The sequence below is a fragment of the Chionomys nivalis genome, chromosome 12 (assembly GCF_950005125.1).
Source record: "Chionomys nivalis chromosome 12, mChiNiv1.1, whole genome shotgun sequence".
Lineage (NCBI taxonomy): Eukaryota > Metazoa > Chordata > Mammalia > Rodentia > Cricetidae > Chionomys > Chionomys nivalis.
Genome location: NC_080097.1, coordinates 73286191 through 73358279, shown reverse-complemented (window position 1 = coordinate 73358279; position 72089 = coordinate 73286191). Strand labels below are relative to the sequence as shown.

Below are 72089 nucleotides of genomic sequence, written 5' to 3'. Positions count from 1 at the left end.
TTTTGATTTTAGCCATTTTGACAGGTGTAAGATGATATCTCAAAGTTGTTTTGATTTGCATTTCCCTGATCACTAAGGAGGGTGAGCATGACCTTAAGTGTCTTTTGGCCATTTGAACTTCTTCTATTGAGAATTCTCTGTTCAGCTCAGTGCCCCATTTTTTAATTGGGTTAATTTAGAGTTTTAATGTCTAGTTTCTTGAGTAGTTTATATATTTTGGAGGTCAGACCTTTGTCTGTTTTGGGGTTGGTGAAGATCTTCTCCCAGTCAATAGGGTGCCTTTTTGTCTTAGTGACAGTGTCCTTTGCTTTACAGAAGCTTCTCAGTTTCACGAGGTCCCATTTATTCAGTGTTGCCCTTATTTTCTGTGCTGCTGGGGTTATATGTAGGAAGTGGTCTCCTGTGCCCATATGTTGTAGAGTACTTGCTACTTTCTCTTCTATCAGGTTCAATGTGTTCAGGCTGATGTTGAGGTCTTTAATCCATTTGGACTTGAGTTTTGTGCATGGTGAGAGATATGGATCTATTTTCATTCTTCTATAGGTTGACAACCAGTTCTGCCAGCACCATTTGTTGAAGATGCTCTCTTTCTCCATTGTATACTTTTAGCTCCTTTATCGAAAATCAGTTGTTCATAGGTTTGTGGGTTAATGTCCGGGTCTTCTATTCGATTCCATTGGTCGACTTCTCTGTTATTATGCCAATACCAAGCTATTTTCAATACTGTAGCTCTGTAATAGAGTTTGAAGTCAGGGATGGTAATGCCTCCAGAAGTTCCTTTATTGTATAAGATTGTTTTGACTATCCTGAATTTTTTGTTTTTCCATATAAAGTTGATTATTGTTCTCTCAAGGTCTGTGAAGAATTTTGATGGGATTTTGATGGGGATTGCATTGAATCTATAGATTGCTTTGGTAGAATTGCCATTTTGATTATGTTGATCCTCCCAATCCAAGAGCAAGGGAGATCCTCCCATTTTCTGGTATCCTCTTCAATTTCTTTCTTCAAAAACTTAAAGTTCTTGTCAAATAGATCTTTCACTTCCTTGGTTAGAGTTACCCCAAGATATTTTATGCTATTTGTGGCTATCATGAAAGGTGATGCTTCTCTGATTTCCCTCTCTGCTTCCTTATCCTTAGTGAATAGGAAGGCAACTGATTTTTTGGAGTTGATCTTGTATCCTGCCCCATTACTAAAGGTGTTTATCAACTGTAGGAGTTCTTTGGTAGAGATTTTGGGGTCGCTTAAGTACACTATCATATCATCTGCAAATAACGAAAGTTTAACTTCTGCCTTTCCAATACGAATCCCCTTGATCCCCTTATGTTGTCTTATTGCTATTGCTAGAACTTCAAGCACTATATTGAAGAGGTTTGGAGAGAGTGGACAGTCTTGTCGTGTTCCTGATTTTAGTGGGATGGCTTTGAGTTTTTCTCCATTTAATTTGATGTTAGCTGTCAGCTTGATGAAAATAGCTTTTATTATATTTAGGTATGACCCTTGTATCCCTAATCTCTCTAAGACCTTTATTATAAAGGGGTGTTGAATTTTGTTGAATGCTTTTTCAGCATCTAATGAAATGATCATGTGGTTTTTTTTCTTTCAGTTTATTTATATGGTGGATTAATTGATAGATTTGTGTATGTTGAACCAGCCCTACATCTCTGGGATGAAGCCTACTTGATCATAATGGATAATTTTTCTAATGTGTTCTTGGATTCTGTTTGCCAGTATTTTATTGAGAATTTTTGCATAGATGTTCATGAGTGAGATTGGTCTGTAATTCTCTTGCTTGGTTAAGTCTTTGTGAGGCTTTGGTATTAGGGTCACTGTAGCTTCATAAAAGGAATTTGGCAATGACTCTTCTATTTCTATATTGTGAAATACATTAAAAAGTATAGGTATTAGCTCTTCTTGGATGTTCTGGTAGAATTCTCCATTGAAACCATCTGGACCTGTGCTTTTTTTTGGAATGGAGGTTTCTGATAACAGCTTCTAATTCTTCGCGACTAACTGGTCTATTTAGATTGTTCACCTTTTCATGATTTAATTTTGGTATATGTATTTCTTTTTTAAAGTGTATATTTCTTGCATTTTCCAATTTTGTGGCATACAGGCTCTTATAGTTAGGCCTAATGATTCTCTGAATTTTCTCAGTGTCTGTTGTTATCCCTCTTTTCATTTCTGATCTTGTTAATTTGTGTGTTCTCTCTCTGCCTTTTGATTTGTCTGGATAAAGGTTTTTCAATCTTGTTGATTTTTCGCAAAGAACTGGCTCTTTGTTTCATTGATTTTTTTGGATTGTTTTCTGTGTTTCTATTTTGTTGATTTCAGCCCTCAGTTTGATTATTTCCAGTCTTCCTCTCCTCCTGAGTGAGTCTACTTCTTTTTTTTTCTAGAACTTTCAAGTGTGCTGTTAAGTTGCCAATGTGAGCTTTTCTGTTTTCTTTATGTGGTCACTTAGTGCTATGAACTTTCCTATTAGCACTGCTTTCATAGTGTCCCATAGGTTTGGATATGTTGTGCCTTTATTTTAATTGATTTCAAGGAAGACTTTAATTTCTTTATTTTTTTACTTGACCCAGGGATGGTTCAGCAGTTGACTGTTCAGTTTCCATGAGTTTGTAGGTTTTCTGGGAGTAGTATTGTTGAATTCTAACTTTATTCCATGGTGATCTGATAAAACACAGGGGGTTACTCCAATTTTTTTTTATCTATGGAGGTTTGCTTTGTTATCAAGTATGTGATCAATTTTAGAGAAGGTTTCATGATGCTGAGAAGAAGGTATATTCTTTTTTGTTTGGGTGGAATGTTCTATAGATGTCTGTTAAGTCCATTTGATTCATTACATCTGTTAGTTCTCTTATTTCTCTGTTAAGTTTATGTCTGGTTAACCTGTCTATTGGCAAGAGAGGAGTGTTGAAATCTCCTACTATTAGTGTGTGGGGTTTGATGCGCAATTTAAGTTTTAGTAATGTTTCTTTTACATATGTGGGTGCTCTTGTATTAGGAGCATAGATATTCAGGATTGAGACTTTATCTTGATGAATTTTTCCTGTCATAATTATAAAGTGTCCTACTCTACCTCTTCTATAATTTTGTTGAATATATTTTCTGGGCCTTTGAGCTGTAATTCTCCTTCTTCTACCCCTATTATTCTTAGGTTTGGTCTTTTCATGGTGCCCTAGAGTTTCTGGATGTTTTATATTAAGAATTTGTTGGATTTGCTGTTTTCTTTGATCAATGCTTCTATTTCCTTTATAGTATCTTCAGCACCTGAGATTTTCTTTCTTCTATCTCTTGTATTCTGTTGGTTATACAGGTAGTTCCTGTTCATTTACCCAAATTTTCCATATCCAGCCATCCCTCGGTTTTTATGTGTGTGTGTGTTTTTTTATTACCTCCATTTCAGTCTTCAAGTCTTGAACTTTCTTTACCTGTTTGATTGCTTTTTCTTGGGTATCTTTGAGGAATTTTTTAATTTCTTCTAACTTTTTGTTTGTCTTCTCTTCTATTTCTTTAAGGGAGCTTTTCACTTCTTGTTTAAGAGTCTCCATCATTTTCATAACGTTACATTTAAACTCGAATTCTTATACTTCTTCTGGATTAAGATGTCAAGTCTTCCTGTTGTATGTTCACTGGATTCTGGTGTTATCATGTTGCTTTTCAGGATGTTGGAAGAATTCTTGCATTGTCACCTGCCCTTCTCTTCCTTCAGCTGTGGCCAGGAGAGTCTTGGCATCTTGGTCCAAACTTTGCTGTGGCTGGCTGTGTACTTGAAAAATTTTCTTAGGTCCTCTCAGCACTGGTGCAGGCTCTCAGATCCCTTCCTCCCTGAAGCAGGCTGTACTGGGGTATCCAAGACCCCGCAGATGAAAAGGTGGACTTGGGGGCAGGGTGGAATAGGGTAAAGAAAGCCAGTAGCCAGGAACATACTCTTCTGGATGGCTAGAAAAGGTTAGCGAATTGGAGGGGGCCTGGATTCAGTTCACGGCCACTCATTCACCTCTCTGGGTCTGCTCAGCAAGGGAGCATGGCCTCTTGCAGGGCTCCAAGGACCTTTCAGACAAAAAGGCGAGCTTGGGAGGCAGGATGGGAGAGTACAAAGAAGCCCCAGTTGCAGGAACACTCCCTGCTGGCTCTCTGTACCACTCAGCCCAGAAGCAGGCTGAGTTGGGGGATTCAAGGTCCTTGCAGATGAACAGGAGTGCTTGGAGGCAGGGTGAAATGTGGTAAAGAAAGCTAGCAGATGGGAACACATCCTGCTGGATGGTCAGAAAAAAGTGTCAATCTCATTGTGATTGCCTTCATATAGTTTAGGGAGTTTCCACTGCACTAGGTTTCTATACCATCCTTCAAATGCTCTTCAACTCCATCTGTCTCTACCTGCATTCTCTTCCTCAACCATATCTCTAAGGCCCCTCCCCACCTGATTTTCCATTCAGGTGCCTCTTTGGAACCAGTTCACCCATAAAATCTATTCTATTTTCCTCTCTCTTAAAGATCCATGTGCCCCTCACACTCCTTTGCTCTGTATCTAACCTCTCTGGGTCTATGGACTGTAGGTTGATTATTTTTGCTTAATGCTAGTATTGACATATACGTGAATTCATAGCATATTTATCTTTCTGGGTCTGGCTTACCTCACTCAGGATGATTTTTCTAGCTCCATCCATTTGTCTGTAAATTTCATGATGTCATTTTTTTTTATGGTGGAATAATACTACACTGTGTAAATGTAACATTTTTTTTATTCTCTTGTTGAGGAACATGTAGGTTGTTTCCAGTTCTGGCTATTATGAATAGAGCAGCAATAACTGTGGTTGAACAAGTGTCCTTATGGTAGGATAAAACATACTTTGTGTGTATACTCTAGAGTTGTATGACTAGATCTTGAGGTAGATTGATTTCCATCTTTTTGAGGAATTGTCACAATTATTTCTGTGGTGACTGAACAAGTTTGCACTCCCAACAGTAATGAACAATTGTTCCTATGAGCTACCTCTTGTGCTATTATTGATCTTAGCTATTTTGACAGATGTAAGATGGGATCTCAGAGCAGCTTTATTCCAGAGTGATCTCATAAAATGTAGGGTGTTATTTCAATTTTATTTTATCTGTTGAGCCTTTCTTTTTGTCCAAGTGTGTGGTCAGTTTTGGAGAAAGTCTCATGAGGTGCAGAGAAGGTCATTATTTTGTGTTTGGGTGAAATGTTCTATAAATACCCGTGAGGTCATTTGGTTTACTATTTCTGCTGCCATTAGCATTTCTCTGTTCATCTTCAGTTTGTCTGACCTATATATTATAGGTCAGAAGTGGGTATTAAAGTCTCCCACTACCTTTGTGAGTGTCAATATGTGATTTTAGCTGTAGTTGTCTTTCTTTTACAATTGCCTGTATTTGGGGAGCACAGATTTGAATTGAAATGTAATCATGTTGGATTACATGTTTCCTTTGATGTGTATATAGTGTCCTTGCCTATCTCCTCTAATCAGTTTTGGTTTGAAGGTTAGTTTGTTAGTTAATAAAATGGATTAATTTTCTTGGAATAGCTTTTTCCAGCCCTTTATTCTGAGGTAATGTTTAACCCTGATGTTGAGATGCATTTCTGATATAGCAGAAGGATGGACCCTGTTTTTAACATCCATTCTGTTAGTCTGTGTCTTTTTATTGGACTATTAAGGGCATTGTTGTTTAGAGATATCAATGACCAATGATTGTGGATTCTTATCATTTTGTTGTTATTATTGTTCTTGATAATGGGAGAGTGTGTTTCTTTCTCTCTTGGTGTGTGTGTTTCTTCCTTTTGATTTTTCTATCTGCTATTATTTAATCCTTATATTTTTATAGTTGTAATTATCCCCTTTTTATTAGTGTTTTCCTTCTAACATGTTCTAAAAGGCTGTATTTGTAGAAACATATAGCTTATAATTGATTTTTAATGCAATTTCTTATTTTCTCTATGTATGGTGATTTAAGAGCCTGCAGCACATCTGTCCAGGCCCTTCTGGCTTTTGGAGAGTCTACTGAGAAATAAGGTATAATTCTGACAGATCTGCCTTTATATATTACTTGATCTTTTTATTGCAACTTTTAATATTCTTTGTTTGTTTAGTGTTTTTATTACCATGTGGCAACAGGACTTTTTTGTGGATCTATCTGTATAGTGTCATGTATGAATCTTTTTTCTTTATAAGCACGACTTTCTTTAGGTTAGGAAATTTTTCTTCTATAATGTTGTTGAAATATTTTATGGGCCTTTGAATAAGGTTTTTTCTCCTTCCTTTATTCCTATTATTCTTATATACAGTCTTTTCATATTGTTATATTAGGTTTCCTAATATTTATTTGTTTTGTAAGGACACAGTTTCTCTGTGTAGTATTGCCTTTCCTCAAACTGACTCTGTAGACCAGGCTGTACTCTAACTCACAGAGGTCCAGCTGTGTCTGCCTCTCTAGTGATGGGATTAAATGCATGCACCTCCACTATCCAGAAGATTTTCTGGATTTATTTGGTCAGGTGTTTTTTAGATTTAGCATTTCTTTGACTGAAATGTTATAGGTTATAATAAAATAATCCCACACTATCTCAGAATGGAGTATAATAAAGGTTTCTTTATTTAGGGTAGACTTACAGATGAGCAGTCCTCTGCATGAACAGGGAACAGGAACTGAATCCAGCAGCCAAAGAGTCACACATGTTTTTACATCTGTATATATAGTATATTTGATCATGCCCAAAGTGAACCAGTATCTTAAACACTATTGGCTGAATGAGTTCTCACAGCCGATATATCTATGTCTTATTTCTTGTCTTTAAGGCTCAAGGTCTCTCTTCCAGTTCCTGTATTCTCTTGGTGAAGCTTGCTTCTGTTGTTCTCATTTGAATTCCTAAATTTTCCATTCCCAGAATTCCCTTAATTTAGATTTTCTTTTTTGATTCTATTCCCAGTATTGGGTCTTGAACAATTTTATTTATTTCCTTTCACCATTTATTTGTGTTTTCCAGGACTTTTAAAAGAGGGATTTATTAATTTCTTCTATAAGAACAATGATCACATTCACACAGGCTGTCTTAAGGGATTTTTCTTGTGCTTTAGTTATTTTGGATATTCTGTGCCTACTCTGGTAGTGTTGCTGTGGTCCAGTGAAGACATCTTCTGAATGTTACTGTGTTTTATGTTCACCCCTAGGAGTCTGCTTCCCGACTTGCTCAGCTGGTGTATTTCCAGGGAAAGCCTGCTGTTGTTGGAAGATGGAATAGTGGAGTGTGTTGAGAGAGGAGAAGATCCATGTGATCCACTGATTATAGAGTTAGAGAGGAAGGGGAGACTTAAGCAGCTGTTCTGGTATCAAGTTGGGATGAGAATGAGCAATTGAATTTGGAGGGGCAGAAGGAAATTTGAAGATCTGTGCTTAGCCTATATATTTCCTTTGCAGGATTACCTGTGGGTTTGCATGAGATTTTAATTTTTTAATTGTAAAAAATTGTACTTTGTATTTTGTACTTCTTTGTACTCCTGAACTCCTCCCAGATCCCCCTCACTGCCCAACCACCCACTTTTATGTTTTCTGTCTCTCTCTCTCAATATATATTTATATTATATTTATATATTATATATATTTTATATATATTTATATTATATTATATATATTTATAATATATATATTATATATGAGAAAGTCCCAAAAAACCAAAGTTACAATTATAACAAAAGACTAAAAATAAGAAAAGAAAAACAAAAAAAAAACAAATATTAAAACGAAAAAAATTTCAAACAAAACATTGAGAAAGGAAAGATCAGTTTTCTCCAATAGTGTTGTTACTGATATATTAATCACACTTTGGGCAGGTTCCGTGCTGAGAAGCAATTCACCAGTACAACATTAATATCACATTAATTATGACATTATTTTTGTAATATTTGTAACAAAAACTTGCCTAGAATAACCTCCTTTTATTTTTACAAAGGGAGGCATTCAAAACCTAGGGTTAGACTTTTCTTTTGTTTCATGTGTTCCCCATGACATAGACTTTGATTTTAGACTCCCAGTCTTACCAGTAGATGAGGCATTTCTAGTATATGGCATAATGAGATTGGAATTAATTTTAATGGAAAAATAACTGAATATGTTTATAAAATTTGGTCTACTAAATAAACAAAGAACACTACATAATTGTGATAATTATGTAAATCTGCCTGTCTTCCAAAATTTCACCTTTTAGAGAACATTCATTATCTTCTTACAGCAATTTGGCTTCTTATAAAAATATTTTAAATTTATATGCCATCTCTATTTAGCAAAGCACACAGTGTTGTAAAGAACTTTTCAATATGATAACCAAAAATTTAAAAATAATTACAAGTTCTTCCTGGAAGGATGAAGAGAACTGGACAATTCCACCATCTCAAAGAATAGAAAGGTCACCACACTAGAACGCATTCTGACGAGAGTGCAAAGACTGCCCGGTGCTTCTCCCCTTCTGCTGTCCCACAGACCTGGTCTCAGAACCTCAATTCTCACACCAGTCTATGCCAGCTTCCCATGAAAATACATATATGTGCGCTAAAATGCCAGAAACGCTTAGTTTAACTACATTCACATCGACTGCCCCACATAACTGGAGGTTTATTTCATTTTTCTTTTATTTCCCCAGTGCTTTTATAATTATTTGAAAAATGTGTTCATGATATTAGACATTCCATTTAGTATGTTTCAAAGTGGTAACGTAAAGCTAATTATTGCTTAATAAATTACTAATGAGTTTATTATTTTCTCATTTATCTTGATTTTATGCATCCTGCCTCTCTTGAAAATTATTTGCATGTTTAAAAGATTTAAATGTTTTCAATATCTTTGTAATTCTTAGTACAGTTCAGACAAAATTAATCTAGATTTTAAATTGATAAAATGATTTTTCAATATTCCAAAAATCTTTTTTGAACACATCTATATTTTAAAATACACATTTTCAAAGATGAATTGATATTAAAAATATTAAAATATAATAAATTAGATGTTCTACAAAGTTATATAACAGGTTCACATGTTTGATAAACTTAGTGACTCTAATTCCATTTACTCTATTAATAGATACCGAGCTATTTAGTTTAATACTTTTTATTCAAACTGTACAAAAGTTAAATTCACTTAAAACAAATACAGGACAGTGGCACTATTTAATCATCTCAAATTTGTCAGTTTTACTATGCCTCTTATGATATTGAGATATTCTTGTTTGGTATATAAATATTTTTCTCATAGATTATATGTAGAACAATGACTTTACGTTGGACACAGTGTAAACTAATCTTAGGCTATTTCTTTTTTTACTTTTGATTCTTTGATTTTTTTCATTCTTTTTAAAATTGATTTTTATTGAGCTATACATTTTTCTCTGCTCCCTTCCCTTCCTCATGCCTCCCCTTCAACCGTCTTCCAGGAGTTATCGTCGCTTTCTATTTCCCATGTAGATTAGATCTATGGAAGTCTCTCTTAGGGTCCTCATTGTTGTCTAGGTTCTCTGGGACTGTGATTTGTAGGCTGTTTTTTTTGTTGTTGTTGTTGTTTTTGCTTTATGTTTAAAAACTACTTACAAGTTAGTGCATATGATAATTGTCTTTCTGGGTCTAAGTTACCTCATTCAAAATGTTGTTTATTTTCCTGCAAATTTCAAGATGTCTTTAATTTTTTTTTCTGCTGTGTAGTACCCCTTGTGTAAATGTACCACATTTTCCTTATCCATTCTTTGGTCAAGGGGCATTTAGGTTGTTTCCAAGTTTTGGCTGTGACAAACAATACTGCTATAAACACAGTTGAGCTCATGTCCTTGTGGTACAATTGAGCATCCTTTGGGTATATAACCAAAAGTGGTATTGCTGGACTATTTCTAATTAATTAGAATAAACCTTTGTAAGCACCATGTTTTCCCATATGCAATAAATTTTAGGGTAGAAAACTAGTTAAGATTTAATAAAAATTTGAGAGAGGGAGAAATACATATTCTAACACAGGATAATTTTCTAAATACAAAAACGACATAAACTTCTATTATATCAACATTCATCATGTTTTCTACCTCAGTTTTCTTTACACCTAGTTTAATTCTTTGTCCATATCCTGTTGGCATTTTGACAGTTCCCACTGAAACTCCCTGCAGCTTTGTTAGCCTTCAAATCCCCAAGGCTCACTCTCCATTGCTTCACAAATTAGCAATGTATTCTCAAACCTTAAAAGGGCCTTTTGTAAGGAAAGAAATTTAAGAATAAGTTTGGAACAGTCAGGTATTGTCTATTTTATCTGGAGAGGTGAATGTTTGGCATGTGAGAGTATTGGGGGACTTCTAGGTAAATATTTCTATTCTTCAAATTCAGAAAAAATAAAAAAATGAATGCAAACAGATATAATGATATAAATCTTCAGTTAATACCTCCATATCAAAGATATATAGCACAAATAAAGCAGTATGTGAATCCTGAATTAAAGTGCATTCTCAATAATAGAGTTCTTTCTCATTCTGATATTTATAATTGCCATATGTGGAATGAACAGTGGACAAAATAGAAATCATTTGGTATTAATTTTTAGTCATAAATTTATATATAGCAACTGAAACATGTTAGAGTACAGAACCAATAACCAATACAGAAAAGATATGGTGAAAATTAGAATAAAATATTGCCTAGGATTCTGGTTTCACAATAGTCTAGTTCTCCTTTTACCCATAATGCTGATGACACTGATCTTGGACTTTGAGATCAAGCTGAAGAGAAACCTATATAACCTTTTATTCTGTAACCTTAAATTTATATAGTTATCAAACTCAAGAATTTCACTCTGAAAGGAGTAACAGTCTTTACCACACATTACTTCTCAGAACTTAGAATACATTGTACATTTTTACGAAGTTTATTGATGATATCCATCTACCATTATGTCTCCCTGGGCCCCTTCAGTGCTCCCTTCTTCTCGGTTTCCCTCTGAAGTGTGTGCTGCCAATGTGCACATCTGTGTAAGCTCATCAAATGCACACATCTGATCTTTGACTTTGTTTAGGATATAATGTGTATGCATCTCTATATGTATTTTTTGAGTGAACATATGCAGGCACAAATTTAAGTATCTGCTTGTGTGTGATGTAATGTACTTCTTCTATTGCCAGTTTAACAATGTGTGGAAATCTCTGTCATTATTAAATATATTAAGGTAAGGTGAAAAGAGAGATGATGATTGATAGAGATAAAGAAAATGTCTTGGTATTTGAAAATATTTAAACCGACTTCTTAATTAGAGAGATTTGTTCTTTTATTTCTTTTTTCTTTCAGTCTCTCTTGTCAACTGTAGACAAGGAAGCCTTCTTTCCTCCAACTCCATATTTCATTATTAATGAAAGTATTTAAATGCATTTTAATAGTATTGTGTAACTAAACTTTTGTAAAATATTTTTTTTTAGACTGGAGTATTCTTATGGAATTTATGGGCCTTTGGGTATTTGCTATTCAGTTTATCTCTCTTACATCTATTTGTGTCACACCCCAGTGACATAATGCTTTCCTCATATATAAAAGCCACCATGACGCTGTATAAACTACACAACTAAAAGACAAGACTTTAAAAAATCAGATAAAAATGTGCATGCCATGAATTTGCTCAAGTTTTAATCACAGTAATTTATCATGTTCATTCTGATTCCAATCACAGGCCTTATAGCAAGTTATTTAATTACAGAAGACAGTATCAGTTTGTCATCCTTCAACTGACCAAAGATCTGAATTATTCCTGGTTAATGATTACACCTTCTGTAAAGAAAAATAAAATGTTCTTAGGAAATGAGAGGTTTCTAGCCTTCTAACGGCATCGTAAGAAACAAATATCAAGTGGTATACAGTTCAATAGTTTTGATGAATACCTACGTGTGAAACAATTATAGCTTATAGATTCACTACTCCTTTCACTATCAATATTTATTCAGTCCCTTGTAAAATATGTTTATAAAGACTTCAATACCTTTAGCAAATTCATTTTTGTTCCCTCAGGGAAACAAAAAAATCTCTTTCATGAAAATGAGAGATAAACCCAGAGCAATGACATTTTTATTTTACAGGTGAGTTAAACTGAGGCTCTGTACTAACACTGGCAGGGATGTAGCTCCACAAGAGAGATGTTGACCATTAAGTGATATAAAAATGAATGGACAGAGGGGATGGTTTAGGTGTAGAGTGAGATGAGATAATACACTTGGTTCTAACCATGCTTCTAAGAGGAGAATAACTATGACCTAGTGTCAGATGAGAGAAAATTGCTGTATTTGTTATGCTCTGTAGGGACTGGTGATGGAGACAGAAAACAGGACAGTTGTCACAGAATTCATCCTCATAGGACTAACACAGTCACATGAAATTCAGCTCTTGGTCTTTGTTCTGAGCTTAATTTTCTACACCATCATCTTGCCTGGAAATGTCTTCATCATCCTCACCATCTTATCAGATCCTGGGCTCGGTGCCCCACTTTATTTCCTTCTGGGAAATTTGGCTTTCCTGGATGCCTCCTATTCCTTCATCGTGACTCCCAGGATGTTGGTGGACATCTTCTCTGAGAAGAAGGTAATCTCCTATAAAGACTGCATCACTCAGCTATTTTTCTTGCACTTTCTTGGTGGAGGTGAAGGGTTACTTCTGGTTGTGATGGCCTTCGACCGCTACATTGCCATCTGCAGGCCTTTACACTATTCCACTGTCATGAGCCCTAGAGCCTGCTATGTGATGCTGTTGGCTCCATGGCTTGGAGGTTTTGTTCATTCCATAATTCAGGTTGTCTTTATCCTCCGTTTGCCCTTCTGTGGTCCAAATCATCTGGACAACTTCTTCTGTGATGTTCCTCAGGTCATCAAGCTAGCCTGCACAGACACCTTTGTTGTTGAGCTCCTAATGGTCTTTAATAGTGGCTTGCTTACTCTTCTGTGTTTTGTGGGGCTGCTGACTTCCTATGCAGTTATTTTATGCCATGTTCATAGGTCAGCTTCTGAAGGAAAGAACAAAGCTATATCCACGTGTACCACTCATGTCATAATCATATTTCTTATGTTTGGACCTGCAATCTTCATCTATACACGCCCGTTCACAGCTTTAGCAGCTGACAAGGTGGTTTCTTTCTTCCACACTGTAATATTTCCCTTGATGAATCCTGTGATTTATACCCTTCGAAACCAGGAAGTAAAAACTTCCATGAAAAAGTTAATCATTCGCCATATAATTTGTTAGCTATTTTTTTAAATAAATGATCAAGGTGAAAAATTTTGCATGGCATTTATTGTTATAAAACAAATGCTGTTATTCTGAGTAAGTATATCTCTTTTTCAGGTATTGTATAGTTGATTTGGTAGAGTTATACATAGTGAAAGATTAAACTTTGTATGCTTTAAAGATTGCAAAAAGGAATAACAGAGCTATTGAAGTATATTGGATGAGTGTGGTAAATGCAGAGACCAAAATTAATAAGATGCATGAGTAAAGAACACTAAAGCATCTTGTGTTGGCTTGTTTTAAGTCAACTCAACACAAGCTAGAAAGGAGGGAACTTCATTTGAGAAATGTTCCATAAAGTCTAGCTTAGGACATTTTCTTAATTGGCAGTTGATAGAGGAGGGGCCAGAGCACTGTGGGTGGTGACACGATTGGGCTTGTGTTCCTGGATTCCGTAAGAAGTCAAACCAAAGAAGCCAATAACCAACACTTTTCTTTGGGTTCTGCATCAGCTCTTGTTTCAGGTTCCTGCCCTGTTGAGTTCCTATCCTGACTAAACTGATTGATGGATTAAGTTGTAGAACTGTAAGAAAAATAAACCCTTTCCTCCTCAATTTGCTTTCAGACATGGGTTTTATTATCTTATTAGTAACTCTAATTAGGATAGGCTTTAGACGGAAACAGAGTTTCACTGTCCATCTTCTAAATCTAATAACAATATTTTAGTATTTTAAGCAAAAGAACAACAAACCCACATCCTGTCTGGATCATCACCATAATATTCTATGACTAGAGTAACTCATTTTGATTTATGGGCTAATATGTTATAAAACATCAAGGGTCAAATGGAGGAGGGCTCTCTGCTACATTGCTGAGATCCTCACCTGTTGGTATTCTCAACATCATCTGGTACAAAACACAAGAAAGTTTTGTGACATTTTCTATTGGTTCTGTCTTTTCTCAGAGTTGAGACACGACTTCTTTTGGTCTCCTTCGAGGTTTCATTGTCTATTTCACTGTTCACAATATAGTCTAAAGCCTTTCTCCTCATCCAGACCATGGCAAAAGCATCTTATTTTCTGTGCATTATTGTATTGCATGGTAAATCTCATGGGGATCGTTTAAAAAACATTTAATCTCCTCACAGCCAAATGTGTCTCTTCTTGTTTCTCTATACAATTGAGACTTACTAGTGTAGTACATAAGTGACCTCCTTCACATTGCCTACTTTTCATTTTTATCATCACCTGTGCTTTCTACGCAAGGGTAGCGTTTCTAGTTAACAGACTACCATGGCTCTCCAGAGAAGGAATGCACTTGCTTCCTGGCTTCTTTGCTCCTGCTCCTTAAACTTTGTCTGCACTATCATCGGAGCTTCTCTTTCTCATCTTCTTTTACTTTTCCTAACCAAAGTATAATGACAGTTGTAACAGACTTCCGTTGCTCTTACTTTTTTTAAGTACTTGCAAAATGAGATATTGCCATTTCAAACACCCATTTTTCACACTTTCGTGAAATATAGGGAAGTAAAGGAAATTCTCATAATGGGATAGTTAACAATTAGTAACCAGTATACCGATGCATGATGACCATACTGAGAACCAACAGAAAGTTTGTAGAGTTTATTTTTCTTTGACTTATAAGCCAAAATTGAACCACTTCTCCACATAACCTGTTCTCCATGGTATATCTAATAACCATTGAGTAATTGTTTCTTGTAGCCAGCACTATTTATTTCAGCACTATTTATTTAGGCAATTTAAAATATTTATTTCATATAGAAGAATGTTTTGCTTTCATGTATATCTGTGCACTAAACCTGTTCATGTTGCCCACAGAATTCAGAAGAGGGTGCTGGATTGCAGGGAACTGCAGTTATAAGTTTTCATCCAACAAGTGGGTTCTTGGAGTTAAAGGAAAAGTAAATTCTCTTCACCTCTGAGACATCACTGTGACTCCTAGTCTGTCCACATCAGTACCTGCCCTGCTTACTTAGACACAGACTAAGTGCTTACAGGACAAAGGAGGACAACTCTTATTTCACTTTTCATGTGTTGTAGTCTCTGGTCAGCTTCCTTGTAAAAATATTCATCCATAAGGAAACTCAAGAAAGACACTGCCTGTTCATACCCTCCTTCTGTGTGTCCTATACAGGAAGCATTTATCATTGTCAGTTTTCTTTCATACAACTTTCTCACAAGTTAATAAATATCTCTCACTACTTTGATTAATCAAGACACAAACAATCGAGGTGTTTGTAATATTATTTATATTTTATCACTTTAAATGTTTATTTTTGCAAAAAATGGAAAAAAATAAGAATGTGTACACTAGCTAATTTTTTTAGATTATATTTAAGTTATAATTCTCCCTTGCCCTTCTTTCCTACAAACCCTTGTATAGTCTCCTCCCCACTCTCTTTCAAATTCCTATCTTTCTTTTTCATTAATTATTATTACATGCATATATGTATATGTATATACATGTTCCTACATATAACCCATTGAGTTCATATAATGTTCCTTGTATGTTATGCTTTCAGGGCTGACCACTTGGCACTGGATAATCAGTCAGTGCACTCATTCCTGGGAAGGGCCATCTCTCCTGCTCACAGTGGCCTGTTGTTCTTATTGAAGGGCTGAGATATCATGCAATTTCTTCCTTCCACTTTTTATGTTTTTTGGTGTCATCCTTGTTCAGTTTATATCAGCCATCCAGTTGGTGAGATTTTACCTGTATAGTTTCTGATGTTAAGGAGAGAATCTCACAGCAATCTCCCTGATACTATGGCTTTTAAAAATCTTTTTGCCTCCTCTTTCTCAATGTTCAGTTCATCCTATCAAGTGGAACAGCATCCTCCCTAACTATACTGTAAAGCATTTGTCCTTATAATAGGACATATACCCACAGATAAGTCTAGTCTTCATCCATTATCAAGAAAACAATTGTCCAGCTAGGCATTCTTTTTAGTTTACTGTTTATTTATTTATTTATTTTTGTTGTTGTTGTTTTTTGTTTTTCGAGACAGGGTTTCTCTGTGGTTTTGGAGCCTGTCCTGGAACTAGCTCTTGTAGACCAGGCTGGTCTCGAACTCACAGAGATCCGCCTACCTTTGCCTCCCAAGTGCTGGGATTAAAGGCGTGCGCCACCACCGCCCAGCCTACTGTTTACTTTATTACTGTTGACTGCCTCTGGATAAATTTTCTTGATACACTTTGTTCTGATAGATGGCTTTAACATCCCTGTCTCCCATATTGCTCCAGTCTTGAAAAATCACTTTCTTGTTTCCTGGAGATTAATTATCATTTTTTTCTATAGAAGAGTAGAGCAAGTTCTTTGACCATGGTTAAAAATATTTATGAGAAGCAACACAAACTCTTTCGAGATATATATATATATATATATATATATATATATATATATATATATATGGGGAGATATATATGACAAATGTAAGAATAGAACTCTGAAAGATAATTGATATAATGATCTTGTAGAAACATATTTCAACCAATGCATGCTCGTTCTTGAATCATCTCTGTTTTTGTTCGGGACATTGATTTTTGGTAATAAATATGAATTTTGGTAATAAAGTTAAGGTACATGGGTATTTTTATTAAATTGTGAACAAATGGGGGTTTCTCCAAGGTAGTTAATAGTAAGAGTAATATTAATGGTGACAAGAAATTAGAAAAACTGTTTGATGCACTATATTGAAGAATATAGTTAAACAGTATCTCTAAAAATAAATAACTTGCCAACATTGTGTTAATAGAGGAAATCAGAAGCAAAATGTTGCCTTCATTATTATGCTTATATGAAACAAAGATTGTATAGTACAAATATGTGGTGACAGAATATTAGCTATTTCTTGGATTAAATTCAACCAAAAAGGCCACGAGAAACATGAGCGGCAATGTAAATATTTTGTGCAGTGAGTGATATATGACTTAGTGACACATATTAATTAATGACCTATTATATATTGACAACTATGTATAAAAAAGAAGACAACTGTATACTTCCATAGGTCTGTGAAGTACAGGCATTACAGGAAATGGTACATAAGTTTCTCTAATATTAAAAAGTTAGATTATTCACAGGACTCAGCAACTCCATTCCTGGGCATCAATCTGAAGATCCAGAAATTAGCACCTTAACAAATATCAAATCTGCCACGTTTACTATAGTGCTATTCACAGTGACTATTGTATGAAAACAATGTAAATATCAACTGATAGCTACATGGCTGAAATGTGATATATGGGCACACATCTAAGAATATTATTTAGCAAAATAGGATGAGATATTGTTTTGTGACAATAACTGAGAAGAGATCTTATTAAGCAAATCAAAAACACAGAAAGAACCATGTTCTGTACAAGTTAATTGTAGCTATAATTTAAAAAATAGAAATCGTAAAACCAGATAATATAATAGGACTCACAAGGCTCTGAAATTGAGAAAACAGGAAGCTGTTTGTTAGAGTCAATGGTTATTGTGTAAAATAAAAATTTTCTGAATAATTTCTGAAGTTCTAATTTAAAACCATGACTACAATAATACTCTACTGTTGACATAATGATAGAGTTAATTTTTAGTGTCCTCATTAACTATTCCCCTCCTCATAACATATATATTACATGTGTGTGTGTATGTGTGTGTGTGTGAGGTGATGAATGTGTAGTGTGTCTGTATGTATAAAGAATGATTGATTTCTATACCTTGAATATATTCACCTTTAATTTTACGAGTAAATATTTAAGAATTAAATGTCTATGAACTTGGTGGCCTACAATGACTACAGGCCTGGCAAGACACACCCACTGATGTAATAGTAGTATGAATATCATGAGATTAACCAAACACTCTCTGAGTGGATTTAACTCCCTTTATACAAGATGATACCCAATTACTGACACCATTACTGGGGCTAAGAGCCTGTTTCTATTCAGTTAATAGACAAGTGGGAAAACACATTAATATTATTCTGCTAAGTGAACATACTGTTAAATGACTTCCTAATGACTCACATATCAATGCATCTTTCAGCTCTCAGGATAGAAGCTTCTGTTTGCAGAACATGATGTTTATCCCTATAAGTCAGAATGAGGCAAGGTACAGGGAATAATCAACACTGAATGTCCATCCATCAAATCAACATCTGTATGCTCCTTCCAAGTCTCAGGGATCATTGTGGAATGAGTGACAAAAGGGGGCATAAAAGGCAAAAGATTTGATGGAATACAAGGAAGCTGTGTCCTTCAGATGTATCAGGGTAGGTATACACATGAAATCCCAATGATGTGACAGCAAGCTCATACCTAGTGAAAATTCAAGCCAAACCAAATCCCACCATGGGGAAGGGATGAAATTCCACCCATAGCAGAGGACATAATAACACTGAATACCTTCTAGGTGAACTATTCAACTTCTTTTAGAGTATTGCCAAATTCCATTTGAAAGCCATATATCCATGGGAAGACAAATTATAATTGATACATGAAAACAGAAAAGGGGGCACAGGGGTGTATTTGGGACAAGTGAATACGGGGTGATTATGGTCAAAATGCATTGTAAGCATTCATGAGTACTTAGTAATGAAAAATAATTAAAATCTATAAAATTGCTCTTAAGTATGCATTTAATGCATATTAATTATACCTCAGACATGCTTAAGGAGATGTTGTTGTGTACTAATTATACAAAATGATGGATTCATTTTGCCACTTTCATAATTTACATACAGCATGCTAACTGCATTTGCCCCATGTCTTCTCCCCACCCGTTTGCGTCTCTGAAACAGTCCAGTTTACATGCTCATTACTGTTTCCCATTTGTGCTCTACACGGGAGAAAAACATGCAATGCTTGCCTTTTGGAATCTGGTTTATGTCATTATGGAAAGTGAAATAAACATATATTGCTTTTCATGTAATTGTCAATATTACTTTTACACATTTTAATTCTTACTTTATTTCAATAAGTATATTATAAATTTTATATTGGCCTTTTAAATCTTACTTTAATAAGCCTGGCTGATATTTTTCTCATTTTATTAAAAACTAACATTTATACATGTTAAGAGTTATAGTATGATAATTCAGTATATACATACATTGTTTAATGATCCAAGTAAAATAATTAGTATCTTAGATTTTGTATTGGGAAACATTTCTCTTTTTTATTTCACTTAAATCACTTTTCCCCCATTTAAGTACAAAATTAATGTTCTTCCTTCATTCCTTCCTTTTTTCCTTCCTTCATTATTTCTTCTGAATTATCACCAAATGAAAATATTGGGAACAGTCAGAGATTGCTTTTTGTTTGCAATTTTTGGGAGAACTCAAACTATTCAATTATATTAGTATATTTGTATATATTTTTTATATGAAATTTATAAGATTGGTTAAATTGCCTGCTGCTTTTCATTTTCTCCAAGATTCATCTGTTTGCTTCTTGGTATATTGTTGGTATATTGATTACCTATCTGTTTTTTCTTAGGTTGTAAAAATATCCTATTGTATATCTTGATATAATACTTATATATTGGGTTACAAATCTCCATTCTGAGAACAAAATCTAGAATTTAAAATTAACTTTATATTATATTTTGGGTAAACATTTAAGATGAAGGAGTTCCTGGATTATTTATAAAATTATGAAGAATATACCCCGTTTCTTCTTGAGTCTTGCCTCTGTAAGACTCTAGCTACTTCCAGATGAGTCTAGTCAGTTTCCAAGGCTGACTAGGCTATAGGGTTTTTTTCTTACTTTTCTTTAGCTTTCTTTGTCATTTGCTTTCTTTTCTGGTGATATGACTGCATGGCCAGAGAATTCCTGCGGACTACTGTCTGTCTTTCAGTTTTCATCCCCATGGAATCAGTCACCTTTCTGTCCACTATTCTGCTTTTCTACTGTTCATGATTTGACCTGGTTTGCATCTGCGCTTTGCTCCTCCCTCCTCGTTTTCTTTATGTCTTTTCTTTCAGTTTTGTTTCTTTTTATGTTCTTATCTAATGCAATACATCCTGACCACAGCCACCCCTCCCTCCACTCCTCTCAGTTCTTCCTTCCCCTTCCCTCTCCCCCAGATCCATAGCTCCACTTTTCTATTTACCTTAAGAAAAGATCAGGCTTTCCAGTGATATCAACCTACCATGGCGTAACAAGATGCAGTAAGACTAGGCACAAAACCCTCATATCAAGGCTAGATGAGGCAACCCAGTAGGAGTAAAAGGGTCCCAAAAGAAGACCAAAGAGCCAGAGGCACCCATTGTCACGGTTAGGAGTCACACAAACAGCCCAAGCTAAACAACCACAGCATGGATGCTGAGAGAGAGGACCTAATGCAGGCTCCATGATTGCTGCTTCACTCTGTGAGCCCCTATAAGCTTTGCTTAATTGATTCTGCAAGTCATGTTCTCCTAGTGCCCTCGACCTCTCTGACTCCCATAATCCTTCCTCCAACTCTTGTTCAGGGTTCCCTGAGCTCTGCCTAAAGTTTGGGTGTGAGTCTCTGCATCTGCTTCCATCAGCGCAAAGGAAGCCTCTTTGAAGGCCATTTAAGCAGTATTGGGGTATGAGCGCCCTCTTGTGGTTTGGACTTCAAGTTAGCCCTGTCTTTGGTTGGCCTCTTCCACAAACCCTAAGTCACTATTGCCCCAGGGCAACTTGTAGACAGGACTGATGTGGGTATAACGTTTTGTGCCTGGATTAGTGTTCCCTGTCCCACCACTGGGGGAGCCTTTCCTGGTTACAAAGATGGCCAATTCAGGCTCTCTGTTCAGGACTTCTGCATTACTGGGAGTCCTCACAAGGTTAAACCTATTATATTCCAGGAAGTTTCCACTGCACTAGGTTTCCACATAGAACCCAAGTATCCCAATTCCAGTTGTCTTTTCTTATACTCTCTCCCATAAACTTAAATATTCAATATCCTTATCCATTAGGAAAAAAAAAAATCAAAACAACGTTGAGATTCCATCTTATACTGTTGGAATGGCAAAGATTAAAAACACAAACAGCAGCTCATGCTGGAGAAGCTGTGGAGCCAGTGCAAACATTCCTCTATTGCTAGTGGGAGTGCAAATTTGTGTTGCCTCTGTGGAAATCAGCGTGGTTACTCAGAAAATGTTCCTCAGAAAATTTGGGAATTGATGTAACTCAAGACCCAGCTATACCACACTTGGGCATATACCTAACAGTTGCTTCATCCAACTACAAGGACACTTGCTCTACTATGTTCATAGTGGTTTTATTCATAATAGCCAGGAATTGGAAACAAAGTGAGTGTTAGAAGTCCAGAAATGTGATCCCATTTCCACACCAAAAGTCAGAGTTCTGCTCTTTCAAGGTTATTGTCAGCAGGTGTGACTAATAGCCAGATCTTGTACTCAAGGAATAGAGAAGTAGATTGTTTCTACCTTAAACAAGAGTCCTAAGTTCCTGGTGTAGGAGGTTCTTCTGTTTCTGTGTTGCTTTCATTGGTTGAATAAAGAGACAGCCTTGGCCTTTTGATAAGGCAGCCCTTAGGTGGGTGGAGTAGACAGAACAGAATGCTGGGAAGAAGGGAAGTGTGGCAGACACAATGCTTCTCCTGCCCAAGATGAACACTGGTTAGACTCATGATGATAAGCCACAGTCAAGTGGCGATACACATTAACAGAGATGGGTTAAAAATATGTAAGAGTTAGCTAATAAGAGGTTAGAACTTTATAAAGGGCCAGGCAGTGTTTAAATGAATACAATTCATGTGTTGTTATTTCAGTGTGTAAGCTAGCCAGGCGACGGGATACAGCTCACTGCTCCTCTTACTCTAAGTTCCAGTTCCCTTTACGGAGATAACTTTGGTTTCCACCAGGGAGTAGTTTGCTGAAAGAATGCTTTGGTGTAGTGTGTGAGCGTAGACTTGTTTTGTTCTAGCAACAGAATGTTTAACTGTAGATGTAGCCCATGACCTTCAATTGGTATGTTCATTTCCTTGTATCATGTCAATGCAGTCTTTTGTCTTACTCCTACCTTTTGGGGTCAGGGGTATTTTAAGCAGTTAGAAATTAAATGCCAGCGAATTTCAGTATTCACGGGAATTTCCTCTCAATACTATTCTATGTTTCTCCGTTTTATTATTTTCATTCATATTCTTTACTGTATTTCTAAATCCCCATGCTTCTAACCTAGTAAGAGGTATTTTTGTTAAGGCTGGTCCCCGACAGTGGGTGTCCCTCAACAGAAGAATGGATAAAGAAAATTGGACATATTCATACAATGGAGTATTACTTAGGTGGTAGGGAAAAATGACATCATGAAATTTGCATGTAAATTGATGGTGCTAGGAAAAAAATCATCCTGGGTGAGGCAATCCAGACTCAGAAAGACAAGCATTATATGTACTCACTTAAAAGAGGATATTAACTGTTAGCTGTTAAGTAAAGGATAATCACACTACAAGCAACAGACCCAAAAAGGCTAAGTAACAAAGAGAGTTCTGGGTGACTTATAGATCTTCTTAGGAAGGGGAAATAGAATAGATTTTTTTCAAGTGGACTGGGGTGAGTGGGGATGGAAACATATTTCTTTGGAGTGAAAATAATTGAGAACAATTACACATGTAATTATGATATATGATTATTTCACAAAATGTGTTTATTGTCTTATGCTGAACTGATTTATCAACTCTATTTTGTCTTCCAAAATAGAAAAATACAAGATGGACACACTTCTTTCAAGTTCAGTTAATTTTTTATTGAAAATCTTTGTAGAAACATGAAAAATTTTAAAAATTAAAAAAGTGTTAAAAATTAAGCAAAATAAAATAGATGAACAACAAATACTGATCAGGATTTTTTTACATACCTATTTAAGTATCTACTGTTTTTTAGGCAATGTTTTATCCCATATTAGCAGACAATTTTCTTTAGGAAGAATTATGACTTCAATGCCATTTTGAGGTCTTAAACCATCTTTAACCAGCCTTTGTGCCTATTTCATTATTATTAGCAACATCATGCAATGAAAAGGCAATTACGTTATACAAAAAGTTACAAAAGCAAACAAACAAACCAAGAACACATGAAAATTCAGTCAATGCAAGAAATATTAAAAAGATACCCAACAAATTTAGAATATGAAAAGGGGACACTTTAAAATCCTGGACACCATTTTCTTAGAAAGCATTTTTTTTTAAAAAAAGATGAATTTAGTGTTTTCAGACAAAGCACAAAAATTAAACCAAGAATAACTCATGACCACAAATAGACCTTTAACAAATATGGATCTTGAAATGGTAATAAAAACTCCATGAATCATATTTAATTTTAAACAATGGCAGGAACTGAAAGGGGAAACTATAATTAGAATATATTATGTGAAAAATCTCTTTTCAATAAAAAGAGAAAAATAGTTTAAAAGTCTTCAAGAAAAACATAAATAAATTAATAAGCAAATAAATAAATATAGAACAGTCCAGAAATAGATGGATTCATGGCAGAATTTATCAGACTTCCATGAAGACCTACCCCCAGTTATTAATCTTAAAAAAATGAAAAAGACACCAAAGAAGCACTGCCATAGTCCTTCTGTGAGCCGGGCGATGGTGGCGCACGCCTTTAATCCCAGCACTCGGGAGGCAGAGGCAGGCGGATCTCTGTGAGTTCGAGACCAGCCTGGCCTACAAGAGCTAGTTCCAGGACAGGCTCCAAAGCCACAGAGAAACCCTGTCTCAAAAAACCAAAAAAAAAAAAAAAAAAGTCCTTCTGTGATGCTAATATCACTGTGAAGCTCAACCAAATAAAGACAACAACAACAAAACTAAAGTCCCAAATTACTGATGAACAGAGACTCAAAAATGCTCCATAAAATATTAGGAAGCAGAATACAGAATACATCAAAAAGATTATTTGTTATTTATTATCTCAGAAATGCAGCATTTGTTCAACATCTGCAAGTTAATAAACATAAACCGTATAAACAGATTTAAACATAAAAATCACAATATCATCTCAATAAATACAGAGAAGGCCTTTGACAAAATGCATCATGCCTTCACAATGAAATTTCTAAGGAATGTAGGCTTACAGAGAACATACATCAACAGAATAAAGGCTGCATGCAGAGACCCCAAACCAGTATCACTCTCAAAGTGGAAGACTGAAGCAGTCACATTAACATCAGCAACAAGACAGAGTTGTCCACTGTCCACACTACCTTTCAATATTGTGCTGGAGTGCCACCTAAAACAGTAAAGTAAGAGAAGGGAATTAGAAGAATATACATAAGGAATGAAGAAGTCAAAGTATATGTATGTACAGGTGACGTGATACAAAACTTCTAACATAAAACTTCTAGAAACAATGAACAAATTTAGCAACTGGCAGAATATAGTATCAACTTACACAAATAAATAGCTTTCTGATACAACAACAACAAATATACTGACAAGGAGGTCACTGACATACTCTTTTTCATAGTAGACTGAAAGAAAAAAATATTAAGGAATAAACACAACTAGATAAGTAAAAAGAGCTCTATAATATAAAATTTAAACTTCTAAAGAAAGAGATAAAAATAGTAGCAACATTCCATGTATATGGGTTACTTGAATTAATATTTTGAAAACACCATGTTGCCAAAATCTATTTACATAATCAATGCAATCTCAATTTTTCTTCATGGAAATAAAAAAATGTTATGTTAACATTCATATGAAACATGCAATACCATAGAGAGCCAAAACAATCCTGCGTACAGTGAACAATGCTGAAGTGATTGCAGCTCCAAATATTAAGACATATTACTGAGACATATTAATAAAACCTTTTGATACTGGCACAAAAACAGACCTGTGGATCAACAAAATAAAACTGAAGACCCAAACATAAGCACACATAACTTCAGCCACTGTCAGCTGACACAGACACCAAAACCATACACTGGAAAAAAGAAAGCATTTTGAAACAAATGGTTCTGGGGAAACTGTATATCCACAACAGAAATCAATCTATCTATCTATTTATCTATCTATCTATCTATCTATCTATCTATCTATCTATCTATCTATCTGTCTATCATCTATCTATCTATCTAGCTGTCTATCTATGATCTATCTATCTATCTATCTATCTATCTATCTATCTATCTATCTATCTATCTATCTATGATCTATATATCTATCATCTATCTATATATCTATCATCTATCTATCTGTCTGTCTATCTATTATCTATCTATCATCTATCTATCTATCTATCTATCTATCTATCTATCTATCTATCTTCTATTTGCACCAAAACTAACTCTAAATGGGTTAAATATCTAAATGTGAAACTTAAAAATACTAAAATAAAACACAGACAGTACCCTACATGATATAGGTGTAGGAAAGAATGTTCTCAATAAAACTCTATTTGCTTAATAATTAAGTACAACTATTAAAAAATTGTACTTCAAAAAACTAAAAAACTTCTGCACATGTTCAGTCTCATTGGAGGTGTCTCACTTCAAGTCTTCAGATATAACTACCAGCCAGGAGTAACTGTAGAATTCAGGAAAGTGAAACAGGACCATTGCCAGCGTAGGTGAACTGGGGAGCAATAGAGAGTTCAATAGCAGGATACACGTACTCTGGGAAAATGGGATGGAAACTTATAAATGAAATTTCTCTTTCCCACAGAAGAAGACAACTACAGAAAATTATGACTAATCAAAATGCAGAGGTATATAGCCTAGCTCCATTGAATACACCAACAAAATGATCCCATACCTAACACTCAGGAAACATTGCAGAACAAGCAGCAGAAATATTGTAAGAGTCAGAAGATCAGGGCATTTTCTGTGTCTTAGTTTGAGTTTCTATTGTTGTGAAGAGATACCATGGCCACAGCAACTCTTATAAAGAAAACATTTAATTGGGGTTGCTTGCCTACAGTTTCAAAGGTTCAATCCATTATCAACATAGTGGGGAGCATGGTGGTAGACATGATGCTGGCTACATCTTGGCTTTCAGGAAACAGAAAGAACTAGTTGTAGGTCTTCATTGTGACAAAGCTTTACAGTAAAGTAAATAGTAATCCCCCCATTTTCAAAACCAGAACTCTGAATCTAATCTTTTCTGATTTGCTTTCTTTCCTGACCATTATCCATAATAACTTGTATCCTACATCCTAAACAAAGACAAACATTCACAATCCATTTTTTGGGGAATGTGAGCATAGTTTTCTAGGCTACTTCCTGCTGTTTATGGATGCTGATAATCTTATGGGGACCTAAGGAAAATTTAGAATTATGGTCAAGTACTGACTGGAATATTCTGTGAGACTTTATCATCACAGCCAGAAGTCTTGAGGCTGTTCTGGACATAGAACTCAGAAGAAACTCCAACAGAGGTCCTCTGAAATGTTGGATCATCTGGACCATTTGCCCCTATTGGAGATTTTTCAAGGGATCTTCCTTGATCAAACCTGATTTTTATTAACCCAGAATGAATCCACAGCCTCTCCTTTCCATGTAAAAACCTTGCAGCTCTTTTAAGAGGCCCTGCCACAAAACAATAAATGGTGTTCATGAGTAGTCGAGAGCATGCTTCTTGGTGGTGGCATGGACCTTGAAATGTCATAGAGTTGTGGCAATCAACATGGCTCCTACCAGTACCTCTGCAAATGCAAAAAATTTGGTGCCAATGTGGTCAATTACATCCATGCAAAACCCGAGAAAGCTTGGAAAGGAATTCTAGACTAAAAACAGAGTTAAACACAGATCCTTGATAGCCAGCACTTTCTTTCTTCCTTCCTTCCTTTCTTTCTTTCTTTCTTTCTTTCTTTCTTTCTTTCTTTCTTTCTTTCTTTCTTTCTTTCTTCTTTTGGGTGGGCTCTGTTTGATGGCAGTAAACAGTGGTGCCATGGCTCCTTTAAGAGAGTTATTTCTGATTCAGCAATAGCAGCAGACAAATATACAAACAAACAAAAACTGCATGGCTTCTTTAAGAAAGAGCTCTTTCAGGAGGCCAAGTACTTGAATGGTGTTTGAGGGCCTGGGTGTTTGTATGCCCACTCAGGGTTAGGAGGAAAGTAGCTTAGAGCATGCCTGCTGCTCAACACCCCAGTCTGGGAAAGCAGCAGATTGGGTCTTCTGGGCATGCACAGGCAGCAGAGCATGGTAGATTCCCCCCACCATACACAGATATTTTGAAGCTGTGCAGTGCACTGCATAGCAGATTAGCTTTTACTCAGATAAAAAGTGTTTCTATGCAGGACGGTGCTACCTAGAGTTGAGGTGCTGAGGATGGCTCTCACTCAATAGTCCCAGAGCCAGTGGTGAACTACCTCCACCATATTGAAAGCTTGAGAGAGGTGGACCCAGCATCCAGGGCAGCTGTAACCAAGTTGCTTACCATTTTAAAAGCACTCTTCATCAGAAATGGATCACAGTGTTGGCTAAATGCATATAGGTTTGGGAGAGAAAAGAAAAAAATATAGACAGTTATAAAAAGAAGTTAATGGTTATTAAAAATGAAACAAAGTCTTTAAAGAGACATAGTACAGATAGTCATAGAGTAAAGGAGTAAAAAAAAGTAGACCACAAAAGATGGGATATCATAGAGACTCTGGATTATGTATATTATTATATTATCTTTAAATTTTTTGACTGTGAATGAGCTAAGTACAGATATTTCATTCTACCTCCTGCTAAACTAAACCAACATATATATTTTAAAGATATCTTGACTTCAAAATTTGGGTCTAAGGATATGTTGCTTTGGAAAAGAGGTTCTGCTTTTGTTTCCATAGAAGATGAGAATCTATGAATTCTTTCCAGGCTAATGGGGTTTGATGAACCAAGACCACCAAAAGGTCTCTGTAAAGTCCTAAAAAGAAAATACTTCATCTAACAAAAAGCAAGAAGCAGTTTGGAGAGAACTACACAGAAATTCCCAAATATTGTTTATAAATGTTTGTTTACATTTAAAGGGGAGATATATTATATAGATTTGCATTGGTATGTATCTTGGTTTGTTGATACAAATTTAAGGTTAATTTTGTTATATGTATAACATATATATTGATTAAGATATTATGTTTGGGTCCTTGTTTCTGTGCTGAGGAGTTCCATCTAGGCGGGTGAGTGTGAGCCACCCCTGGGGCAGACTGTCCCTGAAGCTAGCACAGCCCCCACCCCAGATCCTGCTGCAGGGGCTTATTTGTTACACAAGAACCTGCCTCCCCTAAGCCTACCCTATTGTCTGTAAAGTCCTTGGCCCAGGAACAGTTTTCTGTGTTCCACTCGACCCTGCCCTCCCCCCACAGCCACCCTTTTGTCTGTGGGGTCCTTAAACTATCAGGTGTCCTTGTTTCTGTGCTGCTGTCCCAGAAGTGAGCACAGCCCCCCCCCCAACTGCTGCTGCAGGGGCTTTTTTTTGTTATACATGACCCTGCCTCCCCCAAGCCTGCTCTATTGTCTGCAAAGCCCTTGGCCCAGGAACAGTTCCTGCTCCTGCACTAAGGTGACCCACCCAGAGGGGTGAGTGCCTGCCTGCCAGTAAGGCCAGAAGGTCCCCTCAAAGAAGTGCCGGGCACCTTTAGCTTCTACTACAGGGTCTTCTGTGTTCCACTCAACCCTGCCCTTCCCCATGGCCGCCCTTTTGTCTGTGGGGTTTATGGACTATCAGAAGTCCCTGTTACTGAGAAGTTCCATCCAGACTGGAACAGTTCCTGCACCTGCACTGAGGAGATCCACCCAAAGAGACAGTCACAGCAAAGATTGGACCAAGACACCAAGACTCTTCTGGCTGCATTTGAAGGAAGAGATGGGCAGGCACCAATGCAAGAATTCCTCCAACAACCTGAAAGGCAACATGACATCACCAGAATTCAGGGATCACACAAGAGGAACTGAACACCCTACTCCAGAAGGAATAGACGAAATCTACTTTAAATGGAACTTTATGAAAATAATAGAGGAACTTAAATAGGACATGAAAAACTGCCTTAAAGAAATGGAGATGACAAACAAAAAGGTAGAGGAAATGGATAAATCTCTCAAAGAAAACCAAGAAAAAGCAATCAAACATGTAAGGGAAACAGTTCAAGACTTGAAAAATGAAATGGAGGTAATGAAGAAAACACAAACCAAGGGAAGGCTGGATATGGAAAATTGGGGGAAATGAACAGGAACTACAGAGACAAGTATTATCAACAGAATACAAGAGATAGAAAAAAGAATCTCAGACACTGAAGATACTATAGAGAAAATAAACTCACTGATTAAAGAACAAAACAAATCCAACAAATTCTTAACACAAAACATCCAGGAAATCTGGGACCCATGAAAAGACCAAATCTAAGAATAATAGGGATAGAAGAAGGAGAAGAATTACAGCTCAAAGGCCCAGAAAATATATTCAACACAATTATAGAAGAAAACTTTCCCAACCTAAAGAAGGAGATTCCTATGAAGGTATAAGAAGCTTACAGAACACCAAATAGACTGGATCAAAATAATACATCCCCTCACCATATAATAATCAAAATACAAAACATGCAGAATAAAGAACGAATATTAAGAGCTGCAAGGGAAAAAGGTCAAGTAACATATAAAGGGGAACCTATCAGAATTACACCTGATTTCTCAATGGAATCCATGAAAGCCAGAAGGTCTTGGATAGATGTGCTGCAGACACTAAGAGAACATGGATGGAAGCCCAGACTACTATACCCAGCAAAAGTTTCACTCACCATCGATGGAAAAAACAAGATATTCCAAGACAAAAACAGATTTAAACAATTCTTAGCCACAAACACATCCTTACAGAAAAATACTAGAAGGAAAATCACAAACCAAGGAAGCCAACAACACACATAATAACACAAGCATCTGACAGCCCTCCACCAGCACAATTCAAAGAAACACATAAACACTACCACCAGAAAAAATAACTGGAGTTAACAACCAGTGGTCATTAATATCACTTAATATCAATGGACTAAATTCACCTATTAAAAGGCACAGGTTAAGAGAATGGATACAAAAACAGGATCCAACAGTCTGCTGTTTACAAGAAACACACCTCAACCTCAAAGACAGACACTACCTCACAGTAAAGGGTTGGGAAAAGGTTTTAATCAAATGGACCTAAGAAACAAGTGGGTGTGGCTATACTACTATCTAACAAAATTGATTTCAAACTTAAATCAGTCAGCAAAGGTAGAGAAGGACACTTTATGATCATGACAGGAACAATTCATCAAGATAAAGTCTCAATCCTGAATATCTATGCTTCTAATACAAGAGCACCCACATATGTAAAAGAAACATTACTAAAACTTAAATCACACATCAAACCCCACACACTAATAGTAGGAGACTTCAACACTCCTCTCTTGCCAATAGACAGGTTAACCAGACATAAACTTAGCAGAAAAATAAGAAAACTAACAGATGTAATTAATCAAATGGACTTAACAGACATTTATAGAACATTCCACCCAAACAAAAAAAGAATATACCTTCTTCTCAGCATCATGGAACCTTCTCTAAAATTGATCACATACTTGGTAACAAAGAAAACCTCCATAGATACAAAATAATTGGAGTAACTCCCTGTGTCTTATCAGATCACCATGGAATAAAGTTAGAATTCAACAACAATACTACTCTCAGAAAACCTACAAACTCATGGAAGCTGAACAGTCAACTACTGACCCCTTCCTGGGTCAAGGAAGAAATAAATAAAGAAATTAAAGTCTTCCTTAAATTCAATGAAAATAAAGGCACAACATACCCAAACCTATAGGACACTATGAAAGCAGACTAAGAGGAAAGTTCATAGCACTAAGTGATCACATAAAGAAAATGGAGAAAGCTCACATTAGCAACTTAGCAAGACACCTGAAAGCTCTAGAAAAAAAGAAGCAGACTCATCAAGGAGTAGTAAGACAGGATAGAAACAAATTGAGGGCTGAAATCAACAAAAAAGAAACACAGAAAGCAATACAAAGAATCAATGAAACAAAGAGCCATTTCTTTGAGAAAATCAACAAGATTGAAAAACCCTTATCCAAACTAATCAAAAGGCAAAGAGAGAACATCTAAATTAACAAAATCAGAAATGAAAAGGGGGACATAGCAACAGACACTGAGACAATTAAGAGAATCATTAGGTCTTACTACAAAAACTTTTACTCCACAAAATTGGAAAATATGAAAGAAATGGACAATTTTTTTAGATAGATACCATATACCAAAATTAAATTAAGACCAGGTGAGCAATTTAAATATACCTATAAGCCACGAGGAAATAGAAGCTGCCAAAAAAAAAAACAACAAAAACAAAACAAACAAACAAACAAACAAAAAAACTCCCAAACAAAAACAGTCAAGGGCTGGATGGTTTTAGTGCAGAATTCTACCAGAATTTTCAAGTAGAGTTAATACCTATACTCCTCAAAGTGCTCTACATAATAGAAACAGAAAAGTCATTGCCGAACTCTTTTTAAGAGGCTACATTTACCCTGATGCCAAAACTGCACAAAGACTCAACCAAGAAAGAGAATTACAGGCAAATCTCACTCTTGAACATTGATGCAAAAATTCTCAATAAAATACTGGCAAACTTAATCTAACAATACATTAAAAAAATCATCAATCATGATCAAGTAGGCTTCATCCCAGAGATGCAGGGTTGGTTCAACATACAAAAATCTATCAATGTAATCCATCATATAAATAAATGGAAAAAACATATGATCATTTCATTAGATGCTGAAAAAGCATTGGACAAAATCTAACATTCCTTCATGATAAAGGTCTTGGAGAGGTTAGGGATACAAGGATCATATCTAAATATCATAACAGCAATATACAGCAAGCCAACAACTAACCTCAAATTAAATGGAGAAAAAACTCAAAGTGATTCCATAAAATTAGGAAAAAGACAAGGCTGTTCACTCTCTCCATAACTCTTCAATATAGTGCTTGAAGTTTTAGCAATAGCAATAAGGCAACATAAGGAGATTAAGGGGATTCAAATTCAAAAGGAAGAAGTCAAACTTTTGTTATTTGCAGATAATATGATAGTGTACATAAGTGATCCAAAAAACTCTACCAGAGAACTTCTACAGCTGATAAATACCTTCAGTGATGTGGTAGGATACAAGATCAACTCAAAAATATCACTAGCCCTCCTGTACACAAAAGATGAATCTCAGAGGGAAATCAAAGAATCATTACCTTTCACAAAAGCCACAAATAGCATAAATATCTTGGGGGTAACACTAACCAAGTAAGTCAAAGACCTATTTGACAAGAATTTAAGTCTTTAATGAAAGATATTGAAGAAGACACCAGAAAATGGAAAGATCTCTCATGGTTTTGAATAGAAAGGATTCAAATAGTAAAATTGTCAATCCTATCAAAAACAATCTGTAGATTCAATGCAATCCCCATCAAAATCCCAACACAATTCTTCACAGACCTTGAAAGAACAATAATCAACTTCATATGGAAAAATAAAGAACCCAGGATAGCCTAAAATTTCCTATACAATAAAGGATCTTCTAGAAGAATTACCATTTCTGATATATAGCTCTATTACAGAGTTACAGTAATGAAAACAGCTTGGTATTGGCATAAAAACAGAGATGTTGACCAATGGATATTAATCTATACTCCTATGAACACCTGATTTTTGACAAAGAATCTAAAATTATACACTGGGAACTTGCGGGTGAGGTGGCATGGGGCAAAGGGGAAATGGGATGAGAAATATGAGAAGGGGAGGATGGGAGGAGCTCGGGGGATTGGGATGGTTGGGATATAGGAAGGATGGATACGGGAGCAGCGAAGTATATATCCTATCTAAGGGAGCCATCTTAGGGTTGGCAAGAGACTTGACTCTAGAGGGGTTCGCAGGTGTCCAGGAATATGTCCCCAGCTGGTACCTTGGGCAACTAAGGAGAGGGAACCTGAAATGACCCTATCCTATACTGATGAATATCTTGCATATCACCTTAGAACCTTCATCTGGCGATGGATCGAGGTAGAGACAGATTCTTAATTTGGAGCAACGGTCTGAGCTCTTAAGGTCCAAATGAGGAGCAGAAGGAGGGAGAACAAGAGCAAAAAATCAGGACCACGAGGGATGCACCCACCCACTGTGACAGTGGAACTGATTTATTAGGAGCCCACCAAGGCCAGCTGGTCTGGGACTGAATAAGCATGGGTTGATTCCGGACTCTCTGAGCATGGCGGTCAATGAAGACTGATGAGAAGCCAAGGACAATGGCACTAGGTTTCAATCCTAATACATGAACTGGCTTTGTGGGAGCTTAGCCTGTTTAGAAGCTCACCTTCCTGGACGTAGATAGAAGACCTTCGTCTTCCCGCAGGGCAGAGAATTTGGACTGCTCTTCAGTATCGAGAGGGAGGGGGAATGGTGTGGGGGGAGGAGAAGAGGAGTGGGGATAGGGGGAGGGGAGTGGGGGGAGGGGGCAATATTTGGGAGGAGGGGAGGGAAATGGGAAACGGGGAGCAGGTGGAAATTTTAATTAAAAAAGAATAAAAAATTAATAAAAAAAAAAAAATAAAATTATACAATGAAAAAAATGAAAGTATCTTCAACAAATGGTTCTGGCATAACTGGATGTCAACCTGTAGAAGAATGAAAATAGATCCATATCTATCACCATGCACAAAACTCAAGTCCAAATGGATTAAAAATCTCAATATAAATTCGACCGTACTGAACCTGATAGAATAGAAAGTGGAAAGTAGCCTTCAGTGCATGTGCACAGGAGACCACTTCCTTAATATAACCCCAGCAGATGTAATCAACTTGATCATGGTGGATGATTTTTGATGTGCTTTTGGATTCAGTTTGCCAGGATTTTATTGAGTATTTTTGCATCTTTGTTCATGAGTAAGATTGGTCTGTAATTTTCTTTTTCAATTGAGTCTTTTGTCATTTTAGTATCAGGGTACCTGTAGCCTTATAAAAAGAGTTTGGCCATGCTTTTTCTGTTTCTCTTATGTGGAACACTTTGAGGAGTATAGGTATTAGCTTTTCTTTGAAGTTCTGGTAGAATTTTTTGGATGGGAAACTTTTGATGACAGTTTCTATTTCCTTGCAGTTTATAAGTCTATTAAAATTGTTCACCTCATCTTGATTTAATTTTGGTATGTGGTACCTATTTAGAAAATTGGCTATTTCTTTCACATTTTCCAGTTTTGAGGAGTATAGGTTTGTGTATTATGACTTAATGATTCTCTGGATTTCCTCATTGTCTGTTGTTATGTCCTCCTTTTCATTTATGATTTTTTTGATTTGTATGTTCTCTCTCTGCCATTTCATTAGTTTGGATAAGGATTTGTCAATCAATAGCTGGAGAAACTATGGAAAGTACACAAATCAGTCCATAATTATACCAGCTCTTTTGAAAAGAATTACTAGAAATATTTTTTTCAAATTATTTTACAAATAGATAATAAACGCAGTTGAAAATATGACTCAGCAGCTAACAGTACTTTCTCCTTTGAAGGACTGGAATTTGGTTCCTAGAACCCATGCCAGGTGACTTACCACTACCTGTCATTCCCTAAATGGTACGCAAAAATTACCAATAAGATATTTGCAAACTAAGTTCAAGGTCCCATTCTAAAAATCACAAAACATGATTAATTTAGCTTAATTCCAGCGTTGAAGGATGTTGGTTCAATATACTTCGGTCAATAAAAATAATTCACCACATAACTAGATGCAAGGACATAAATCCCATGATCACTTCAATTGATGAAAAATGGGCTTTGACAAAATCCAGCATCCATTCATGGCAAAAATCCCAGAGAGATCAGAGAAGGAGGAAACATACCTCAACATAATAAAAGTTAAATATGACAAATTTATAGCCACTATCATATTAAATGGAGAAAATTAAATCATTGCCACTAAGACCAGGAACACAACATGGGTGCCTACTTTTTCTGTTCTTATTCAATACAGCGCTTGAAATTACAGCAGTAGGAGGAGAAAATAAGGATAAAATAGGAAAGAAGTTAAAATATCTCTATGTGACGATGTGATCTTGTATACAAGAGACCCTAAAGACTCTTATTTGATACTCCTAGAGCTGACAGTTTGGGCAAAGTGGCAGGTTACAAAGCTAACATAGCCAAACCAGTAGCCTTCTCACATGCTAAGTATAAACATATTGAGAAATAAACCACAGAAACAATCCTATTCACAATAGAAAAATAAAAATCAAACTCTAGACAAACCTAACAGAGAAAGTAAATGATCTCTATAATCTACAATTAAAAACTGTTAAACACTGAATAAAGACAATGAAGAAGGCACTAAAAGATGTAGAGATTTCCCATAAAAATGAACTGATTGGAACAATCGTGTGAAAATGGCCACTTTCCCTGAAGCAATCTACAGATCCAATGAAATTCCCATCACAGTTTTCAGATGAATTCATGGAACTGGAAAATTACATTACATAAGACAATGCTGACACAGAAAGTCAGACACAGCTTAATGTCTCTCACATGTGAATCTTAGCGGTGAAACTTTGGTTTTATGTGTTTAGCTCTGAGCACTTGGTGACACCAGGGAACTAGGTGGGGATCATTGAGGGAGGGGTTCCGAAGGAGGGGAGAATAGAACACTTGTGATATTGAAGTGGCTTCAGCACAGTCATGTTAAACTGACCATACACTGCCTCCACTCTGCAGCCACATTTGTTTTTAAATGGTTTCTCACTTGTTTTGCTGAAGTGTTTTACAAAGCCAAAATGGCCCTCCTTCCCTACTGAGTAAGGATCCTGATGTGTGCAAATTATTCATCTGGAAGAATGGCCTTACCTGATGTTTTACAAGACCCAAGGTTACATTGTAGAAAGAAAAAACAAAAACCTCAGGCTGCACATAGTGTGAAATGATTGCAGCCTTATGACTTTAAAACAAACAAAAACAAGACTTTCCATGGGATGAGCTTGCTCTTGGTCACCTGGCTAGATGACTCATTATACTCTTAATTGACTTAATAAATGTGGTAGTCTATAACTTGGAAAGAAGGGATAATGGGGAGCAGTTTAAGTAGAGAGGAAAAATATAGTTGAGGAGGGTTGTGGCTGGAGAGGTGGTTCTGCAATTCAGAGACCCTGCTGCTCTGGCAGAGCCCTTAGTTCTGTTCCCAGAAACTACATGGTAGATATCAATCATCTGTAACTCTAGTTCCTTAGGATTCATTATTTTTTTCTGGACTCTGATGACACAAGCACACATGTGTTGTACATCCATGCAGGCAAAATGTTTACATGTGTAAAATGAAATGAAATAAATACATATTTCAAAGTTAAAAGTTTTCAAAATAAAAGGCCCATGGAAACCTAGTAACCTATTTTACAAGCTTCAAATACATATAACACTCATACACACATCACGTCACAGAAACACATAGATGATTCTAATTGAAATTATTGTACACAGGGCAGTATGAGGTTTTATGATGTCCTTTATGTAGACTTCACTCATTCACAGAAACAACCAACTCTCATTTATTTGTCTTTGCTACGTGTTTATTCTTTTAATATTTTATTATGTATACAATACTATGTCTGTGTGTATGCCTGAAGGCCAAAAGAGGGTACCAGATGCCATTACAGATGGTTGTGAGCCACCATGTGGTTGCTGGGAATTGAGTTCAGGACCTTTGGAAGAGCAGGCAATGCTCTTAACCTCTGAGCCATCTCTCCAGACCCTTTGCTAAGTGTTTAATGTCTTATACTTCAGTTCACTGGTGTTATAGAAGCATGTACATTTTGGAGATAAATAAGTGTGACTTAAAAGAATAATTTACAACTTTGATGTTTTGAAAGTGTAAATGGAATTATCCCTGTAAGTTTATTCTTCGCCTTCCTAGCCTAGGCAGGCTCTAGTTATACTGCTTTCTCTAAAGAACACTGCTTCATCATGAAAACACCTCCCACTTTAAATAAAAAAGACATATCCATAGTTCTCTTTGCATCTCTGAAATGACAGTTCAGTGTCTTAATAACTCCCACTGCAAGTAGGTTGTAGGATCTAATCCCTGATCTCCTAAACGTCACTGCCTTCTAAAGGCTTTTATATCAAGACAGAAGGAAACGTATATCCATGCTCCTGGTTGCTGGTGTTTGCTTAGACCATCATGATTTCAGTTGATTTACACAGTTTGTAGATTGTGGTAATCATATTTCGACTGAATAGCTGGTATGTAGGTTAAAAATGGATATAATAGTAAAGATTTTGAAAACATACTATGGCTCGTGTGTTCTGGTAATGAAAGTCAGCACTTGTTTATTAATTATATAAAATGTAAATGGAGATATAGTAAAGAAAATGTATATTTAGCATGAAGAATAAAGAATATAGACTATTCTATTGCATAGTGATTAGAACTGCCTATCTAGAGATGCAGAGGTGAAAAAAAAAACTTATTTATGGTGGCTGTAAGAGTGGTGTTCATCATAATTATATAATTTCCAGAAAGCATAAGAGATAATAAAATTTGTAAGCTAAACTTTTAATATAAATTAAGTAATTTTATACAAGGGAAATAATTTAGTTTAAAAAACAGATCTAATTACTTGTGTATCACAGTGCTTACTTAAGGCCTAAATTGAAACTAGATGACAATATTTTGTTGCATGATGTTATATCAATTATTACTAATAAAATTAAACAAAGGATAATTTCTGAACAAAATTTTTATTTTCAATCTCATAAATGTCTTTGGCTATTATCCAGGAACAATGCTAAGAGCTTTCTATAAGTCATATAATCTAACTCTCACAATTAAAGAGGTCAGCAAGTAAAAAAGCTGTTGAGATATGATCTAGATCCAAAATTTAATTTACCACTCTTAATTACTGAGTGATGGTTCCATTTTAAGAATTCTAGAATGCTGCTATCTGAGAAAATTTAATAATGTTCATTAATCATGAAAAACTGAATATATACAATTAAAGGTATGTAAACTTACTTTCTTCAGGAAGTTACTTACATGAAAACAGATTAATGATAATGACTCACACCTGGGTCTTGGATGTCCAATAACAGTTAAAGATAAAGCAATGAGGAAGACTGTAATTTGGAGAGTACATTATTTTCTTTTGTATAACATTTAAGGTGTGAACTTGGGGTTTTATCCCTTTTGCTTTCTTCCTGCTTCTCAATGGACTATGGCGTGCAACACAAAAGCTGAGTTATTTTGGAACAGTTACTTTCATTTCTGCTAAGAATTATTTCTTAGCTAGAAACCACATCTCCATTTTAACTGTAGGCGCTTGGATAATCTGTTAATTCAGATAAAACAGGCCACCTTCAGCATTGTTCATTGAACTGATCCATTGATAATGACAGAAGGCCTGAGTCTCTCTCTCTCTCTCTCTCTCTCTCTCTCTCTCTCTCTCTCTCTCATCTCTATCTCTATCTCTATCTCTATCTCTCTGTGTGTGTCAATCTCCAGTTAAAAACAATTTCAGTCACAATCTCAAATTTTCATGTGATGCTTTTATAGTATGTATTTTTTATTAGTTTCAAGAACATTCTAAGTATCATTAGAAGTAAATTAAGACAAAAGAAATAGTGGAGAAAATCACTTTATTGATTCTATTTCCATTTGCAAATCCTCTGAATTTATGACAAAGATCTCATTCTCTTCTACCTATATTACTAAGAATGACTTAAAGGTTACTATTGAAAGACACTTTAAGTTTCTTGGCCCAGAGCCACCTTGTTTAAATTTTAATCATCTTTGGTGTACTTAGAAAACTTATACATAAACTAAGAAGTAAAAAATCACATTTCCAAAGATGGATAATTTATAGCTAAATTATTATTAAAACATAAATAAAATATAGTGGAAATTCTCAAATGATTTTATGTAACAAAGTACTCATAATTTTACTTGAAAAAAGTGGTTTACCTGAAAAAGATGTTGTATTGGTTCCATACAGATTGCTCCTATCTAACCGAGATGAAATAACATTAGCTTTTTGTTTACTTGTTTGATTTATGCTTGATAAATTTTTCTAATAGGCATACACTTTGCAAACATGTCAGTCACACTTCCTTTAGGCAAAATTGTACAGCACATTGAGTGACTAGAGCAATCCTCACCTCTCAGATTAGTCTTCACCAACCTGGACCAATTTTTATTTCATTTGAACTAAGCTTTTGATAATATGATAGACGTGAGTATATTATAAAATTTTCATAATGTAGGAGGATTCTAAATGGAAAAACTAATCTAAAAATGATCCCAAGTTCTGAAAATATGGTTCTAAACATCTTATCACGGTTTAATACACTAACTTTGTGTTGCATAGAGCAAAAGAAGGATAGATTATAACATGATATAAACTAGTATTACCTCTCAAGTGTTTAAAGTGTACTTTTCGTCACTAATAATTTCATAAGATTAAATAAAGAAAGTAATTTTTCACTCTTATAGGGTATCTAGTGAATTTTTTAAATCATCATATTCTTTAAGTTTTTAATTAAACACACTGCCAAAATGGTTGATTCAAAATAATTCCACTTCTGCATAAGAAAAAACTTTTTGAGAGCTCAGATTTATTTTCTATGTTTTATTTATCACATCTAACAAACTTAACAGATCTTTCTACAAATGTGCATCCTGAAGCAAAGCTGCAGTTAGACAGGTGTGTTGTGGAGGCTATACTGCTCAGCTGACATGTGCCGTGTTTGCCTGCTGGACAAATTTAAGAAGCTGTGCTTCTCAAGCGTTATAGAGTATCAGTTGTTTAAGGGGTCCCCAAAGAAAATCATCTCGCAGATAAGAGCGTTTTCGTATAGACTCTATGTAACCAGTGATCTAGATAATTACTAAGTAATGCCATAAGTTCTTCATATTATATGTACCCCACACTGTAATTTTGTGTCTTTTATGACTACAGAGCAGAGTCTACGGATAGATGGAGAGGCTTAACTCTTCCAGAGTACTGGAATTTGTGCTACTTGGACTCACTGATTCTCCCAAGCTTCAGATATTCTTCTTTGTGACATTTTCTATTTTCTATTTAGTTACAATGCTCGGGAACTGCCTCATTCTGTTCACTGTCTTCTCCACTTCACAACTCCACTCCCCCATGTTTTTCCTGCTCAGCAACCTTTCTCTGATTGACATATGCCTCTCCTCCTTTGCCACACCAAAGATGATCATGGACTTCTTTGCTCACCACAAGACCATTTCTTTTGAGGGGTGCATTTCTCAAATCTTTCTTTTGCATCTTTTCACTGGAACTGAAATTGTGCTGCTGATTTCCATGTCTTTTGACAGGTATGTTGCCATATGTAAGCCTCTTTACTATTCAACACTTATGAGCCAAAAAATGTGTTTGGGGCTCGTGGTAACTTCTTGGATGGTAGGCTTCTTACATACAATGAGCCAATTAGTTTTCGTTCTGTATTTACCCTTCTGTGGTCCTAATGTGGTAGACAGTTTCTTCTGTGATCTTCCTTTGGTAATCCAGCTGGCTTGTATAGATACATATATTCTTGGTATCTTCATGGTCTCATCCAGTGGTGTTATTGCTCTTATAAGTTTTCTGCTTTTGCTCATCTCTTATATTGTGGTGCTTGTAACTATCAGAGACCACTCCTCAATTGGATCATCGAAGGCTCTTTCCACCTGCACTTCACATTTCATAGTTGTGCTAATGTTCTTTGTACCTTGCATTTTTATTTATGTGTGGCCCTTCACAAACTTTTTGGTGGACAAAATTCTCTCTGTTTTCTACACCATCTTCACCCCTTTCTTGAATCCACTTATCTATACTTTGAGAAACCAGGAAGTGAGAGCAGCGGTGAAGAAAAAAATAAGTAACCATTATTTCCCCTTTGGGAAAACAACACCACATTATACAGTAAGAGGCCTGCAGAGATCCTAAAGTGAGGCCAGGTTCTCCAACAGAATAGCAGATAATTAAGTTATAATCTTCAAATTTAATTTTCAAATCATTTGAACTAAGTTCATGATACTAAGAAGTTGGGATTGGAAGATGTGCAACAGCTTGCTTCTAAGTCAGTACTGTTTGCTAGCTTTTTGTGATCATGGATCAATTTGATGATGTGTTAAAGTCTATAATGTGACTTCATAGGAAAGTTATGTTGCCAGAATTTTTAAAATAGATTCATTTTCATGTATTCATAAAATCTATACACATACATATGAAGATTAACACTCTGCAAGAAGCTTAATATGGAATGTTTTCTAATCCAGAGCAGTTCTCTTTGTCTTGTGACATTTTATGGTTTGTATCTAATTTCAAACTTAATTATGAACTTAATTTCAAACTTTAATTAGGAATTTAGAACACTGGAAGCTTTATTAATAATGTTAGAAAATTTTATTGGGAAATTTTATATTGTGAAATAATTCTTTTAAACAATGCTAAGCAATTTTAAGCAGTGAGTCAAATTGAAAACTAAGACAATTTTGAACAAAACAGATTAAAACTTTAACAATAAAGATGCTTAGTGCACAGATTACTGCTATCAGATGATTGAATAATAAATTGAATCTGTACTATTTAAATCATAGAGAGTAGATCACTTAAACAGACTGGCTTGTAAAAAATTAGCTCTAAATGATATATATATATATATATCAATCAGACTAATTTGCTATTAAACTTTATTGTGTGAGTATACTGTTGTCTCTTAAATTCATGAATATACTTAAAGTTTTAAAAATAAAATAGTTCAAGCTATTATTACCATTTTAGTAAGTTTACGTGTAGTTTTCAATATTACATGGTTAGTGAGAAGAAAAGATGAAATAATTTAAAAAATTTAGAATTCATTTCTACCTAATTTGGTTTTCTACTAATAATATCAAGTAGATTTTTTTCTAACATGAAAAAATTTGGAAATAAAATAGACAATCCATTTTACAAACTGCTAAAGAACCAAAGACATAGAAAATTTTTATTTTTTTCTTTTTAATAATTTTTATCAATCATGTTAAGAAGCAAAGAAGATTGATGGAAACCAACAAGGATTACTAAAACAGATTTTGGAAGATACAATTTACCACTTTATTCCTTTTTATATTTAATATGAGAATTATGAAAAGTAGATTACAACTTTTTATAATTTATTTTTATTTTATGTACATTGTAGTTTCATCTGCATGTCTGTCTGTGTGAGAGAGTCAGATCTTGGAGTTACAGAGAGTTGTGAGCTGCTATGTGGATACTGGGAATTGAACCTGGGTCCTCTGGAAGAGCAGTCAGAGCTCTCAACCTTTGAGTAATCTCTCCAGCCCTAGACTAAAATTTTATGGTAATATTTTGTAAAATTTAGACATGCCATTTCCATTTTCCTTGAACTAATTTTGATATTGTGCTTCTGAACAACAGCTTCATTCTGGGAAAAACACTAGCAAAGCTGCACTTTATGCTCTGATCTTGTGCTGTTTGTAATTTTTAAAAACTGTGGTTTGTTCAAACATATGATAGAAATGTTTCTGCTCCCATTTGTATACTGACATGTGTGGTTAAGCTCAGTTAGAATGCTTTGTATTCTGACGTACAATGAGATCATCTCTCCTGACTTAATGGTTATGACTTAAGAGTGACGTGAGCAAACCATCATCAGAGGCCTAGAATGTTATGATTATGTAAAATCCCAAACTCTTTCCTTTCAAAGTGTAACATGCTTACATGAAAGCAACTTCAAAGACAAAATGTTAGCATCTGAAGTTGAATAGTGTATAGCAGTTTATAAAGAAAGGTAGCATTAAAAGTAGATGTCAAAGTATACATTAAATTTGAGAACTAGTTTTTTAAAGCAAATTATAAACTCCTTGTTATTGGCTCAAATTAAAAAAATACATAAAACGTTTTATATGGAAAGATACTTTTGCCTCATTTCTATAAAATTATCTTTATTTTAAAATTTAAATTGTGGCTCTGATGTACCAGTGTATAGTTCAATAATTAATTGTTAAGCACCTCTTGTGTTTCCAGCCCTTGTCGGGTCCTGGAGGCCAATTCATGTACTTTATCCAGTTCTTTGTCCTTGAGATATGTCTATCCCATAATTAGATAATATCAGTCTATTATAAGTCAGAATTGCAATCCAAGAACTTTGTTCTACTTCTGCAACTCAGTTTCTTCATCTATAGATTTGTAGAAATTAAATAAAAGATATGTGTAATATATCTAGTAGTAATAAATAGCGAACTATAATATTGATATTTTTGTTATTGTGTTAAAAAAGTACAAAAGTGCAGGAGCTGAATTTGAGATGAAGGCTCCTACTTGAACTTGCATGACCTAGTTATATATTAGAAAAATGTGTTAATTTCTAAAGTATTATATATGTGCCAATTACTTCAGTCTGGATTCATTTATACAGTTTTTGTTACATTCATGTATATGTGTTTTTCTAAGCAAGTATTATAGTTTGCAACTTTATCTTATATTTAAATGTATTCCATAACTGTATGGAAAAATTAAAATAAGTAGATTGTGTCTGACAGGTCAGTCTTACTATGTTTTCAATTACAAGTAAACACAGTTAAGAATTTTAAGTCTGGTTTGTGTATTTTGTCTTTGTTCACATATTTGAAGATATTAGTGGAAAGGTTTTAAATTTTATCTGATAAGAGTTGTTTAAATTTTAACTGGGAATAAATGATGATTTTATATCTATAATTTATATCAAACACATTAAAAACAAATTTAAGTATTAAATTTCCAAAAAATATGAAAAAATGTTTAAGGATGTGGCGGAAAGGTACTTTTAAAGAAAATGTTCAAAGTAGATAGATCATCTGGAAAATAAGTCTCTGAAGCTAGACATTGAGTGTGTAGGCAGGTAACTTATTCCTGAGTAATCTTTTCAGTCCTGAACTTTATCTCACAGCTCCACAGATTGAACCTAGTTGAGTCCTGCACTCATACAATGTGTTCAACTATGCTCATACCAGCATTACTTGTAATATCCTGAACCTAGAGAAACAACCTAGATGCCCCTCAATAAAAGAATGGATAAAGAAAATGTGGCACATCTACATATTAGAGTACTACTCAGTGGTAAAAAAAATCAATGACTTGAATTTAGCATGCAAATGGATGGAAATGGAAAACACTATCCTGAGTGAGATAACAGAGACTCAAAAGTATGAATATGGTATGTACTCACTCATTAGTGGATTCTAGCCATAAAAAAAGGACACAGCCTATAGTTCACGATCCTAGAGGAGCTAATAAGGTGAACACAAAGAAAAACATATATAGATCCTCCTGGAAATTGTAAGGAGACACGAATGCCAGGCAAAAGTTGGGAACATGGGGATGGGGTTGGGATACGGGGAAAAGGAGAGGGGGAGAGAGAAGGGAGAATGGGAGGCCTGGGGAGAGCTTGGGGGAATGGGATGGTTGAGATGGAGGAAGGGCAGATATGGAAGCAGGGAAGAAGATATCTTAATTAAGAGAGTCATTTTGGGATTGGCAAGAGCCTTGGCTATAGAGGGGTTCCCAGGTATCCGCGGAGATGTCCCTGGCTAGGACCCTGGGCAGTGGAGGAGAGGGTGCCTGAACTGGCCTTGTCCCGTAGTCAGACTGTTGACTATCTTGAATATCATCATAGACCCTTCATCCAGTGGCGGATGGAGATAGAGACAGAGACCCACATCGGAGCACTGGACTGAGCTTCCAAGGTCCAATTGAAGAGCAGATGGAGGGAGAAGATGAGCAAGGAAGTCAGGACCGCGTGGAGTTGGTCTACTCACTGAGACAGTGTGCCTGATCTAATGGGAGCTCACCAAATCCAGCTGAACTGGGACTGAATGAGCATGGGATCTAACCGGACCCTCCGAATGTGGCTGACAATTGGAGCGGACTGAGAAGCCAATATGATAATGGCACTGGCATTTGTCTCTACTGCATGTACTGGCCTTTTGGGATCCTAATCTTTTTGAATGCACAGCTTCCTAAGCCTGGATGGAGAGGGGAGGGTGTTGGACTTCCCACAGGGCAGGGTACCTTGCCCTCTCTTAGGACTGGAGAAGGACAGGCGGGAGGGTGAGTGGGGGAGCGGGAGAAAAGTGGGAGGAGGGGAAAAAGTGGAAATTTTGAATGGCATTATTTATAAAGTAATAAAAAAAGAAAAAAATGGCAGTAGGAACCGTAATCATTAGGGAAACTTCCTCGAGTAACTTTCTTGTGCCTTTAAAGCTTGCTCTTGCTTGACATTTTATATACCCCTGTGAACAACCAATTTTATGACTTGGTAGGTTAGATATTACCCAGCTGAGAATGAACATCTCACGTCTCATAGTAAAATGTTGACCCCTTTTCAAGTGGTCAGTTTTCATTAAAGCCCCAAAGCATTCCAAGAAAGAACTGTTTTTCAAATGAAGAACATATTTCTTCAGATATTAGTTGAGCCTTGATCCAAAATCCCAATATCTCCATTGTGATTTGCTATAGTTGTCTACCAAAGGCTCCAAACAGTATCCGTATTTGTCGCTGATGCCACAAGTACAATTAGGTCTGTTGGATAAATGGTCCAAATGGTAGTGCACCCTGCAAATCAGCCTGTACTCTCTTGCTCCAAGGCCTACTCACAACTACCAGTTTCCAGGTCAATTAGTATATGTACTGGAGTAATATACCTGAGGAATGTTCTGTCTTCAGAACCCAAAGCAGCTGCTTAATATTATGCTGCTTTCTGGGTGGTGGAAGTGGCAGATGCAATAACTTATCTTTTACCTAAGAAGGAATATCTCTACATAATCCACACTCTGGACTCCTAAAAGTTTCATGGAGATAGTAGGCTTTTGGATTTTGATTGTATGTATCTCCCATCTTCTGATGCAATATGTTTTGTCAACATCTCTAAAGTAGTTGCTGTCTCCTGTTTACTTTGTTCAATCAGCATAATGTCATCAATATGGTGGACCAGTATTATATTTTGTGGAAGAGACAGATGATCAAGACCACTGTGAAATGAGTTATGACGGGGATGGAAAGTAAAACTGTAAAGGTATACTGCTGGTCTTGCCAACAGAACGCAAATTGTTTTTGGTAGTTCTTTTGGACATGTACTGAGAAAAAGGCAATGCTATATCAATATCTGCAGGATATGTGTTAATCTGCTCAAGTAAGTACACAGTATCTAGTATTTAATATAATATACTAATAAATATTAATGTATTTAATTAAGTCTTTGATAGTCAACTGTCATTCTCCATGATCCATATTCACAGATAAGATAGGGGACTGTGGTTGTAGAATGAGAAGACCTGCCAGGCCTAGAAATGAGCCAACCTGTAGCTTGCCTAAGGGCCTAGCAACAGGCACTGTCAGACATCTTGACGCTGCCTAGTCAACTAGGGATAACCATGAAATGTCAAAGGCAGCCTGGGCACTGGAAGGAGGATACATAAGGCTCTCCCCACTGCTGAATAAATGAGCCTGCTGTAGGCACGATTCCTAGTGTCAGGGTCAGTTGAATAAGAATCATCCTCATAAGCTCATACATTTGAATTTTTGGCACCAGGTAGTGAAACACTTTGAAAAGCTTATAAGGATTTGGAGATGTGGCCTGGTTGGTGTAAGCATAGCATTGTTGGAGGAGTATATCACTAGGCATGGCTTTGATGTTTCTCAAGCCCATGCCAGTCTCTGTCTCCTATCTCTCTCTCTGTCTCTGTCTCTCCCTCTCTCTGCTTGTGGATCAGGATGTAGTCCTCATCTACTGCTCTAGTGACATCTTCCCCACCATGATTATAATGGACTAATCTTCTGAAACTGTAAGCAAGCTGTACGTTAAATACTTTCTTTTATGAGTTTCTTTGGTGATGGTGTCTTTTCACTGCAACAGAACAGTGACCATGACAGGGATCTAAAGGAAGATGAAGAGGGAACACCTACCTCTGCATCTTTCAAGTCCTTCACAGTAGAATTAATTTCTGTATTTTCTCCAAAGCTCTGATATTAATTTCTGGTTCGCAACTGTGCACGGCTACTTATGTTTAATTGTTGTCCCATGTAGTCAAGTTCACAACCAACATTAACTATCACACTCATGGAAATTAAACAATGCATTGCTGAATGGTGGACTGGTCAAAGAAGAAATCAAGAATTAAAAAGAATATTTCCTGAAGTTGGATGAAAATGAATGCAGAATACATCAGAATCACTGTGATACATTAAAAGCAGTTGTATGAGGGATATTTATTGCTCTAAAAGCTAAATTAGAAAAAGTATAAATTAGTGACTTTATAATCTAACTCAATAATTTGGAAAAATAAGAATAAACCATAACCAAATCCACCCAACAGCACAGTTATAATAAAAATCAGAACAAAATTAATAAAATAGAAACAAGGAAAACAAAATGAAAAAGTCTATGCATAAAAGAGCTGTTTCTTTGAGATAATAAATAAAACTGACAGTCTCTTAGCCCAACTAAACAAAGGAAAGAAAATGAGAATCCAAATTACAGAATCAGAAATTAGCAGGCTGGCCTTTAACTTACTGTGAAGCTAAAACTGATTTTGAAATCCTCATCCTCTGGCTTCTGCTTCCCGAGTGTGGTTATACACATACACACCCGACTAAAATGAGTCTCATATAAACAATAGATTCTCTTAAAAGAGTTTGATTATACACATATACACCCGACTAAAATGAGTCTCATGGAAGCAATATGTTCTCTTAAAATGTAATATTTTATTTTTATTTTTTTTTTCGGGTGCCTTCCTTGCTGTAGTATTTTTTTTTTTCTTTTTTTGGTTTTTCGAGACAGGGTTTCTCTGTGGCTTTGGAGCCTGTCCTGGAACTAGCTCTTGTAGACCAGGCTGGTCTCGAACTCACAGAGATCCACCTACCTCTGCCTCCAAAGTGCTGGGATTAAAGGCGTGCGCCACCACCGCCCGGCAGTATTTTTTTTTTTGAAAAAAAATTTTCCCGCTTCCTCCCTGCCTCCCATTTCCCTCCCCTTCCTCCCGCCCCTCTCCCCCTCCCCCCACTCCTCTTCTCCTCCCTCTCCAGTCGGAAGAGCAGTCAGGGTTCCCTGCCCTGTGGGCAGTCCAAAGTCCTCCCCTCTCCATCCAGGTCTAGGAAGGTGAACATCCAAACTGGCTAGGCTCCCACAAAGCCAGAACATGAAGTAGGATCAAAACCCCGTGCCATTGTCCTTGGCCTCTCATCAGCTCTCATTGTCCACCAAGTTCAGAGATGTGTAATCTTATTTTTGATCACATTTATTTTTATCCAGTCTGTTTGTCTGTCTGTCTGTCTGTCTGTCTGATTGTCTGTCTGACTGTCTATTTTTTATGTGTTTGTGCTTGTGTACCTGTGCACAAATGCACCACACAATGTGCGTGGAAGTCAGAGGGTACATTTTGGGAGTCAGTTCACTTCTTACACATTATTGGAAAAACACCTTTTTTCTGTATAAAGAAGATACACTTATTTTCTCTCTTTTGTATATCTACTCTATTGACATAGTTGTATTTTTCCATGTTTTAATGGTAGTAGTTATACTTTTGATTCTATGAAAACTCTAAAAAGCATTTTGTTTAAAGCTTTCTGATAGTGATGAATTTCTTAGTTTTTTACACTTCACAAAGCCTTGTGAAAACATATACTTCTAGAATATCAACCATTTCCCCATAATTATCTATTTTATCAACCAAATTTGTGCTTAATTTTGTATATATATATATATATATATGTAAGTCTATCTCTCTCCTGTGTATGTCTGTGTGTATTGGCATTTGACTTTGAGATATGACTAACACTTTCATTTCTAATGCGTCTGGCCACCATTTATTATCCTGTTTGGATTTAGTTGTTATAGTTTCCCATCAACTTTAATAATCTGATATTTGACAATTTGACACTCATAGTCTAGATAATTCTCCAATGCTAACATTGTAAGTCTTTTCTTAGACTGCTGATTCAAGAGAACCAGGAGACTGCAAATGGCTTAACTTCTAGTTCATTTTACCTGTTAAACCAAAACTTTTTGGGCAGCATAAAAAAGCCACAGGGGTCATGATGATTGGTACAAGTCCACTTTTACCATTTAACATTGAACTCACAAGCAAAGAGTATGGGAGAAACAATACTATAGATTTGATGTTGATCCAGAGCATATACAGCATTCTAGAAAACAAGGCATAATTCTCCAGTGTCTTGCTACTTAGGTGGTAATGTAGCTTCAATTTAAGAAGCTCATGCTAACAGCTTTGACATTAGCTGTAATTTTTGGGTGAGGTTTGTGGGACCCCTTTGAGCAATGATTAAGCACATTGTAACCCATTCCTAGCACTGGAGGGCATAAGGTGTCTACTTTGGACATTGTATCCCTATTATCTAAACTGTCTAAATTATCAATTTAGATTCCATGTAATATGATAAAATATTTACACACACACACACATACACACACACACATACACACAATATCCTTACCTAAGTCAAGTCGTTTTTCCATCAGCTTATCATAGGGAATATCCCATGAAATAATATAAGTATCCATACAGATATAAGATATTATAGCAGAAGTAGGGTTGACAGGCATTTGGACATCTTCTTTAAGTTATTTACTTCTGTCTTCTAGATCTTCTTGGGCTTAGTCTTATGTACTTCATTTCCACTTGATAATGGACTATGGTTTTGCATTTCAACTCAGTGACTGTAAAGAGCAGATAATATCCGGTATGGATACACAGCAGATAATGAATAGGTGGCACATTGTTAGTTATCTTACCAGTTGGCTAAGTGCCGTCACTCAAGGATAGTATATATGCCTTCATATGATCGTAATACATAGATGGAAGTTTCTGTCCTGTCTGGTCCCACAGACTTCAGTCGCAAATAAGCATGCAGAGGCTTATATCAATTACAAATTGTTCGTCCTATTGTTCAGGCTTATTACTAACTAGTTCCTACCATTTAAATGAACCCAAAATTCTGATCTATGTTTAGTTACAAGGCTTGGTACCTTTTCTCAGTGAGGCATTCTCATCTTGCTGCCTCTTTATCTCCCTTGGATTGAGTCTCTGAATTCCCAGACTTCTATTAGTTTAGTCATACACCTGGCTACTGACCAAACAGCATTTTATGAAACTAATACATGACAAACCTTTATAGTGTGTAAGACCATTATCCCACAGCATTTCCCCATTTATTCTTTTCAAAACAAGAACTCTGGATCTAATCTCCTTTGTTTAGCTTTTGTCCTGACCATTATCTATTACAGCTCATAACCAATACTCTAAACAAAGACAAATATCTATAATCCAGTTTTTGGGAATGTGGTTGTAGTTTTCTAGGCTACTTCTTAATGATTGGGGGGTGCCGGTAATCTTTGGTGAATGTAGAAGAGGGTGTGCTTGTTCACCCTGACTGCCCAGCTAGCTTAGCCCTGAAATAACCACACAGAAACTGTATTAATTAAATCACTGCTTGGCCTATTATCTCTATCTTCTTATTGGCTAACTATACATCTTATTTTAACCCATTTTTATTAATCTCTGTATTGCCACATGACAATGGCTTACCAGCTAAGTTTCGGCTGCATATCTTACTCTGGTGGCAGATCCATGGTGTCTCTCTGACTCTGCCCTTCTTTCTCCTAGCATTTATTTCTGTCTTCCCCACATACCTAAATTCTGCCCTATCAACAGGCCAGAGCAGTTTCTTTATTCATTAACCAAGAAAAGCAACACACAGAGGGGACTCCCACAGGGGAACCCTGAGAAAATTTAGGATTATGGTCCAAACCTGACAGGAGTATTCTGTGAGGCTGGATCACCTCAACCAGTAACCTTAACACTGTTCTGGATTTATAACTCAGAGGAAATGGCAGCGAAGGCACTCTGAGACTTCGAATCATCTGTGCCATCCACTCCTATAAGAGATTTTTCAAGAGGTCTTCCTCAATTAAATCTAATTTTTCTTAACCCAGAATGAATCCACAACATCTCATTTCATATGGGAATAAAAGCAGAACCTCTTTCCCAGCTGTTTTGACTTAAATTTTGAAATCAAGCTATTTTTAAAATATATAGGCTGGTTTAATTCAGCAACATTTGTAATCAAATGTCTTTTGGCAGCTGTTGCCCATTCCTCAGCAGTCAAACAATTAAAAGACAACACAATAACACAGTATCCAGGCTTTCTGTGTATTTTCCAATTTACATGACTTTTTTATTACTCTATTTCTTTATATATGTATATATTTTTATTTATTAAAAATTTCCACCTCCTCTCATCCTCCCATTTTCCTCCCACTCCCACCCTCCCCCTCCACCTCCCCCTCACTCTCCAGTCCTAAGAGAAGTCAGGGTGCTCTGCCCTGTGGGAAGTTTAAGGCCCACCCTCCATTCAGGTCTAGGAAGGTGTGCATGCAAACAGACTAGGCTCCTGAAAAGACAGTACATGCAGTAGATTAAAAACCTAGTGTCATTATCATTGGCTTCTCAGTCCACCCTCATTGTCAGACAAATTCAGAGAGATTGGTTTGATCACATGCTCATTCAGACCCAGTCCAGCAGACCTTGGTGAGCTCCCATTAGATCATTCCCACCATCTCCTTGGGTGGACACACCCCACGCAGTCCTGACTTCCTTGCTCGTATTCTCCATCTTTCTGCTCTTCATCTGGACCTTGGGAGCTCAGTTCAGTGCACCAATGTGGGTCATTTTCTTTATCTCCACCCATCACCAGATGAAGGTTCTATGGTGATATGCAAGATATTCATCAGTGTGGCTATGGGAGAAGGCCAGTTCAGACACCTTCTCCTCTGCTGCCCATAGACCTAGCTGGGGACATCCCCTTGGACACCTGGGAACCCCTCTAGAGCCAAGTCTCTTGCCAACCCTAAAATGGCTCCCTTAGTTAAGATATCTTCTTCCCTGCTCCCATATCCACCCTTCCTCCATCTCAACCATCCCATTCCTTCAGCTCTCCCCAGTCCTCACCTTCTCCTTTCTCTTTCTCCATCTCTCCTTCTCCCAACCCACCCGAACCCCCTGCTCCCAACTTTTGCCCGGCGATCTTGTCTACTTCTAATATCCTGGATGATAACAATATGTTTTTCTTTGGGTTCACCTTCTTGTTTAGCTTCTCCAGGATCAAGAACTATAGGCTCAATGTCCGTTGTTTATGGCAAGAATCCACTTATGAGTGAGTACATACCATATTCCTCTTTTGGGTCTGGGTTATCTCACTCTGTAAAGTGCTTTCTATTTCAATCCATTTGCATGCAAAATTCAAGATGTCATTGGTTTTTAATGCTGAGTAAAACTCTAAAGTGTATATGTGCCACACCTTCTTTATCCATTCCTCTATTGAGGGGCACCTAGGTTCTTTCCAGGTTCTGGCTATTACAAATAGTGCTGCTATGAACATAGTTGAACAAATGCTTTTGTAGTATAATTGGGCATCTCTTGTGTAAATTCCAAAGAGTGGAATTGCTGGATCCTGAGGTGGGTTGACTCCTAGTTTGCATTCCCACCAACAATGGATGAGTGGAACATTCTCCCACAATAGCTCCCTGTGCCAATACTTTGTAAGTCAGCCATTGAAAATAATATATAAGCAAATTCCTAAGTCTATAATTTACTATTACATGGATGACATTTTGTTATTTAATTCAAATGCAAATACTTTAGAAAGAATCTTTGAAGAAGTAAAGGAAGTTTTGCCTAATGGGGATTACAAATTGCTCCTGAAAAATACAGAAAGGAGATTCAGGCAATTACTTAGGTTTTAAAATATGTTTATAGAAAATTAGAACACAAAAGACACAAATTAGGAGAGACCAATTGTGGACTCTTAATGACTTTCAAAGATTGTTAGGAGACATTTCCAGTCTATGACCAGCTTAGGATAATACCTGATCTAATAATTCATTTAAACAAAACTTTAGATGGTGGCAAAGACTTAAATAGTCCTAGGAAATTAACAGCTGAATCTGAGAAAGAATTGAGTGTGGTTGAAGAGAAATTACAGGAGGCACATGTGGATGGAGTTAATCCAAATCTTAACTGCATTCTAGTCATATTGCCTTAAAGAATTTCTCATACAGGAATTTTAATGCAGAGGGACAATATTACCCTAGAATGGATATTTTTACCACATAAACAAAGTAAAAAATTAAAAACTGATATGGAAAATGTCTCTGAATTAATTATAAAAAGAAAATTGTGACTTTGTCAATTAGCAAGTTTAGACCCAGCAGAGATAAGAGTGCCTTTGACTACTGATGAAATAAAAAAATTATGGGAAGACAATGAACCATGGCAAAGGGCTCATGCTAATGTTTAGGAGAAATTAATAGCAACTATTCCAAAAGTGATAAAATTAACCTTATAAAGAGAAGTACTGAGATTCATCCTCAAATTGTACATTGCACTAATAACTATAGCCCATACATTTTATACTGATACAAATAAGTCAGGAAAGGCAAGTTACAAGTCAGATTTAAGTAAGATGGAACAAACCCCTTATAGTTTTGTCCAAAAGTCAGAGCTATATGCTCTCTTCATGGTACTAAGGGATTTTAACGAACCTCTCAATATAGTTACTGGTTTTCAATATGCAGAAAGAGTTGTTTTGCATATTAAAACTACTGAATTTTTATCAGATGATACAGAATTGACTTCATTATTTATTCAGTTTCAAAATATAATCACGGATAGGCTTTGTCTCATATACATAACACAAATCCAATTTTATACAGGTATACCAAATCCTCTAGCACAAGCAGTGCAGAACTTGACTGATTATGGTTTGGAAATGTGATGAAGGCCTCAGAATTTTATAAGAAACATCATATCAGTAGCAAAGGTTTAAAAGAGTTTTCTATTGCATGGCAACAAGCTAAGGAGATTATAAAGAGATGTCCTACTTGTTCTTTCTATAATCAAATACTGTTACCTGCAGAGAGTAACCCAAATGGTACTCAAAAAATTAAAATATGACATATGGATGTGTTCTACATTACAGAATTTGAAAAATGAAATATGTACACCATATCATTAACACTTACTCAGGTTTTCAATGGGCAACTGTCTTGAGTCCAGAAAAGGCTGATTCAGTAATCACATATTTATTAGAAGTTATGGCCATCATGGCTATACCTGCATAAATAAAGACAATGGTTCAGCATATGTCTTTAAGAAAATTAAACAGTTTTTTGTTTATAATATACAGCATATTACAAGTGTATCAAACAATCCTACAAGTCAGCAGTTATGGAAAGATCCAATCAAACTGTAAAAGATACGTTAAAAAAATAGAAAGGGATATAAATTACCATAGAAATAGATTGCATAATGCTTTATTAATCTTGATTTTTCTTAATGCTAATGAGAAAGGAACAATGGCAGCAGACATCCATTGGGTAATAGAAAAAACTTCTGAATTAAATCAGCCCATGTAGTTCAAGGATGTGTTGATCTCAAAATGGGAATGAGGAGATGTGCTATGTTGGGGAAGGGATTTTGCTCTTGTTTCCACAGGAGAAGAAAAGCTATGGATATCATCAAAATAAATAAAGATTCAATTAGAAGAGAAGAAATCTCTTAAGACAGATAAATGACATCTCATCCACAGAGGTGACAATCATACAGGTGGTAAGGAAACCTAATAAGGATTTGGGCAGGGTTCTGTTCTTGTCTTTGCTGGAAAATACTCATTTTTACAAAGTCAAGAGACCCTGGATATTTGGATGCCTAAAAATGAAAAGATAACTATCCAGAAAGGATCAACAAACAAAGAGGAATATGACTTATGGGGACAGGTCATCTGCAGAGTAAAATTTTATATGTACATTCTCTGTACATAAATAAATATCTAATACCCAATAGAAATATAAACTCACTTAAAAATCAGAGCTGGCTTTGGAGTTGAAAAGTTGCTATCCTTCCCTAAATCCAAGCATTTTGTTTTAAGAAAAAATCAGAGTTTCTGTTTCATGTCAGGAGCCATCCGATATGGGACAGAAAGAAGAAAAATCTTGGGAAAATTTTACTTCCATACCTATTTTGTCTATATTTTGTCTTTCATTGAATATATGTCTATATGAATAAATAACATTTATGTTTTCCACAATGAAAAATAGATTTTCCTGAAGTAATCTTTGAAACTTCCAGGAAGAAGATGGGCCCCCACAACAATGACTCCATCTGGTGATATCATTATGCTGATAGCACCACTTTAAGACTGGCTGAAAGTAGTTAAAAGACTACTTTAAGAAAGGTGCACCATCTTACAACATTCTGGCCACAACTCCAAATAGGAACCTCAGAGAAACCCTAGCAACTATTCAGAGACTATCTGCAATTATACCAGACAGTAATCTTGAAAATTAACTATCATTTTACTTTTACAGGACCCCATAGAAAGAACATCATCCCCATGACAGCTGGAAGTAATTCTAGGAAATGATGTCCCTCTCCCAACAAAACTTGTCCTCATTTTAGGGATGTCAATTAGGGGTTGATTATAACTGATATAGGGTTGGGGATTGGGGTAGAAATTATGCAGGTTCAGGGATCTCTTCCAAAAAATAAAGGGAAACTGGATGGGATAAAAGGTAGATTAGTGTGAGACTACTCACACTAATAATAGTGAATAATAAAGTGAATACTTGTTGAAATAGATTTGCTGTGGGTCCCCAGCAGCTTGCTGCAGGGTCAATACCATGTAGCAGGTCCCCAAATAAAGGTGGCTGGTCCCCAGCCATGTGGCAGCTGGCTCGTCCCCCAGCAAGCGGTGTGGGCAGGTGGTGGGTGGGAGGCACAGATGCTGTGAGTCTCTGGGACTGCTGAGGACTCAAAAGCAGCCAGTCCCAGAAACCACATGGCAGGGAAGGTGGCTGGTCCTTGGCAGCAACAAACAGATAGGCGGCAGGTGGGAGGCACAGAGATAGACACCCGTACAGAATAAAATTGGACATTTATTTGGTGTTATGGAGGGGAAGCAAAAAGGGGAGAAGGGGAGAGAAAGAGAGGGGGGGGAGAAAGGGGGAAAGTGAGAAGTGGGGAGAGAGGCAGAAGCTGCCTCTTCAAGAGAAGGATGGGGCGAGAGAGTGGGGCAGAGACTGCAAGCAGGAAGGGAGTGGGCATGGCTTGCCTCTTAAAGAGACAGAACATTACACTTGTGAACTATTATTTATAGGCGATTTACATTGATATAGATTCTTGTATATTGATACAAGTTCAAATTATATTTGTTATATTGAATATGCTCCTATTCCTGTTTACAATATTTGTACACCTACGCAAAGTTATTTTGTATGCACGTATTAAAAACATACGTTCTGTTTAAGACATCTTGTATATTTATACAATTAGGATATATTTATCGTATTGCATTATACATTTCTACCACTGATAAAGATACTTGTACATTGTTTACATTTTGAGGTCTGTAGGCCCATATTTCTACATGGTATTGTGACCAGAATTCCAGGCCACAGTTTGCATCTGCTGCATGGGAGGTGGTCACCTAGCCTGTTGCCATCCCTAAGAAAGGGTCAGGATGTTGTTCTGCTGCTTCTTTGTGTTTTGGAGGACACCTGGGATAGAGATGCTAATTTGACCTACATGGCAGAGTTGGCATACAGAGCAGGAAGATAGGAAGACAGGTGACAGAGAAGACATAGGAAGATGTGAATGTGACTAGTCATTCGCCTGATTACCTAGGAAACAGAATGCTAATGAATTTACCCTCAGTTTACGTTATGGTATAAAGGCTATTTGGAGAATAAGCATGAGGAATTTTCAGGATATGAACTCAGGATTTCATGAGAGATCACTTGTCAACGTCTAGTGCGTTGGGGTCCCTGGGTGTCACGTAAATCAGGACACAGGGGATGCAGAGTGTGAACAACTGCATAACAAGCTTTATTTTGTATGGCTTTTATACAAACTAAAAAGCATTACCTCAACTCTGAAACCCGCCCTTTACTCACGTACATGATCATGAGAAACCCTTGCCTCTCCTTGCAAGAAACAATACCTCAATTAATAACAGTAATAAAACTGAAAAGAAGTACATAGAAACAAGGCAACGTGTATACAGAAGCAAAGCACTCCTTTGTAACTGGTAGAGCGTGAAGAACTGAGCTCAAAGGCCACTTCCTTATCCAGGGTACAGATTCTGAGAGAATGTTTGAGAAATGGACAGAGAAAGTTTGCTTTCATCTATGCGTGGTTTGCCAAGCAACCATTTCCCAGGTTCGTCTCATCTGTTGCAGGAGGAGCCTGCACTCTAAGTCAGTTCTGTGTCTCCACAATCACTGAAAAACTCCCTCCTGATAAAGCCACATGAGTTGTCTCAATTATTTCCACTTTTCCTCTCTGGTCCAGAGAAATAATTTATGGTCTTGGCTGGCACCAGACCATGACAGTGGTCATTTTCCTCAATTGCTGCACAGTTGTTTAAAGATTGTTTAGTATTCTAATATAAAGTCTTAGTCTTTAAGTTATACAGGTGTTAAATATTATAGGTCAATAGTCATTCATGTTTGTTATGCTTATCATTAGCTTAATCAGGTCTTTTAGATACATAGAGATTGTATTCTGCACAGATAGGTAATCTTCAACCACTTCAAAGAACTGTAGAACATGGCATTTAAATAACTTAGAGTTCTGTTCATGTGAGACATGATTGCTCCTGGCAGCACTGATCTCTTTCCAAGAGAATGTTGAGCATGGAAAACACTCCATTTGGAGCTTGTTTTCATCTTGGAAAAACTGGCCTTTGGGCAAAAAACTGCTCATGCTTCTGACATGACACTGACAAAATGCATGATGTCCAAAAAGGACAAGCAGGATGCAGGGGAAAAGGCTGCCAAACCTTGTCAAGACAGGGCTAAATGATTCTGAAAACTTTCCTGTCTCAGAAGATGGTCTGTAAGTTATTCTAGGCCTGTAAAGCAAAGTTGGTTGCTTCAACTTTGCAAATGAGACTTTGGGTTATTTCCCATGTAGCCAGTTGTCTTTGTCATCTACTGCATATTTTAGAAGCTGCTTGATTGTCTTCCTGCCTATTCAAGTAAAATTATCTCCCTTCTTAGGCGTTCAATGGGGTGGAAGATTAGATAGTCATCATTACTTTTCTCTTATGATTTAGTCAAGCCATTTCTAATTCAAGACTTAGAATCCTTAGAACAGAATGATTATTGAAACATTTAGCATATGTTCCTTGTTTAATATTGTTTATGCTGGTTGTCATTCTAATTTTTATACTTGATATTTGTTCTTATTATATATAGTTTTGTATTAGGTTTAGGACTCTTTTTATTTAAACAAAAGGTGAAGGTGCTATAGGAAATCCTTTGGCCAGTAGCCTTTAAGATACCAACCCACTTGGGTGTGGCCTCTTATACTATAAATGTCAAAGGAAAACACATGCTTGCTTTCTCTCTCCTGGCTGCTGGATTCAGTTCCTGTTCCTGGTTCATGCAGAGGACCGTGATCTGTGAGTCTACCCCTAAATAAATAATCCTTTATTATATGCAATTCCAAGCTAGTGTGGGATTCTTTTGTAACTTCCATCTTCAACAATGTCTCTTAAGTGTCATTCTTTTACTATCTCAAATTCAAATATGATAACCATTGATATTTTCTCAGTTGATGCTATATCACATTATAAAGAAATTGAGGAAAATCCAAAAAATATCTGTACAAATGAATTCTTAAAAATATGACAGAAACACTCTTGTCAATTATAGTCCTTTTATCTGCAACCAGAAAGTAGCCTTAGCTGGTATTTGTAATGACTTTCTTCTACAAGCAAATCTATATTTCTTCCATCCCCTAAACATCTTAGCAGGTCTTAACTCTTTTCCTAGAGGAGTGAACCATATATTCACTCCTTATTGGTTTTAGACTTTTGACATCCTGCCCAGATTAGACTGTTGTTTCCTATTGACTATTTAATCACAGGGCATGGTAGCATCAATAGATGCCCTAAAGGATTTCCTGTACTTTGGGAACAATCTTTACCTCCTTTTTGGAGAAACAATCCAATTTTCCCATGGTAATCTGGATTAATGTCATCTTCGAATACTGTTATTTCCTTCTTAGCTTGTTGAATTAAGGCATCAGAAGCTCAAGGTGGCCAATGGGGAATCTGAGGTTACAATTCAATGGAATATTTGTTGTGGCTCCTGCCAACACTTTTCCACCTGGGAAACAAAACTTCTAGGGCAACAGAACTTAAGGTAATGGAAGCAAAAAATTTCCTAGTGCATCACTAGGGTGAGTATAATTCTTCTCTTTTGGGTCCCTTCATTTCTGGATCTGTGGATCCTGCCTAGGGGAGAAATCATACCATATATTGGATGTTTTTTTAAAGCATACACCACCTTTTGGAGAACACTATTCGAGACCTTCAGGATGCTGCCAACTAATTGGCACTATCACTGTGCCTTTAAAAGGCCGTCCCATTTTTCAATCAGGCCAACTGCTTCAGAATGGTGGGTAACATGGTAAGATCAGTGGATTCTGTGATCATGGCCTACTGACTTCTCCAGTGTGAAGTCATTTCCTTGGTCTGAAGCAATACTGTGTTCAGCCTGCTCAACCCACTCCCTTAAGTTCCTATCCCTTCATCTCCTCACCCCCAGTTTACTCAGGAGAACTCTTATATTTCTTCTTCCCAGGGAAATACAGGGAAAGTAATGAAAGAGACATATTGATAGGGGGAATTTGGGAGATAGAAACCTGGTGCCAAGAAAACCCCCAGGAATCCACAAAGATGACCCCAGCTAAGAATCTTAGTAATAGTGAAGAGGGTGCCCGAACTGGCCTTCTACTGTAATCAGATTTTTAACTACACTAATTGTTATTAGAGATATTCTATACAGTAATGATGAAAGCAGATGCAGAGATATAAAACTAAGCACTGGACTGAACTCTGGGAGTCTTGCTGAAGAAAGGGAGGAAAGAATGTATGAAACATGGAGTCATGCTGGGGAACATTTAAAAAAAAACAGATGACTGAGCTCCTGGGAGTTCTTAGACTCTGAATTAATAGTTAAGGAGTACATGAGACTGACCTAGGCCCTTTGCATGTGTGTGACATTTGGGTGACTTGGTATATTTATAAGGCTTCTAGTAGGGAAATAAGAACCTGTCCTGTTCCTGGCATTTATCTGGCTTTGGAGAACATGTTGGATTAACTTGTCCAGCCTTGACACAAGGGGAGGACTAGGCCTTGTCTCAATTTAATGTGCCATGTTTTCTTCAAGCCCATGGGAGACCTGCCTCTTTCTGAATGGAGACAGAGGAGGAGTGTATGGGGACAGGGTAGACAGAAGTCAGAGGGTGAGGGAGGAGAGGAAGAAAGGGAAACTGCAGTTAGTATGTAAAATAAATGAAAAATATTTAAATAAATTAAAAGAAAAAATGAAGCAATATTGTATGGAATACCATAATCAGACTTTCTGTAAGTCCATGGAAGATAGTTTTGGTAGAAATATTGCATGCAGGAAAGGCACATCCAAAACATGAAGAGTTTCTACTCCAGTAAGGAAGAAGTAATGTTATTTCCATTGAGGAAATAGTCCAATGTAGTCAACCTGCCACCAGGTTGCTAGCTAGTTACCCTAGGAAATCATGCCACATCTGGGACTCAGTTTTGGTCTCTGTTGTTTGCAGATCTGGAACTCAGCAACAGTAGTCCAGGTAAGGCTTGGTGAGTGGAAGTTCATGTTTTTGAGCTCAGGGGTAATCCCAATTACTGTCGTTGTTTCCACATTGTTCATGGGCCCATTGTGCAATGACAGGAGTGGTGGCAGAAATAGACTGATATCCACAGAATGGGTCATCCTGTTTCCTTGATTATTGACCTCCTTCTCAGCTAAAATTACCTTTTGATGAGCATTTACATGGTATACAAACTGTCTTCACCTCATTTGCTTATTTGCAGAGACCTATTCACACAATTTTTCTCCAGATGTCTTTCTCATTTTCAATCATGCTCTTCCCATATCTCAGGCCATCCAGACAATCCTCTGGCTTCAGGCTATGAATCAATAAATAATCATACATTCATCATTTCCTCGTTCCATATAAAATGCATGCCCCTGTGTACTTCTGAAAGTTCAGCCCAGTGTGAAGATTTCCCTTCACTGGTATCTTTCATGATTGTCTCAGAGAGGAAGTGTAATACCTTAGCTGTCCACTTGTGAGTGGTACTTGTATAACATGCAGAACCATCAGTAAATAAAGCTTTTATCATCTCTTCCTCTGTCAACCAATCATAGGGCATACCTCATGAGGCTATAGTTGCAGACTTGGCAGAAGATGGTGTTTTGGGAGGTCCTTCCGCTCCTCCAGCCAATAGCCGCCAAGATACCAGCCCATTGGGGCGTGGTATCTTTCCCTTTAAAAAAAGCGGCCACTTCCCTCCTCTCTCTCTTTACTTCCTGCTCCGGTTCCGGCGACTAGACTTCTTCCTAATTGCGTGTGCAGAGGGCTGTTGTCTGGGATGGTGATCTGTAAGTTTATTCCCCTTTAAATAAATACCACCCTATTAATCACAATTCCAAACTGGTGTGGGATTGTTTATGACTTGCGCCTTCATCTGGCACCCAACGTTTGGTTTTAGGACCCCTCCTTCCCCCGCTCGGCTGCCGGCCGCCAGTTCGGCCGCGGCCTGTGCCTTGCGGCCTGTGCCTTGCGGCCTGTGCCTTGTGCGTGGAGCCAGCAGTTTAACATAAATCATCACGCAGTGGCTTTTCTTGCTGCAGTTCTTTATATTTTCCCTTTAGACACCTCAGATTGACTTCAAGTCCCCACGCAGCCTATCGTTTGCCTCGCTACGTGGATTTAAATTCCACAGGCCCGCGTAGTCTCTGCCCACGTGGTTTGCTCTTTTCTGAGTCGTTTTCAAATCTCCCTTGCAAGCGCAGCTCTTAAGCGGAGTGAACCAGAGCACGCGGTTACCGGTTGCGGAAAGCTGCAACCCCTTGGGACGACTCTGTCACGTGGAGGCATACACGGCTTCCGGGTTACTCTTCTCTACCCCTGGATTCTGGGTTTATGGTTCCGTGTACGGAATTGATTTAATTACATTTACTTTGTTGAGCAACTTGCATTTCCCAGTTTTTAACAAATACTAGGCGGACACTGAAACAGGACCCCGTTTTCATCGCGACTTGGGAACAGCGCCACCTGCTGGATAATAGGTAATATGGCAGTTTTCGTTTCCAACATGAATTTTACTATTTTGACTACCAAAACAATGGGTTTTTTCATGCAAGATTTATACGACTATGGAGATAACTTAATTTACTGGTTACTAGGTTTCAGTATTCTTTTGAATATTCTATTATTTAGGAAAAATATGGTCCTAAGAACCATACAATATTTACCAGAAACTAATACAGGTCAGGAGATTCAGGATTCAAAAGCTTTGAAATCACAGGTGCAGAATGGGAACCAAAAAATTGATACCTCAGTGAAATCACTAGAAACACATGTAGCTCAGGAGATTCAGGATTTAAGAGAGACAATGATAAAAAGACTTGAAATGATTGAAGAAATTATTGGAGCTGGTGAACAGAGTAAGAAGGCACAAGGACAGGATACAATGCCACCACCAGCTATTAGATCTGGCTTACCCAGGGTTTTAGCGACATACCCTGTAATTCATTCTGACAAAGCGTCAACTTCTAAAGGCTCAAAAGGAGTCAGAGAAGCTAGATGGATGCCAATAGCAATGAATGATCTAAAAGAAATTAAGCAAGCTATAGTTACCTTTGGCTTGCACTCTGCATATGTTAAGGAAATGATAAGGACTTGGGCTTCTAATGCTAGAGCTACCCCCCACGATTTCCATCAGTTAGTGTCTGCAGTTTTAGATAATGGACCTTCCTTGATGTTTGGAATCTATTTCAGAGAAGAATCCAAACATATGGAACAGCAAGGAAGAGCAAAAGGTGTGGAGGTTTCCCAAGATCAAATTCTTGGTGTAGGAGAATATGCTGATCCACAGGTCCAAGCTCTTTATGATGATGAAGTACTGTGTTTATGTCACCAAGCAGCTTTAAATGCTTGGAATAGGCTACAAGATCCAGCAAAAAGGGTTGAATCATATACCAGAATTAGGCAGGGACAGAGAGAACCCTTTATTGACTTTTTGCAAAGATTAATTAAGGCTCTGGACATAGGGGTAACAGACCCAGAAGCTAGACGACTACTTCTTGAATCTCTAGCTTTTGAGAATGCAAACATAGAATGCAAAAAGATAATTGGGCCATTAAAGTTTAGATCAGCACCTATGGATGAATGGATTCAGCATACAATGAATGTCGAGACGTTTAGCTATAATGATGAATCTTGGGTAGGAGAAGCGATTTCCAAAGCAATGAGGAGACATCAAACTGCCAGGTGTTTTAATTGTGGTAAATTAGGACATCTGAAAAGGGATTGCAGGCAAAGGATTTCTAGGAATAATATCCCTTCTGGGAATGACAAAAATAGGAGACCTCGGCCTTCAGGTATATGTAGGAGATGCGGTAAAGGCCGACACTGGTCCAACGAATGCAGGTCAACAACAGACAGACAAGGCAACCCGATACCGTCGGGAAACTCCTTGAGGGGCCTCTCGCAGGCCCCCAAGCCAACAGTGGCCCAGTCATTCCCAGTCACAGTAGAGAACGTGCCTCACCAAGAAAATTAAAAGCTCCAATTTCTGCTGTAAAAAATATTACTGGTCTAAATGATGAATTACGCATGGAGGATGAGTCAAAAAACCCAGTAGGACAGAGTAAACGTATATTTTGGCAGACTTCTATTAATGATCAAAGACCAAAGCTAAGAGTCTGTATAAATGGCACTTTTATTGAAGGCTTATTGGACACAGGTGCGGATGTAAGTATCATTACTCAAGAATCTTGGCATCCGAATTGGCCTCTTCAAGAGGTAGATGTTCAGTTCCTGGGAATTGGAACCCTATCTCGTGTAAAACAAAGCACAAGATGGGTTGAATGCATAGGGTCTGAAGGGCAAATAGGAAGACTAAGGCCATATATTGCCAATATCACAATAAATTTATGGGGCCGCGACCTGCTACAGCAATGGAATACCCAGATTAACATTCCTGTAGTTCCAGGAACTCATAATTCTGGGAAGGACATGATGAGATATTATGGGAGGTCACCAGCCATTCAGGCTGTACAAGAACATACAGCAAATACCAAACCTTTAGAGGTACCAACAGCCCTACCTTTAAAATGGCTAACTGAGAAGCCAATATGGATCAAACAGTGGCCTCTAGCTGAAGATAAATTACAGGCATTGGAACAGCTGGTGCAAGAGCAACTAGATGCTCACCATATTGAAGAATCAACCAGCCCTTGGAATTCTCCTGTGTTTGTTGTAAAAAAGAAATCCGGTAAATGGAGAATGGTGACAGATTTAAGAGCTGTCAACAAGGTAATTCAACCTATGGGCCCACTACAATCTGGAATTCCTTTGCCTTCTCTATTACCAAAAGGATGGCCTCTTATAGTTATTGATTTGAAAGATTGTTTTTTCACCATACCGTTACAAGAAAAGGATAGAGAAAAATTTGCCTTCACAGTGCCTACTTATAATAATTCTCAGCCTAATAGGAGATATCAATGGACTGTCCTCCCACAGGGTATGCTCAATAGTCCTACATTGTGCCAATATTTTGTAAGTAAGCCATTGGAAATAATTCGTAAACAATTCCCCAAGTCCATAATTTACCATTACATGGATGACATCTTGTTATCTGATTCAAATAAAGATACTTTAGAAAGGATGTTTGAAGAAGTAAAGAAAGTCTTGCCTAGGTGGGGATTACAAATTGCCCCTGAAAAGATTCAAAGAGGAAATTCTATTAATTACCTAGGTTACAGAATAGGGTTAGAGAAAATTAAAACGCAAAAGGCACAAATTAGGCGAGACCGGTTAAAGACTCTTAATGATTTCCAAAGATTGTTAGGAGACATTTCCAGTCTACGACCAGCTGTTGGGATAACACCTGATCTAATAGTTCATTTAAACAAAACCTTAGATGGTGATAAAGATTTGAATAGTCCAAGAAAACTGACAGCTGAAGCAGAAAAGGAACTGACAATGATTGAGGAAAAATTACAGGAGGCACATGTGGATAGGGTGAACCCAAATCTTAGCTGCATCCTAGTCATATTGCCTTCCAGAATTTCTCCTACAGGGATTCTAATGCAGAGGGAAGATATTATTTTAGAGTGGATATTTATACCTAATAAACCAAGTAAAAAATTAAAAACTTATGTGGAAAAAGTCTCTGAATTAATTATAAAGGGTAAACTGAGACTTCGTCAACTAGCAGGTATAGACCCAGCAGAAATTATAGTGCCTTTTACTACTGAAGAAATAAAAAAGTTATGGGAAGACAATGAACCATGGCAAAGAGCTTGTGCTAATTTTTTGGGAGAAATTAATAGCAACTATCCCAAAAGTGGTAGACTTAACCTCATAAAGAGAACTTCTTGGATTCTCCCTAGAATTGTACGTGATGCTCCAATAACTGGAGCCCGTACGTTCTATACTGATGCAAATAAATCAGGGAAAGCAGGTTATAAGTCAGATGAATTGAGTAAGGTGGAACAAAGCCCTTATAATTCTGTCCAGAAGGCAGAATTATATGCCATTCTTATGGTGCTAAGGGATTTTAAAGAACCTCTTAATATAGTTACAGATTCACAATATGCAGAAAGAGTTATCTTGCATATTGAAACTGCTGAATTTATACCAGATGACACAGAGTTGACTTCATTGTTTATCCAGGTACAAGACATAATCAGGAACAGGCTTTGTCCGATGTACATAACACACATCCGATCCCATACAGGTCTGCCTGGTCCTCTAGCACAAGGTAACACTGAGATTGATCAATTATTGATTGGAAGCATGTTGCAGGCCTCAGAATTTCATAAGAAGCATCATGTCAATAGTAAAGGGCTAAAGAAAGAATTTTCCATTACATGGCAACAAGCTAAGGACATTATAAAGAGATGTCCTACTTGTTCCTTCTATAATCAAACACCGTTGCCTGCAGGGAGTAACCCAAAGGGTACTAAGAGAAATGAAATCTGGCAGATGGATGTGTTCCACTTTATGGAATTTGGTAAATTAAAATATGTACACCACACCATAGACACGTATTCAGGTTTTCAATGGGCTACTGCCCTGAGCTCTGAAAAGGCTGATTCAGTAATCACACATCTATTGGAAGTTATGGCCATCATGGGAATACCTGCACAAATAAAGACAGACAATGGTCCAGCATATGTATCTAAGAAAATGAAACGCTTTTTTGCTTATTATAATATAAAACACATTACAGGTATACCACATAATCCCACAGGTCAGGCAGTTATAGAAAGATCAAATTGTACTATAAAGGATATGCTAAACAAACAGAAAGGGACCAAAAATACCCCCAGAAATAGATTACATAATGCTTTATTGACCTTGAATTTTCTTAACGCTAATGAGAAAGGAACGACAGCAGCAGAAAGACATTGGATAATGGAAAAGTCTGCTGAACTAAATCAACCAATTTATTTCAAAGATGTGCTGACCTCTCAATGGAAGCCAGGAGATGTGCTACGTTGGGGAAGGGGTTTTGCTCTTGTTTCCACAGGAGAAGAAAAATTGTGGATACCATCAAAATTAATAAAGGTTCGATTTGAAGAGGAGAAACCTCTTGGAAAGGAGAAATGACAACTCATCCACAATGATGATATTCCTACAGGTGGTAAGAAAAACATATAGAATGGGGGCAGGGTTCTGTTCTTATCTCCACAGGAAAACACTCATCTTTGAAAAATTCAAGGGATCCTGGATGTTTGGATACTGACAGATGGAAAAATACCTGCCCAATAGGAACTATCAAGAAAACTGAATAAGTTGTGTAAGTAAAATATACTAAACCATATTTCTAAATTTATAGAGCTGGTTTTGAAGTTGGACTCTGGCTCGGTCCCTCTCCAATTCCAAGCCTGTTGGTAAGAGAAAAACCCAGAGTTTCTGGAGTTTCTGTCTCATGTCAAGAGCCATGATAGGGGACAGAAAGAAATATGAGTTTAGAAAACATCTTTGCTTTTCTTCATATCTATCATACTTTTCATTGAATATATCTATCATTCCTTTCATTGAATATATATATATGTGTGTGTGTATATATGTCTATATGATTAATGTTTAAGTTTTTCACAATGAACAATGAGTTTTTCCTGAAGTGACATTTAAAGTTTCCAGGAAGAAGATGGGGCCCCATAATAACGACTCCACCTGGTTGATATGATGTCATGATACTGATAGCGCTACTACAAGACCTGTTTTGGGTACCAGCTGCACAAGATGATCCCAACTTGGTTAGCTGAAATGGTGCACCTCTTATACAACATTCTGGCCAGACCTGCACAAAATACTCAGAGACTATTTGCAATTTTAAAAGACATCGATCTTGAAATTTAACCATCATTTTACTTTCACAGGATCCCCCAGAAAGAACATCGCCCCCATGACAGCTGGAAGTAACTCTAGAGGACGACGTCCCCTCTCCCAGTAAAGTTTGCCCTTGGGTTTAGGGACATCATTTAGGGGTTGATTATAAATTGGTATATGGTTGAGGGTTGGGGAAGGAATTTTATAATAAGCTCAGGGATCATTTGAAAAAAAAAAGAGGGATAATAGATTGGTACTTGTTGGTACTTGTGAGTTATTGTTTTGAGACAAATGTATTGGTATCGATTCTTATATATTGATACAAAGTGAAATTATATTGACTATTGTATGCATGCATGTTTCTACCTCTGTTTAAAAACATTTTTTATGTATTGACATATATTGTATTGATATATATTGTATATATTTACCATATTGCAGTGTACATTTCTACCTCTGATTAAGATATTTACATATTGCTTGTGTATTGATATACATTTACCATACTGCAACGTATATTTGTACATTGTTTATATTTGGAGGTCATTGTCCTCATTTGTTTCACAGTTGTTTATTGTCTTAGTCTTTAAGTTAGATAGGTATTGAGAATTATATAGATCAATAGTATTCTAAGTTTGTCATTTATAATTAGACTAATCAGGTTCTTTAGACACATAGAGATTATACTCAGTATAGATAGATAATCTTCAACCTCTTCAAAGAGCTGTAGAAAATGGCCTTTAATCTAACTCAGAGTTTTGTGGTAGTGAGACACAATTGCTCCTGGCAACACCGCTCTATTCCCGAGAGAATGTTGAGCACCAAAGACACTCCACCTGGAGTCTTTCTTCTTGGCTGAACTGGCCTTTGGGTAAAGAAATGCCCATACCTCAACCACTGACAGAAATACAGAGTATCTGTGAATGGAAAAAACAGGACTGTCATATCCTGCCAAGACAGGGTAAGATAGTTTTGACAAATTTCTTGCCTTTGAAAATGGTGTGTCAGTTATGTTAGGCCTTAGCCAAAGTTGGTTGCTTCAACGCTGCAAACGTGACCTTGGGTGATTGCCCAGGTAGCTAGTTGTCTCTGTGATTTGTTGCATGTTTTAGAAGTTGTTTGATTGCACTTCCTAATTACTTAGGTAACATTATTTCCCTTCTCAGATCTTCGATGGGGTTGAAGACTATATAAATGTAGTTACTTTCGACTCATGACTTAGCCAAGCTATTTATTATATAAGACCTAAGCTAGTTAGAATAGAATATTTGTACTTATTGTATATAATTTCATAGTAGGTTTAGAACTCTCTTACTTAAATAAAAGGGGGAGGTGTTGCGGGAGGTCCTTCCGCTCCTCCAGCCAATAGCCGCCAAGATACCAGCCCATTGGGGCGTGGTATCTTTCCCTTTAAAAAAAGCGGCCACTTCCCTCCTCTCTCTCTTTACTTCCTGCTCCGGTTCCGGCGACTAGACTTCTTCCTAATTGTGTGCGCAGAGGGCTGTTGTCTGGGATGGTGATCTGTAAGTTTATTCCCCTTTAAATAAATACCACCCTATTAATCACAATTCCAAACTGGTGTGGGATTGTTTATGACTTGCGCCTTCAAGATGGTATTGTAATGGGAATAGAAACCATACCCATTTGGGAAACTTGTTCATCTAACTTGCTTGTGGCTTCAGGACCTATTCTTTTCAAATCACATACATACAACTTTTATTTGATAATAGGTTGATGTTGTGCACATGCTACTTTATGACTTGTTGGGTTAAATAATCCCCAACTTATGATGAGCAGCTCAGGTAAATTAGTAGGCAAAATGTTGAATTTTCATTAAGGTTCAAGAGCTGTTTCCAAATGGAAAATAGTTGTCTGTATATGATGGTAAAGCCTTACTCCAAAATCTCAAAAGTCTCTTCTGCATTTCACCTATAGGGTCTGCCAAATGTCCCAAAGAAGAGCATCTGCATCTGCCACTGGCACCAAAAGTATCATTGGGTCTACTATATCATATGGTCTAAATATAAAACACTGCACTCAACAGCCTGGGCCTGATGAATAGCCTTCTCCTTTTCCAGGTCCCACTCAAAGGAAGAAACTTTCTGAATCAGAGTAATAGGCCCAAGGGAGGAATGTACTGTCTCCAAAATTCATATAGGCCCACTTAACATTGTCCTTTTTTATTGGTGGTTTGAGAGGTCAGATGCAATTGCTTATCCTTTACTTTATAAGGAGTTCTTTTGCATGTTCCATGCATCTTGACTGAATTTCACTGAGGAAGGAGGTCTTTGAGAGATTTTTTAAATTTATTTCCCATCCTCTGATATATACATATGTGTTACCAAGAGGTTCAAGGTATATGCTGCTTCTTGTTCACTTGTTCCAATTTTTTTTATTAATTAATTAATTAATTTAATTATTAAAGATTTCTGCCTCTTCTCCGCCACCACCTCCCATTACCCCCCTCCCCCAATCAAGTCTTCCTCCCTCCTCAGCCCAAAGAGCAAGCAGGTTTCCCTGCCCTGTGGGAGGTCCAAGGACCACCCACCTCCATCCAGGTCTATTAAGGTGAGCATCCAAACTACCTGGGCTCCCACAAAGCCATTCCGTGCAATAGGGTCAAGAACCCATTGCCATTGTTCTTCAGTTCTCAGTAGTCCTCATTGTCCGTTATGTTCAGCGAGACCGGTTTTGTCCCATGCTTTTTCAGACCCCGGCCAGCTGGCCTTGGTGAGTTCCTGATAGAACATCCCCATTGTCTCAGTGTGTGGGTGCACCCCTCGCGGTCCTGAGTTCCTTGCTCATGCTCACTCTCCTTCTGCTCCTCCTTTGGATCGTGAGACTTCAGTCCAGTGCTCCAATGTTGGTCTCTGTCTCTGTCTTCTTTCATCGCCTGATGAAGGTTAATATTCAGGAGGATGCTTATATGTTTTTCTTTGGGTTCACCTTCTTATTTAGCTTTTCTAGAATCACGAATTATAGTCTCAATGTATATTTTGGATATAGATTCAATGCAATCCCCATCAAAATCCCATCAAAATTCTTCACAGATCTGGAGAAGACAATAATCAACTTTATATGGAAAAACAAAAAACCCAGGATAGCCAAAACAATCTTATACAATAAAGGATCGTCTGGAGGCATTACCATCCCTGACTTTAAACTCTATTACAGAGCTACAGTATTGAAAACAGCTTGGTACTGGCATAAAAACAGAGAAGTCCACCAATGGAATCGAATAGAAGACCCTGACTTTAACCCAGAAACCTATGAACACCTGATTTTCGATAAAGGAGCTAAAAGTATACAATGGAAAAAAGAGAGCATCTTCAACAAATTGTGCTGACATAACTGGATGTCAATCTGTAGAAGAATGAAAATAGATCCATATCTATCAACATGCACAAAACTCAAGTCCAAATGGATTAAAGACCTCAATATCAGTCCAAACACACTGAACCTGATAGAAGAGAAAGTGGGAAGTACTCTACAACACATGGGCAAAGGAGAACACTTCCTACGTACAACCCCAGCAGCACAAACACTAAGGACATCATTGAATAAATGGGACCTCCTGAGACTGAGAAGCTTCTGTAAAGCAAAGGACACTGTCACTAAGACAGAAAGGCAACCCACTGACTGGGAGAAGATCTTCACCAACCCCGCAACTGACAAAGGTCTGATATCCAAAATATATAAAGAACTTGTTCCAATTTTCAATGTAGTAAACCAATGTGAAATTTTGTGGCAGACAGATGTTCAGGATCCATAGAGAGTGTATGTATGTAGGTAGGTAAGTAAGTAGGTACCTTTAAGTATAACTGTAAAGATATACTGCTGGCCAGGCAAGTGAAAGCAAAATTCTTCTGGTGATCCTTATGGAGAGGTACTGAGAAAAAAGCATTTGCTAGATCAGTAGGTGCATACCATGTACCAGGATATGTGTTAATCTGCTCAAGTAGGGAACCATGTCTGATATAGCATCTGCAATAAGAGTCAATACTTGATCGAGATTTTGATAGTCAACCGTCATTCTCTACAATTTCTCTCTCTGTCTTTTTCACTGGCCAGATAATAGAGTTAAAGAAAGTTGTTGGAGCTGCCACTCCTGCATCTTTCAAGTTCTTATGGTAGCTTTAATTTTTGAAGTTTTTCCAAGGGTGTGATACTGGCTTTGACTTACTATTTTTCCTGACAGAGGCAACTCTAAAGATTTTCAATTACCCTTTCTAATCATAAAATCCCTCATTCTCTATGTCTGAGTACCAATATGGGAATTATGCCAACTTTTAAATATATCCAACCAAAATTATACATTCTGGTACTGGGGAAACAACC

At 36.9% G+C, this 72089-nt stretch overlaps 2 protein-coding genes across 2 annotated transcripts; both read left to right on the top strand.

Annotated features, from left to right (window-relative positions):
- Positions 1 to 12335: 12335 nt before the first annotated feature.
- LOC130885272 (olfactory receptor 4N4C-like) lies at positions 12336 to 13262 on the top strand. Its single transcript, XM_057786727.1, has one exon. The coding sequence runs from the start codon at positions 12336 to 12338 to the stop codon at positions 13260 to 13262; it is 927 nt and encodes a 308-aa protein (XP_057642710.1).
- A 26950-nt stretch (positions 13263 to 40212) lies between these two features.
- On the top strand, positions 40213 to 41187 carry LOC130885174 (olfactory receptor 4K2-like). Its single transcript, XM_057786607.1, has one exon. The coding sequence runs from the start codon at positions 40213 to 40215 to the stop codon at positions 41185 to 41187; it is 975 nt and encodes a 324-aa protein (XP_057642590.1).
- Positions 41188 to 72089: the final 30902 nt, after the last annotated feature.

What these genes read in the sequence shown, in the direction of transcription:
- LOC130885174 (XM_057786607.1), top strand. Translation starts at nt 40,213, where the DNA reads ATGGAGAGGCTTAACTCTTCCAGAGTACTGGAATTTGTGCTACTTGGA.
- LOC130885272 (XM_057786727.1), top strand. Translation starts at nt 12,336, where the DNA reads ATGGAGACAGAAAACAGGACAGTTGTCACAGAATTCATCCTCATAGGA.